This window comes from Neomonachus schauinslandi, chromosome 12, assembly GCF_002201575.2.
Source record: "Neomonachus schauinslandi chromosome 12, ASM220157v2, whole genome shotgun sequence".
NCBI lineage: Eukaryota > Metazoa > Chordata > Mammalia > Carnivora > Phocidae > Neomonachus > Neomonachus schauinslandi.
Genome location: NC_058414.1, coordinates 66,025,454 through 66,097,542, shown reverse-complemented (window position 1 = coordinate 66,097,542; position 72,089 = coordinate 66,025,454). Strand labels below are relative to the sequence as shown.

The window sequence follows — 72,089 nt, the reverse complement described above, 5'->3', positions numbered from 1 at the left end:
ATCTAAGGCTGCCCATGGGCAGAATTGGAAAGTGGTCAGTAACGTGTATTTTTAAGCATATGAAGGAGACCCCAGTGGTCTATGTTAACTACAGATCCACCAAAATGAAATCGATTCCATTGTGTTATACATTTCCCTAACCATTTTAAAATGCAATATCCCTTTGGAGGGGCAGCCCACCCAGTTCCTGGCACCTTGGTGTGTGTTGATGTTGATTAGACTACCTACCATCTGTTCTAACAAGAACTGAGAAACAGCATGAGGATTCTGGGTACTTAATAAGGGAAGGAAAGTGCTGAGGGGTGAGAATGAACATAAATGCTCTGACAGTGAATCAAGGAAGCCTTACCATTCTAGACTCCTGCGTTCTTGGGCTGCCCGGGGACCCATGCAGCTGGTCTTCCTGTACATTTTCTGCTATAACCTATCCACCCACCATGATGCCCTCCCTTCAAAGTGACAGCTAATTAGAGAGAAATCATTCCTTATACTATGAACCGTCAGAATATTCTTCCTTCCCAAGTAACATATGCTAGCTTATGGGATGTGGCAGGCTGTGATTAAACCAAAACCAGCCTCAGCTTAGCTTCCAAACAGTAAATGCCATTCCTACCAAGGTTTGAAAGTTTTCATCACATAGCCTTGGGGCAGAGTAACCTGGTTATCCAGAGAGAAAGCCATCAGCTAAAAGCGCACAGACCCAGGGCGAGATGCAGTGGGGCAGCTCCACACAGTCCTGCTTCCTCCATAAATTAGCAAAGACAGCATCCAGCATTTCCCAGGAGACACCGAAAAGACCCTATGCCCTGAAAATCAGTAGATGGTAATTTAGTCCTTCAAAACTATGCTCTGGGCCAGAGCTTAGCTGAAGGCTAACAACTCTCTATGATCAGCAATATAAATCCTAAAGCAAGAGGGAGACATGCTCTTGCAGACAGGGTGCCAAGAGCAGCCTGAAACACTCGGGAGAGGAGTCATCCTGGTTGGATCCCTAGATCTGAAGCAAGGACTTAGAGTCAAGTGGACAACTGTCATTATTGTTGTCATTGTTATTATTACTGGAGAACCAAACAAGATTTCTTCCTTCCTTTTTAAAAAAATTTTTTATTGTTATGTTAATCACCATACATTACATCATTAGTATTAGATTCTTCCTTCCTTCTAATGTTACCCTAAGTTCCCTTTAGGGGAATTGCTTCTCCCCTCTCTGTGAAGTCCTTTTTTTTTTTTTTTTTTAAAGATTTTATTTATTTATTTGACAGAGAGAGACACAGCAAGAGAAGGAATACAAGCAGTGGGAGTGGGAGAGGGAGAAGCAGGCTTCCGGGCTCGATCCCAGGACCCTGGGATCATGACCTGAGCCGAAGGCAGATGCTTAACAACTGAGCCACCCAGGCGCCCCCCCTCTCTGTGAAGTCTTAGTGGAACTGTACCTTACCCTAACCAGAGACTGGGCGCCAAGTCATGGACTGGGACTCTCTCCGTGTATGCTGAATATATTGAGAGGACTGTTACAAATCTTGGATTTGGAGAGAAGTAAGTTTTGTTGAATAAATAAAGTCTGGGGTACATTCATTCAGGGGCGGAGCCTGTAAAAGATGGTCAGATACTTTCCACTGCCGAGAGACTGGCCAGACTCTTGGTTTGTGTTCTTATTTCGTGACTGTGTGGAAGTCATCACATTTCTGAGCCTATGCGTCCTGTGATGAATCCCTCCAATAAATTCGTTTTTTGCTAGAGTTAGTAAGAACTAGTTTAGGTTACTTATAACTAAGGAGCCCTGACTAATATATTTCGTAACACATATACACATACATATATAACTATAATAAATCTCATTATTCTTCAACACCTATGCTGGGTATCTTACCTGACTGATTGAAGATGCCCATAGTAGGCAAAATCAGGTAAGTGGCACACAATTCTGTCTTAGAACTTATTTTTCTGTGGATATGTCATGTGCTACATTTTCATTTTATCAACTTATTTCCGGCCTCGTATTCTGGATGATCTCCGAGCGAGTCAGAACAGAAGCAAGGCTAGAATGGTGAGCATAATCCTTTTGACCTCATTGCATGGACCTATTGAGTGGAGAATTCAATCTCAGTCTCTTGAAAGGGGGAAGGAAGTTATTTCTTAGATGAAGTAGAGGAATCAATAAATGGTACCAAACCTCTAGTCCCTATACTCTTTGATTCTCTCAGTTCCAAGGAAGATTATTCTTGTGATTAGGGCATTTTGCCTCAGGGTGGATGTGGCTGGCAGCAGATTCACTCTTTTTAAACTGTCACTGGGCTGGGTCTCCACTAAGGCTCCCCTAAGAGAGTTGAAGAGGCCAAGTCCAGTCTGTTCCTGTGTGTCTTTCTCCATTGGGCACTGTAACAAATTACATACATAGACTGAGAGGCTTATAAACAGCAGAAATTTACTTTTCACGGCTCTGGAGGTTGGAAGACCCAGGTCAGGGTGCCTGCATGGTTGGGTTCTGGTGAGAACCCTCTTCCAGGATGCAGACGGCCGACTTCTCATTGTATCCTCACATGGTAGAAAAAGAGCAAGAAAGCTCTTTGGCATCTATTTCATAAGGACACTAATCCCGTTTATGAGGGCTAATGACCTAATTACTTCCCAAAGGCTCCACCTCCTAATACCATCACATGGAGGGTTAGGATTTCAACATCTGAATTTGGGGGGACACAAACATTCACTCCATTACACTGAATGACAAAAATGTCCTTATGACATAGTAGTATCAGGTTGGACCTCAGACTCCGTTTTCTGATCCGTCTGCTCCATGTTACCCACTCCTTCTCAAAGGCAGAGTTTCATTGTCATTGGTTTCTTTACCCCTAGGCACCACTCAGAGAAATGGGCATTTAATAATTATAAGAAGAAAAATATTTTTTCACAGTTCTTGAGGCTAGAAGTCCAAGATCAAGGTGCTGTCGGCAGGGGTTTCTGGTAAGACCTGTCTTCCTGGCTCTGGGGGAGGGAGGCAGATATACAATTCGGCCCATAACCAGCTACCATAACAAAATACCACAAACTGGGAGGCTTAAACAACAGTAATTTATTTTCTCACAGTTCAGATATGTTTCTTCCGAGGCCTCTCTACTTGGCTTGCAAATGGCCATCTCCTCTCTGTGACTTCACATGGTCTTCCTTCTGTACAGGTTTGTGCTCAAATTTCCTCTTCTTATACTGGATGAGGGCTTACCCTAATGACCTCGTTTTACTTAATTACTTCTTTAAAGACCCAGTCTCCAAATACAGTTATATTCTGAAGTACTGGGAGTTAAACCTTCAACAGATGAATTTTAGGGCCCTGGACAATTCAGCCCATAACCGTAAAATAATAAGGAAGTCAAGAAACTGGGCAAATGATAATAGGAAAGATGATGAAAATAAAGAATGAGACATATATCAAGGCTGGGTCCCAGCTCTGCCTCTGAGGCCCATAGCTGCCAACATAGAGAGAGGACCTTGACCAGTTACAAGACAGTCATCATGCTTTGCACATGGATTTAAATGATGCTCCTCCACAGACAGTGTGGTTTTGGTGCCTAATTGAAAAGTCATGACTCTAATGGTAAGAGACTCAAGCCAGGATGGAAAAAAGAACAGCACCGTGACAGCCCAGTGGGAAATGCATTCTTCAGGAGTCAACAATCTTAGGAATTCCTTCAAAATATGGTCACAGGGCAACTATCTGTATTTCAAGATTCTAGGGGCAGAAAGAGTGCTTCCAAAGAAGCCAACATTTCATAAATAATATACACTTATATGTGTTTTCATGGGGTAATTTTCCAAAATTATCTACTGCAGTTATTTTAAATAACCGCCTATAATTTTTTTTTTTTTTTTAGAAAGAGGGAGGTGGGGGAGGGGCAGAGGGAGAGTGGGAATCTCAAGCAGGCTCCATGTCCAGCACAGAACCAGATGCAGGGCCTGACCTTACAACCCTGAGATCATGACCTAAGCCAAAATCAAGAGTCAGACGCTCAACCAACTGAGCCATCCAGTCACCCCATTACGGTTCTAATTTCTCAACTCAATAACAAAAGTCATGAGGGATCCTTAGATCTAAATAGGCTCTTCATAGTCTCCAGCATGTCTATGTCTGTTAAAGACCGTTACAGCTCAAAGGGTTAGAGATGAGGAATGTTCAGGTGCTGGAATCACAAAATTTAACCTCTGACCTCATGTCCTATAGGCCACTTAAATCCCCTTTGGAGAACTAAATATTTGGGAGTGAGGAGACAAGAAGGCATACATCAGGATGAATGGCTGAAGATATGTTGTCAGCCCTTCCAGTCCCATTCAGAGATAAAGTCTACCTACAAAATGAAGGGAATTATCAAGTAAGCCTCCTTTTCTGCCATAGATAGGCAAGAGAGTCTTGTGTAGTGCTAAAGGGTCATGAACTTGGGAGATAGTCTGAATGAGTTTGAATTCCATAATCACCACTTATTTATTTATTTATTTTTATTAGAGTATACTTGACACACTATGTTACCTTAGTGTCAAGTGTACAACATAGTGATTCACCATCTCTCTGTTATGCTGTGCTCACCACAGGTGTAGCTCCTGTCACCATCAACACTATTACAACACCACTGACTATATTCCCTATGCTCTGCCTTTTGTTCCTATGACTTAGTCATTCCATAACTGGAAGCTTCTATCTCCCACTCCCTTGCACCCATTTTTCCCATCCCTCCCCGCTTCCCTCTGTCAACCATCAGTTTGTTCTCTGTATCTATAGGTCTGATTCTGTCATTTGTTTATTCATTTGTTTTTTTTTTTTTTCTTGATTCCACATATTAGTGAGATCATATGGTATTTATCTTCCTCAGTCTGACTTATGTCACTTAGCATAATAACCTCTAGGTCCATCCATGTTGTTGCAAATGGCAAGATCTCATCCTTTTTATGACTGCATACTATTCCACATATATATATATATATATATATATATATATATATATATATATATAAATCCTATATCTTGGCTATTATAAATAATACTGCAATAAACACAGGGGTGCATACATCTTCAAATTAGTGTTTTGTTTTCTTTTGGTAAATAAATATCCAGTAGTGGAATTATCTGGTCATTATTTTTAAGTTTTTGAGGAACCTGCATACTGTTTTCCACAGTGACTGCACCAATTTGCATTCCCCCCAACAGTGCCCGAGGGTTATCTCTACATCCTCACCAACACTTATTATTTCTTGTCCTTTTTATTCTAACCATTTTGACAGGTGTAAGGTAATACCTCACTGTGGTTTTGATTTGCATTTCCCTGATGATGAGGGATGTTGAGCATCTTTTCAAGTGTCTGTTGGCCATCTTTGGAAAAAGTTCTGTTCAGGTCCTCTGCCCATCTTTTTAATGGGATTGTTTGTTTCTTGGTGGTGTCAGAATCACCATTTATTAAATGTATGGCCTTGGGAAGTTTCATTAAGCTCGCTACATCCTGGTTCCTCATCTGTTGAGGAAGAGAACTGCACCTATTTTGGGGTTTGTTGTAAGGATTCATTAAATATGTAAAATGCTTACAACAGTGCCTGGCACATAGTAAGTGCTATTATTATTAAATATTTCCTTAAGCTCTGAAAATTACAGGTTGGTATAATCAAATTTCTATTGTTTGACTAGAAACGAGAGAACAGTTTCAGCCATATGTGCGTATTTACATGGCCCAAACTGTATTTTGTATTGTGAACAAGGTTCATGTATTCCGATATGTAATGAGGGACACGAGTTCCTTTGTCAATGCCTCATAATGAGACACTTCTGCATTTAAAATCCCAAAGGGAATTCTCCTCTTTCCGAGCTGTTGTAATACCTTGCAATTCAGATAGAATTAGCGATCTGCTGTCACTCCAGGTCCAGGCTTTACACCTTTTCTTCTCCAACTGGGGATCTTTATTTAAGATTATTTTCCCCAGATGTGTTTGTGTTCACTTTTCTCAGTTGAATCTCGTTACGCTTTTGCTCAAATCTCCGAGCTCCCTTAGTCTTTGTAAACGCTCTTGGTCTGTGGTGTTAGCACCATCATTCGGTGCTCTATTGTAAGCGTCATTGCATGTCTTCTCTCTGCCAGATCACTAATGATGCTTTTAAAATTTACATCCAAGACTTCTTTCAGTCCTTTTCTTGCATCCACATGACTTTCTCTAGAAAATGTCACTGGCTGGCTGGTTCTCTCCCTTTGTTCTGTCATTCATTTTCTCTTCTTTGTCCTTTTAAGAATGAAGGGAAACTTTGTTACCTAAATAGTCTCCATTATTCCAAGATGGCTTTTCTCCCTTAGTGTACTCAGTGCAGATACATAATTAGCATGGAACATATTTGAATGGGATAATTTGTTTTATAAATTACAGCCACAGGCTCATCTGTTTTTGTGTACTTTCTCTTCTTTTCCCTAGTATCTAAAGTAATCGGATTTACACGGCTGCCTATTGACTCCCTGTTGTTCTTGTGATATGTGACATCTGTTATTTTACAGTACTTAACTCATGTGCCCTGGCAGCCAGACACCTACTAGAAATAACAATTAAGGGCATAAATAACACACATCTGTATGAGTTCTGGCACTCACTCAGGTATTAACTCTGCTCATCATCTTCCAGATTTATTCTCTTCTGCACTAGACCAACCATTTGATTTTGGAGAGGTTAGCTTTCCGTCCTGTGGAGATTTGGGCATATATTTAACGAACGGTCTGTTTCTGTACGTTGGGACAAGGGTGTGGCTATGTACGTGTTGTGTGCTCTTTGATAATCGCACATTCAGGAGAGAGAGTCACACCCCATCGTATTCTCTTACTGCAGTGATACCTTCCCACCTGAATAGTTTTTACAACAGCATCAACCATGACTCATTGGTAATCCCTGCTGATATAAAATTCATACGCCTGTGTGCTTCCTTCTGAAGGCAGTGATTTGCATTTCTGTAGAGGTCTGAAAGAATAGGAGAGGGCTATTATCTGTTATTATTTGCTGGCCACCCACAGCACTCACAATGGGGTACAGGAGACAGAAAGGAGAGGTCAGCTCTTTAAAATGTAACTAGCTCACAGCCAATGAAAGCATCTTGGTGGCACTTTAATTAGCAGCTTCCAGGGTCAGAGGACTCTAAAAAGCTTCCTAACATCTACTTGGAGCTCATGGACACTGTCACTCCACAGACTCACGAGATGGGAGCACTGGAACAGAACAACTGTGAATTCTCTCTGCTTCGCTGTGGAACAGGATGGCTAGCGCCACCTCACTCCTACTTTCTAGAGCTTGGCGCTGGGATGCTCCATGGATGTCACTGGCATCTGCTGGGTGCAACACAAAAGACTTAAATATTTATTTCCCCTCAAGAAAACAGGAACAAAGGAGGAAGGGATGATCTGAACTCAGTGACTGAAGGGTGCCTCAGTGGATGGGAGTCTAATGGCAGGACAAGCGAGATCCGGTGGGAGAGAATGGAGCTGGAATAGAACCTGGAGAAGGAGGATTCTGATGGTTAAGTCAGACTGGAATCCTAAACCCATGCTTCCCAGAACCAGCCATCAGAAAGAGAATGAGGAGGCTTTTTCTTTTTTTTAAAACAAAAGCATAGGTTGTAGCACTAACAATTCTCTTACAGCAATCTTTTTTTTCTTTCTTTCTACAAACCTTTCAAATGTTTCTAAATGACAGAGCATGAGGTCAGAGAGTCTTCTGTTTGTTTTTGGAAGATGACAGATGAATGAGAAGGTTGAAATAGGTTATATATAAACTATGCTTTCCAAATAATATGCAGGATTCTAGCATCAGAGATGAACGCAAAGCTTTAAGTACTAAAATATGTCAAAATATAATACTAAAACAAAAAAAATCCAGATATGCAAATGTCCAGTGATGGGGAAGTGGTTTAATTATGTTATATCCATATGGTGGAATTATTAGATAACCATAGAATTATGCTTTCAAGTCATTTTAATGATCAGGGAAATGCTCACTGTATAATGCTAAGTGAAAGAAGCATAATACAAAACTATACTTTTAGTATTATTTATTTATGAGAGTGTATGTACAGGTATCTACACATACACACACACAAACTCACAACAGAAAGGGAGCATTAGGGATGATTTTATTTCCTTCTTGATTTTTCTCAATCTTTCCATGATTAATGTATCTTACTATGAATATCAAAAATAAATAAATAAATGTTTGTAAATGCCTAGCCTGCTCTAAAGAGATAACTCATCTTGGGGCGCCTGGGTGGCTCAGTCGGTTAAGCGGCTGCCTTCAGCTCAGGTCATGATCCCAGGGTCCTGGGATTGAGCCCCGCATTGGGCTCCCTGCTCAGTGAAGAGTCTGCTTCTACCTCTCCCTCTGCCTGCCTCTCTGCCTACTTGTGCTCTCTCTCTGTCAAATAAATAAATAAAATCTTTTAAATAAATAAATAAATAAATAAAGAGATAACTCATCTCACCAGTAGGACATTCACTCATGTGATACAAATTTAAGATTTTTAGAAGTCTGTCTTGGGGCACCTGGGTGGCTCAGTCAGTTAAGCGTCCAACTCTTCGGTTTCAGCTCAGGTCATGATCTCAGGGCCCTGAGATTGAGCCCTGTGTCAGGTTCCATGCCCAGCAAGGAGTCTGCTTGAGATTCTCTTTCTCTCTCTCCCTCTCTCAAATATATAAATAAAATCTTAAACAAAAATAAGAAAAAAACCCAAATCTCTTCTGCCAGTATCCTGCAGGTACCCCAAACTCCTATAATTAGAAATTTACTCCACAACATATTTTGAGCAAACAGTATCTATTGTATGATCCTATTTCTTTTTGTCTTTTTAAATAAGTATATATTCTAACATCAATTTATTTTTACTTATTTGTATTATTTTACGTGTGTTCAGAACTGACCCAACCCAATTGGTTCATAAACATTAGGTTCTTTTTTTTTTTTTTAAGATTTTTTTATTTATTTGAGAGAGAGACAGAGCACAAGCAGAGGGAGCAGCAGGGGAGAGGGAGAAACAAGCCTCTCACGGAGCAGGGAGCCCAGTGTGGGGCTCCATCCCAGGACCCTGGGATCATGACCGGAGCTGAAGGCAGATGCTTAACTGACTGAGCCACCCAGGCATCTGCCATCCCAAACATTAGGTTCTTTTCGATAGATAGCTGCAGGCTTCAAAGGTTAGAAGTAGGTGGTAGTAATGGTCTCTTCCCCCACAGCTGCCCCATCAGGGGCTATCTGATACAATGAACACAGGTCTCAGAAGGACTTTTGCACAGGAGACGAAGATTGATCGGCAGGCAGGTACAAACACAAGCATGCTCACTTCTTTTAGCTCAAAGCGATACAGGCCAGAATGGAATCCTCAACCTAGTGTGCCAGACTAGGTTATAGGATTGGACTTAATAAATTCTTACTCCCTATTCATCATGTGCATGTATGCCTATGTAACGTTTTTAGCCAATTCACACATCTTGAATTACTAATTTTACAAGGGAAAAATTATTTCTAATATCCATTATATGCTAAAAAAATAAATGATTGGAGAGCTTATAGTAGTTCTTCCAGAGGGTGGCCTTCTGATTAGTCTTTCAATGGTAACTGACCATCCCTTGAATGTTTACCTTGATTAGTGCATGTAGATTAACTAATCAGCTCTAAGGTACTGATTAAAGCTAACATACATACTTAAGTAATTTATAATAAGTTATAGAGCACATAATTATATGCATTTACCAAAAAAAATCTGGAGAATAACCAGTAAATTATTATTAGTGGTATTCTCTAGAAAGAATGGACTTAGGAAGAAGGGACATTTTTTTTTTCACACTCTTCTGTATTATTTGAAGAGTTTACAAAAGCAAATATTACTTTTGCTTTTATATATATTTGCTTTTATATATATAAATATATATTTATATTTATACTAATGAAATTTTTTAAAAGGATGGGACACATGATAATTGGGATTTATTCAGAAATAGGGATTGACCTCTGTGCACCTTCAGAAGTGCACAGCAGTGTGCTGGGGATTTGGAAAAGCACAAAATGAACAAGCCCTATAGAGGGTGAATTTTGCTGGGAATTTCAGATGGGTTATAGCATTAAGCAACCTGAATGGTAAGCAATTTAAAATAGGTTCTTTAAGCAGTTCCCCCCGGCCTTCCTTTCCCCAACCCTATAACCCTACTTCCCAGCCCCTTGACTTTAATGGGAACATTTGAGAAGTTATGCCTTTTGTTATTACTACGCATTGATACTTGTTGTGAATTAGTGTATCAGATTATCAGAAATCATGATGAAACAATTACCTACAAGGGCCAAGAAATAAGTGAGAGAAGGATGTAATTGGTGGCAGTTAGTAGTTGGGAGAGTTGAAGAGGAAATGCATGAAGGAGAGAAAGAATAGTCTGGAACTAAAAGGTAAACCTTAAAGGGTTACCCTGAACCCTGGGGGCAGCCAAGCCATCAGCTCTCCAGGGACTAGAGTTCTGAAGTGGTGTATGTTGGGGGCCGAATAGGAGGAGTGGAGCAGAGAGGTCAGGGAGCATTCACACCAAATAATTTTATTTCACCATTTTATCCCTTCCCAGAAAAAATACAGATATAAATTCAGCAGCAGACAGCGCTCTGTCAGTCGTAAGATTTGCTGCTGCTGGTATACATCTGTCAGCTGATTTGCATCAAGCAAAAGAGCTGAAACTACAATCTGTGTTCATGATAAATGGAGATTTGGAAGACATTTGCTTTATCTGGACTTTTGCTTACTTAGGCATCAGGCAGATACAAAAGACACCACCAGCCTTTGCTTAGACAACACTGAACCTGGGGTAAGAGTGAGAAAGAAGGGAGAAAAATCACGATGAAATATTGCCACTTCCATTGCAATTCTGGAACCATCATTCCAAATCGTGAAATGCTTGCTGCTGTAGACCAGGGGCAGGAGCCTTTCCTGGTTCAAAGGCATTGGCAGGGGGCTTCATTTGTCAGGGCAGGAAATGCATAATTCAAAAGGAAAGTCACCTGGCCCTGATAACTTGAAACTAATGAAGCAAAACTTCATTCTTTGGTTCAGGGCCAGGGAACCACTCGTGTCCCTCTAGAGAGGGAGAGTTCCCCCCAAGCCCCCACCATTTCTCACTTGCTATGAGACCTTATAAGCCTAGTGAAGAAAGAGAGAGGACATGGGGAACATCATCACGCTAATGCAAATTAACTGCTTTTTGTGTATTTGACTTCAGTAGCCTTAGGAAAGTAGCACCAATCTCTCACTCACTCATTGTTCTCTCACCGCAGGACAGCTTTGATTCCGCCTTCCTCTGTCTGAGTGATTCCAGACCATGCAGAGTATCTGCTTGCTTCTTTCTCGCGACATTCCCCCCCTTTTCCCCTTCCCTTTCTTCCCAACCTCCCTCCCCATAAACCCAAAGTCTAACACTTAGGCAGCTGGTGCGGGATAATGAGTCCTCCATTCGTCCATCCCCCCATCGTTTTGACAAATATTTATTTACAGCCTGTTATGGATGAGAGGTTTCAGAGGGAGAAAAGGCACCCCCACCCCCCACCCCTTCTGCGGTTGATGTTCCTGAAAGATTCGGAAAACTCTGCCCCTGAAGTGAAAGTAAACAGTTTGCTGCTGTTATCTGTAGAGATCTAAGAAGAGAAGGTGTTACATAAAAATTACAAATCTATTCTAACAATGCTCAGTGATTTCTGGCTCAATGCTACCCTCCTCCTTTGGCAGCTAAGTAAAATGAACCAGCAGAGCAAATAGAATCTGGTGCCCATGGCAACATACATTCCTGCTTTGAACCTGTCAATCCACCACAAGGAAATCACATTAATGGGATGTTTTTCTGCTACAAATAGCTTTTGCTTTCACATTTTAATTACAGGAATAGATTTTTCTTGATTTCTAAATTCTTCAAAGACCTGGGCAAAAAAGCGGAAAAAAGTAAAATAAAAGTAATGTTTCAAAACGTCCTTGAAATTCCAAGCAGCCTTTTAGTTGAGGGAAGGAAGGTGGAGGAAGAGAATTTATTTGTCCCCATTTTTCCCCACTTATAGGACTGTGAAAAGGCAAAGGCTTAGGCAAATACTTTGTTTCTTAGTCTTTTTAAGATAGTTTCCTCATCTGTAAAAAGAGAGATAACAGTAGCTGCCTCACACAGAGTGTTGTGAGGTTTAATTAATGTTCACAAAGTGCTGAGGATAACTGTTAAGGATTATCAATTAACATTGCTGGTTAATCCTGGTTGGGGGAGCCTCAGTTTCACCTCAGGCCCTTAGCTACTTCATTCGGTCATTATCAGCCCGAAAATGCTCATTTTATCTATAATTGCTTAACTGTGGGTCTTGTACTGTGTAGTGTGACTGGACAGGTTTTGAACACATTTTATGAACAAATTAGTAAGTTCATAAAAAGGATGAAATTAGAACTAATTTCCACCACTGAGGAAGCTGGGGATATGGGAGATGGCACCTAGATACCATACCACGTGTTCTACAGGAAACTCCAAGGAGGACAGATTTGGGCAACAAGAGTTGGGCAACAATTTAAGTTGCAGATTTTAGTAGTCTTCATTCTGACCTCAAAATGAGCCATGTGGTAAAAGGGGGGGGGGGTGTAACTGAAAAAGAGGGTTGAGAATTTCTGATTTTCACTGTAGCTCTAAATCTTTTAACCTCGATTTTTGAGAAGAAGGGAAAGGACAAATCTATACAAAATAAGAACATATTGCAGGCCTTAGCCCTACTCACTTTGTCTACCTGTAGGCATGGAAGATAAAAGAGGTAGAGGGGCACCTGGGTGGCTCAGTCGTTAAGCGTCTGCCTTCGGCTCAGGTCATGATCCCAGGGTCCTGGGATCGAGCCCCGCATCGGGCTCCCTGCTCGGCGGGAAGCCTGCTCCTCCCTCTCCCACTCCCCCTGCTTGTGTTCCCTCTCTCGCTGTCTCTCTCTCTCTGTCAAATAAATAAATAAAATCTTTAAAAACAAAAAAAGAGGTAGAATATGACCCAGAGCTCTGGGCCCACCTAGCTCTTAGTCCTTAAGAAGGAAGACCTGCTACTTTAGGATCTGGTTGGCTGAGGAAATCAGACCAGCCTTAGCCACTTCCTAACAGTCACTGCCATCTGACTGCTTCCAGTTTGTTGGACAAACTGGACCCCAGAGGGCATAGAGTGCAAGCAGAGAGTGACTATCGGTTCTCCCCTCAACTCTCCACATTGGCCCTTACAGCTTTCTCTGCTGTGCTCTTGAAGGAAATCCTGGGCGGGTTTGTAGATATTCAGATCCGTACAGGTAATAAAAAGCCCTCCAGAGTGTTGGTGAGGATGTGGAGAAAGTGCAACCCTTGTGCTTTGCTGGTGGGAATGCAAAATGGTGCAGCTGCTAAGAAAAACAGTTTGGCAGTTACACCAAAAGTTAAACAGAATCAACATAATCCAGCAATTCCACTCCTAGGTGTATACCCAAAAGATTAAAAAACAGGAACTCAAAAACTTGTAGGCCAACGTTCATAGCAGCATTATTCACAACGGCCAAAAGGTGGAAGCAACCCAACTGTCCATCAGCAGTTAGAGGGATAAACAAAATGTGGTACGTACATGCAATGGAGTATTATTCAGCCTGGGAAAAAGGAAGAAAATTCCGACACACGCTACAAAATCCTTGAATACACGATGCTAAGTGAAATAAGTCAATCACCAAAGGACAAATATTGTGTGATTCCACTTATATGAAGTATACCTAGAATAGTCAAATTTGCAGAGACAGAAAGTAGAATAGTGGTTACAATGGGCATTGAAGATGGAAGAGAGAATGGGGAGTTACTGTCTAGTGGGTACAGAGTTGCAGTTTAGATGAAGAAAAAGGTCTGGAAAGAGACAGTGACGGTTGCACGACACTGTGAATGTACTTCATGCCACTGAACTATACACTTAAAAATGGTTAAAACGGGGGGGGGCGCCTGGGTGGCTCAGTCGTTAAGCGTCTGCCTTCGGCTCAGGTCATGATCCCAGGGTCCTGGGATTGAGCCCCGCATCGGGCTCCCGGCTCAGCGGGAAGCCTGCTTCTCCCTCTCCCGCTCCCCCTGCTTGTGTTCCCTCTCTCGCTGTGCCTCTCTCTGTCAAATAAATAAATAAAATCTTTAAAAAAAAAAAAAAAGGTTAAAACGGTAAACTTTCTGTTACGTATATTTTATCATACTTAAAAACTTAAGTCCTCAAAGTATTTTGGGCGACAGAATACCTGACCAAATTTAATACTAAAACTTTAGTCTTTATCCAGTTTTACTCCCCTCCCCCCTTCCTCCATCTGCAGGACCCACCCTTGAGGCCAGAAAACTCAAGTAGTGGGGAAGCCTCAATGCATAAAAGCTGTTCAGTGAGCACAGTATTAGATGAGCCAAATATGCATGTGAATCCAAATGAGGAAACGGGCCACTGGAAAGGTACGTCTTGATATAGATCAGGAGTGCCAAATGCGCATCCTACATGTCCAGGAGCAGGGGGCAGGTGGGGGTGGTGATGTGATGGGGAAAAGGGAGGGACTGAAGGAAAACCGCAGCCTGCCTCAGAGTGGAGCTTGTGCTAGTAACAGTGCTAGCCTCTGATTTTCCTACTGTCCCCGCTTCTGTCTTGACTCTCTCTTTTTTATGGCCCTCTCCAAAGGACAAAAAGCATGCACAATGCACAATTGATGGCTAGCAATAGAAGGAGCAACAGAACACAGAAAGGGAAAGGAAAAACCCTGTAGAATGCTATTCATTTTGCAGCACACTGCAGCGCCCGGGGGGGGGGGGGGGGGGGTCCACAGCTTTAAAGCAAAGCAAGGCCTCCATCTAGTGGGGAAGCAGAGGTGTCCAACGTTGCAAATGTTAGTTGCAAATTTATGAAACCCTCCTCCACCCTCCATATTAAATTTGGCAGCTGTTCTAAAGCTATACGCCAGCTAAATCATGCTTGACAATCACATTTGTTTCTGGCTACTTAATTCATTCATTTAGTCCAGTAATAGATATTAACAACATTATATTCCCTAGAGCAATGCAAACAATTACAGACATTTGTAATGTTCCAGCTTCTGCTGTGTCACAGATGCTAATGCATCAGTGAAACTCAATGAAAAAAATCTGTCCCTCAGGGACAGGCTAAATAGAATCAAGGTGTTTTTCTTCTTTACCAGTAATAATGGAAAAAGTGAACAATCTGGCCATTTTGAAAAAAAGTCTTTTCACCTTTGGGTAATACGTATTTTAATCCATCTAATTAAAACGAACACTACATCTGGAACTGCAGTTCAACCAATATACACCAAATGATTTTTATAAGAAATAATGGCAAAATTTGCAACGACGTGGATGGAACTGGAGGGTGTTATGCTGAGCGAAATAATCAGAGAAAGACATGTATCATATGACCTCACTGATATGAGGAATTCTTAATCTCAGGAAACAAACTGAGGGTTGCTGGAGTGGGGTGTGGGGTGGGAGGGATGGGGTGGCTGGGTGATAGACACTGGGGAGGGTATGTGCTCTGGTAAGCGCTGTGAATTGTGCAAGACTGTTGAATCTCAGATCTGTACCTCTGAAACAAATAATGCAATGTATGTTAAAAAAAAAAAAAAGATAGCAGGAGGGGAAGAATGAAGGGGGGGAATCGGAGGGGGAGACGAACCATGAGAGACAATGGACTCTGAAAAACAAACTGAGGGTTCTAGAGGGGAAGGGCGTGGGAGGATGGGTTAACCTGGTGATGGATATTAAAGAGGGCACGTTCTGCACGGAGCACTGGGTATTATGCACAAACAATGAATCATGGAACACTACATCAAAAACTAATGATGTAATGTATGGTGATTAACATAACAATAAAAAATTTTAAAAAAAGAAAGAATGGCAAAGTTACTCTTTATGTTGTAGTTTAATGAGGAAAATTCTTCAAGATATATGAAAATTAGCATCTGACTACCCAAGACACAGTCAACAAATAAAATTAAAGGTCTGAGAGTGTAGTCTACACCTTCCTATCCCTATTCAGAGTAGTTAGGGGAAGAAGAGTGGTCTGGCAAAAATGTGACCAAGTACCACCAATGTAAGAACTTATTAGTCCAATTAGTGGTATGCTTCCATATGAAATGAAATTGAATCAAATTTTTCCGTGTTTCTATTATACAGCAAAAGCTGCATAAACTGTTACAAGTCAACTTCTAATTAAAAGCTTTGGGCAGTTGATAGACAAATGATTATTTTTAAAAATGTGTTTAGAATTCAGTGGAAAGGTGGTGAGAAGAAAAAAAATCAGAGAATGGAATTAAAAGAAAGCTTTCAACAAACTGCAACCAGCAGAGTTTGGGAAAAGAAAAGAAAAAAAACTAGTTAGAACCCCAACAGAGGATAAGTTCATGCTCATTCCTGACAATCAATGCCTTTAAGATAACAGGACAACAGATGTCTTCAGAAATGAGAACGGAAAGAGTGAGAAGGGCCTAATGACTTTCACTGAGGTAGGAGACATGGTCAAGAATAGAAGAAATGAGACTGGGGCGCCTGGGTGGCTCAGTCGGTTAAGCAACTGCCTTCGGCTCAGGTCATGATCCTGGAGTCCCGGGATTGAGTCCCGCATCGGGCTCCCTGCTCAGCAGGGAGTCTGCTTCTCCCGCTCCCGCTCCCCCCTCTTGTGCTCTGTCTCTAAAATAAATAAATAAAATTTAAAAAAAAAAAAAAGAAGAAGAGATGAGACTGTAGTTAGCTGGGTATTGCTGAAAGTAGATGCAAGGTGAAAAAGAGATCAAGAAAGTTTAGTGGTGATTATCAACAAAGAGGGAGTAGTGCTATTGCTGGTGAGGATAAGGTCAAAAGGGAGACACACATAAACTTCAAACAATAGAAATCCTCCAGGTAAAGGACAGTGGGGGGGGCCTTACAGACACGGTTGTGAAGACTTGAAAAAGTGACTTCAAAAAAATATAAGTGAACAAAATTCAAAATTGATGTTACGTAATTGGTAAGGAATATTACTGGGTACAGATCTGTTTCATGATACTCTGATGCAAGCACCTAATTTTGCAGATAAAGTTAATCTGGTTTGGATCCCTTACCTACCTGCTGATGGGATGGTCAATATCATCCTTATCGATGTACTCTGCCACCCTCTGAGAAATGTACAGGAATCCTGGGCTAACAAGTGACAGCACAATGGGGCGGGCCTGGCCTTTAGTCCACGTCTGTCACCGCCCTCCACTGCGCTGCCTGATGTTGCCATTAAGCACTGAACCTCTGTCCTCTATGAGACACTGTGTTCGTTTCCTATTGCAGCTGTAACAAATCACCACAAACAACACAAATTTATTATAGTTCTAAAGGTCAGAAGTCTCAAATGGGTCTCACTGGGCTAAAATCAAGGTCTGGCAGACCTGTATTCCTTTCTGGAAGCTCTAAGGGAGAACCTATTTTCTTGCCCCATTCCGGCTCCTAGAGGCTGCCCTCATTCCTTGGTTAATGGCTCCTCCTGACATCTTCAAAGCCAGCAAAAGTAACTCAAGTCTTTCTCCAGATACCACTTCTCAGATCTGACTCTTCTGCATTCTTTCCCATTTAAAGATCCTTGTGAGTATATCAGGCTCACCTGGACAGCCCAAGATAATCTTGTTACGTTCAAGTCAGCTGATTAGCAATCTTAATTCCATTTGCAAATTTAATTCCCCCTTGCCCTGTACCTGAACATATGCACAGATTCTGGGAATAACATGGACGTCTTTGGAGGGCCATTATCCTACCTACTACAAACACTATGATAAAAGCTCCACATGGCAATCCTCTTCTAGTGCTTCCCAGCCTCTTTTTACATCAGGGAACATAGTGGAAATGAATATTTTGTAGCATATTGAGGCTATTTTACAGCAACTGGATCACCCTGTTATGCCCCAGCACAATTTTTGGGTAGCCCTGCAGTCTGCGCTGACCACAGGATTGATCATAGGGGCTCACACTACTGCTATTAAGGCTGAGGCACTCATGGGCCTGCATGTACTATCTCCAGAGCAGCTAAGGGAGGGGAAGCTCTGCCATTTAACTTGCCACCCCTACTTCCTCCCATTCTCAGAGGATCACTTGCTCCACCAGGCCAGCACCTAAGTATTACTTCCCCTTGCTCCTGTCTTCCCCTTTCCTTCTACGGGGCAACTCAATGTGATTCCTTGCTGCTCCTGACACTTGATGAAGGGTTTATTTAAGTGATGAGTGCTAGAATTCAACTCAGACTGTCTTAAGCAAAAAGAAGTTATCTTTGGTCTTCCATAACTGAAGAGTCCAAAGGGAGTTCTGGCTTCAGGCATAGCTGGATCCAGAGCTAAAAGGCCCCGAAATCCTCTGTAGAAGCTCTTTTTCAGCTCCCATGAAGTAGCTCTTGGCAGAATCAGGTTCACGTCAATCTTTCTGTTAGCTGTCCATGAAGAAAAGACTCTCTATAATCTAAACATGAATTCTTTGAGATTTCTTTTGGCCTACTTTATGATCAATTTGAAGATATTCTATATGTGTTGGGAAAGATAAAATTCCTTTGTTTATAATTACCAAATAGGGGAAATTATCACTACACTATTATGGCTTTAAAATGAAATGTAAAAATATATGTTTGGGTGCCTATGGCAAGACACACAGCTCAAAGGGACTGGGAGGAGGAGGATTCTTTGAAGGGTTTTTAAAAGATGGCTCCCACAACCCCATTCAGGAAAGAATGTCTATATAAAAAGAGTTAACACTTGACTTTAACTTTTTTTCTGAAGATTTTGTTTATTTATTTGACAGAGAGAGAGAGACAGAGAGAGAGGGAACACAAGCAGGGGGAGTGGGAGAGGGAGAAGCAGGCTTCCCGTGGAGCAGGGAGCCCAATCCCAGGACCCTGGGATCATGACCTACGCCAAAGGCAGATGCTTAACGACTGAGCCACCCAGGCGCCCTTGACTTTAACTTCTTAACTCAGTAAGTTTTTCTAAAGTTCCCCTTTGATCTTCTTATAACTGAGGGGCAGTATCCTAGTTATTGGAGTATCTAAAGAGCCACCAGCATCCATATATAGACTGATTTTTATTTCCTTTCAAGAAAAATTTCTCATGAGACAGTATCTCTGACAGTTTGGACATGGTATATGAACAAAAAATTATTTTCTAACACTAAAATGTCTGACAAAAAATGAGAAAAAATTAAAAACAAAAGAGATGTTACTTGGGATAAAAAAAATTGCTGGATGACTGTCCGATTCTCAATATCTTTATCAACATATGTCACTCTTATTTAGTATCGTCAATTCAGATTAATCTTTTATGAGATGAAGGATTCTGTAATGTTTCAGAAAATCAAATTGCTGAGGTATGTGCATTGTGTAGGATGTCAAATTCATTCTTTCATTCATTATTTATCGAGTATTCACTCTATGGCAGTCATAGATCTAGGCACTCAAGATGCCCAGTGAACAAAACAGAGATTCCTATCCTAATAGAATTTCTATTCTATCAAGAGGAAACAGATAATAATATACTAAGTAAGTAAATAAGTGCTGCGGAAAAAAAAAAAATGGAGATGAAAAAGATAAGGAGTGTAGAGGAGGATGGACACGGCGTGGTATTAAATAGGATGGCCCAGGAAGTCCATTGGAAGAGTAACATTTGAGCTAAGACTGGAAGAAGGTAAAAGGGTTGACCCTAGGATAGAAGAGCCCAAACTAGAGGAAATGACTAGTGCAAAAGCCCTAAAGAAGAAGCATGCCTGGCATGTTCCTGGAGGAGTGAGGAGACCAATCTGGCAGGAACAGAGTGAACAAGGGGATAAAATTAGTGAATTAAGGGGGGGGAGGTGCGATGATTGTACAGGATTTCATAGACCATCATAAAGGATTTAGCTTTTATTGTAAATGAGAAGGGGGTAAATAAAAAGCTTTTGGTAGAGAAATAATAAGCTCTGATTTATCTTACGAGAATAATACTAATTGCTGGTTTGATAACAGACTATAAGGGGTAAAGGATGGAAATTTACCTTTACTCAATAATCCATATGAGATGATAATGATATTTGCATTGGGGGTGATAGAAAGTTGTGAGATTCTGGAAGTAGTTTGAAGGTATAGCCAGTAGGACTGACTATGGGGTGTGAGTACAAGAGCATAAAAGGAATCAAGTCACTCCAAGGTTTCAACGTAAGCAAACTGGAAGAATGGATTTGCAATCAGCTGAGATGGAACAGATTTCACTTCGAATATCACAAATTGCATTTTGGATGTGTTGACAGGAGTTGTACTTTAGATAGTTGAATATATGGAGTTTAGGAGAGATCTGGGTTGGAGGTAGAAATTTGGAAATGGCAGGTATATTGACAGTTTTAAAACCATGAAAAGAGGACATATAAGTAAGAAGTATAATAAGAAGAGAACAGAAGAAAGAAACGGGAAGGAAAAGGAAGAAGAGGAAAGAGAAAAAGAAGTGGAAAGGAGGGAAGAACCAGGGCTAAGATGCAAAGGACAAGAAGAATCAACAAAAGAGACTGCAAAGGAGCAACCAATGAGGGACAAGAAAGACTGAGAGTTTGTATTCTGAGAGCTAAGTGAGGAAAGAATATTAAGGAGGAGAGTGTTGAACTGTGTGTAAGATGAGGCCTGAAAAATGATCAATTTATTTGTTATTTGACATCAATTTTGCAAAGTGGAGCTCATCAACAAGAGAACACTGACAAGAAAGTGTGGGTGGAGTGGTGTAGCAAAACTTCTCCAAAGTAGACATATGAGACAGCAATTGGTTGACAAAGTGGAGTCAAGAGAAGAATTTGTTTTTAATGTGGGAGAAATAACAATAAGTTTGTTTGTGGGAATAACTGAATGGAAAGCAAATCTTGATAAGAAGGGAAGAATTTCTGGAGCAATGTATTGAATGCCCTAAGTGACATGATCCAGGGCACAGTGGAAGGGTTGGCTTTCGTGGGAACATGAAGAGTTTCTTGATGGTAATGGGCTCATGCAAAGGCACAGAAAGTAGAGCTTGTGCTTCAGAAGGATAATGGGAAACTTGGGAAGTTCTTTTCAGATCGCTTTAGTTTTCTCAATGAAGAAAGATCTCCAGCTAAGAATGAATACGGATGCATTTGCCTTTGAATTTTTTCTCCCATCTGAGTGAAGTTTCTAATTTCCCCAATACTGGCTTTCTACATTCATAATTTTTATGTCAATTTCCAGGTGGCAAACAAACACAGAGAAGTCAAACAGCACTCCGGGAATAAGAAAAGGAGGACTTTTGGACTCTTACTCCTTTTGAGATGCATTGCCATAATCACAGGTATTCTATCTTTATGACCAAAATCCAACTTTAATCTGGAGCTTCCTAATATTTATAACAAAGAAAAACAAGGTAACACCATACACGTGTACTTTGCACTTTTAATATAACTCTCCTCAAATCATTCTTGTAATAAATTCCCTCTAACTACCCACAGTAGCTCTCTGGGGACATTAGTCCTAACACTTGTTCATGGAAAGCTTTTAGACTAAAGTTTTTACAAGTTTGCCTTTTCTGTAAATGTTTGTTCTTTAATTAGATTTAAAGATATGTCTAGTCCACAGTTTCCAAAGAGTATCATGCAGAATTCTTTTACTTAACTGGTCCAGAAAGCTGCTCCTTGAAAAAGGATTTCTTGTCATAGATTTTAGAAATGCCTCAAACTGATCTAAAACTAATGATGTAATGTATGGGGATTAACATAAAAATAAAAATAAATAAATAAATAAATAAAAATAATACAAGCTACAAAAAAAAAAAAAAAAAGAAATGCCTCAAACTGTATCTGTTTCTTGGAGATATCCAACATAAATTAGCATATTAATGACTTTGAGAAGTCTTAGGAGAATAAGAAACTTTCATAATCCAGTGTTTACCATACTTGACTATAGAATTCTTACTTTCATTAAACACACATATAATGCATTCTGCAAAAAACTAGTTTAGCAGTATTCCATTTTTTTTTTTTAAGATTTTTATTTATTTGACAGAGAGCACAAGCAGGGGGAGCGGCAGGCAGAGGGAGAAGCAGGCTCCCCGCTGAACAGGGAGCCCAATGTGGGACTCGATCCCAGGACCATGGGATCACGACCCAAGCCAAAGGCAGACACCCAACCAACTGAGCCACCCAGGCACCCAGCAGTATTCCTTTTATGGATATATAGTATTCCTAATAAAATCATTAGACATATTTTATTTTGCTAATATTTAAGAAAATGAATGTAGCTAATACATTATTGCAGCATAGACTAGCCCATGATAACTAACATTCACCTCTACCTACACAGGAGAAGAAATAGAGGTGAATGGATCATAACCTTCCCTGAAAAGCAAAGAAAAATGTTTTTCTCCCTATCTTATATCCCAGATCTATCTAGGCCTATATTCCTGATCTGTGTGTCAGAGAATGAGAATCAGTATTACCTAAATGACAAGAATGAATACAAATAATCAAATAATGTGCATTAGCAAACACTGGTTCGTTCTATTTTTAATTATGAAATATGTAATATAGAAAATGCTAAGGTAAAACAAGAAAATGTTGTGGTACTTTTAATTACCTACATGTCAATACATTTAGTTGTAACCGAAAGTCAATTGTTAACTATCAGCAAAGAATTTTATTTTAATGACTTTTCCCTAATATATGTAATGAATCATGTAATGCTTAAGTGATTATTATGCAAAATTATATTTAAGTAATAGGAAATTAAAATATTGAATAGTTGAAAGTTCTTGCAGTACTGATTTAAACTGCTAATTTAGTGAGTGATAATTACGTAAGGTGTCACACCCCAAAAAAGATTCTACCATGAGGCATCCTTGGGGCCTCAGCAGCATAGGTTGGTTGGGAAAAGATGAAAGCAATTAGTTGGAATGGCCAAGATTAACGGAAATGATCCAGATGTCGATTTGACTCCCTACAGGCCAGGAGATAAAAATTCAAAGCCAGTATTCAAATAAATGAGGAAAAATGAGGTTTGTTTGACTGAGGCAGGATGGGGCAGAACAGAGAGGTGAGTGGCATCAGGTAAATGGGACATGGTAGCAACCATCTTCACACACACAAAAAAAGTAGATTATAATAGCCTTAACTTTGATGAAAGGGACTTGGATCTCTAATTTAGTGAACACCATGTAGCAAATAAGTCCCCTCTTAAAATGCCTACATAATAACAAACTATCCACAGATATTTTGATACATAGATATTTTGATAAAACTATCCACAGATATTTTGATATATAGATGTTGAATAGGTGGCTAGGCCTGCTTTCTACCTAACAGTATACTAGTAAGGCATAGAATTCAATTTTGTACTTTAGAAAAATCACAAATTACTATATTATGGAACTCTGGGGTCTGTTCCAAATAGTTGAAAGCATAAATGTTAAGCCTACCAATGCCAAGATTCTACAGTATTTAAAGTGAGGTTGGTTTCTAACTCAAACAAAAACTCATAATTTATCTAAGTTATGAAGATCTAAGTTCATAAGTATTTTTTCCTAAGATCTTTGAAGACATCGCTCCATTCCACTTCAGCACCTGGTATTATTTTTCAGATGTCTATTAAATTAATTCTTGCTACTCGGTAGGGAAACTTCTTTTAACCCCACTTAGCCAACCAATTTCTCGGCAGCTCTTCCCAACCAAACTCTATACACTGCTTTTCTAGACTCGGTGTCTTCCATCCTCTCTCCCCTTCTCTCTCCCACCATTTTGTAATGATTATTTTGGTGGGGTTGGGGTTGGGAGAGAAACTAATCCTTATATTCTCTCACAAGATGAGACCTTCTTGCCAGCACTTGCCAGAAACTTTATTATGAAAGTTGGTACTAGGAATAAGGTCAGTAATTTTTTATTTATGCATATATACAGAAAAAAAGGAATTAATCCTAAAAACACTGTGATAAATTATTCACTATGTTAGCATTTTGATCTGTTTCCATTTGCCCATTTTGCAGACACAGCCAAAGGATATTTCATCAAGAAAATGTATGTATACATATAGGAATGGGTGTGACTATTCTATTCCTCACTGACTAGCAATAACCTCAATTCACTACTCAACTGTCAGAACCTGTTTGATACCACTAGCTGCTAATACTGGTCCAATTATTAAAGGATGACACTGTAAGAATCATTTGCTCTTTATCCTAATAGTCACATTTTAATTCTTCTGTTCTCAAATACTATCTTATTTTAAAAATACAATTTAGTAACAATGACTAGTTTTGATTTTCTTGGGAGAATAATAAAGGAGTTCTCCATTTAATTATATTGTACTGGCCTATTTTGCTTGGTGATGACTTTTATAGGTGTATAGTCCTAAAAAAACAATGTTTATTTAAATAGCTATAGCAGTGATCAAAAGAAAAGCATGGTGATGAAATGTAGGCAAGACTAAATAAAATCATAATGGGTCTGGTAGGATCTTTTTCAGGTCATAGTTAATTCAAACAGATGAGAGAGAATGGGAACACAGCATATCATTTTTGCTTTACTTAAAGTATTACTATTTAATATGTGTTCATGCACATGTTCGAAAGATTATGATTTTTTACTCAGTTTTATTTAGGTCAGTATTTACCAAAATTTGTCAGTGGCGCACCTGGATATAATTAAAGGTACTCACACTTGAATATAATTAAATGGTTCCATGGTCCAGTAAATATGGGAAACAATAATTGGTATATCTGCTAGAAATTCATAATATCGACTAGCATATTGAAAGCTCTGAGAAGCCACTTAACAGGGCATGTTCTGGGACTCAAAATTCCAATGCGTGGGTGCATGTTTCTTCCCACACCACAAAGCAATGCTCTGACACCAGCTGGGTGTCCTACAATTCAACTTACTTCTGGCACTAGCTACCTGGAGACATCATCAGATCCCACAGGTTAAGGGCTCAGTCCTACTAGACTGCCCCCACTTCCAAAGCCAAATGCAAGCCCAGCACATTACTTGTGTTTCTGACTAACTGGCTACATGATTGGAGGTTCCCACCATTTCCTCCGCAGGTTGGATTTATTTGTTAGAGCAGCTCACAGAATGCAGAGAAATATTTTCCTTACCAGATGACAAGTGATTATAAAGGATATAACTCAGAAACAGCCAGACGGAAAAGAAGTACAAGACAAAGTATGGGGATAGAGCATGGAAGTTCCACCCCTTCTCTGGGTACAGCACTCTTTCCAAACTTCCATGAGTTCACCAACTGGGAAGGAAGGTTTCTGAACCTTCTCCTTTTGGGTTTTTACGGAGGCTTCATTACTTAGGCACAATTGATTAAAGCATTGCCATTGGCTATTGATTCAACCTCCTGCCCTGTGCCCTACCTGGAGGACTGGGGATGGGACTGAAAATTCCAACCCTCTAAACACTTGGTTGGTTCTCCTGGCAACCAGCCCCCTCATTGGGTGTGGTCCCCAAAGTCACCTCATTAACAAAACAAAAGACACAGTTATCACTGTTCTCACAGGAAATTCCAAGAGGTTTGTGAACTCTGAGCTATGAACTGCAGACAAAAACCAAATATATATGAGAAATGTATCATGATCATCTGAATGACCAAATATATATTTCGTATAATTCACAATATTGTGCCCACCTATAAAGAAACATATTTGACAGGGTTTGAATCTTAATCTAAATTTCACAAAATTATTTAAACACCTTTTTTTTTTTTTTTGCAACATACTTGTTAACATCCTATACAAACTATTTGCTATACGGATGGAGTAATAATTGAAACTCTACTAAAACATCCATGTTAAAAATTTTGTCCAGAAATATATTCACTATAAATTATTTAACAAATAATTTCTTTAAAAGCACTTAGTTGGGCTGCCATTCTCTTAAACCTACTCCAAACTGGTGGGGGAACCCCTACCACCTGATAGAAACTGGTCTTGTCAAAGTCATTTCTGACCTATATATTGCTGGGGGAAAAAAAAAACCCCACAATGGTCAGTTCTTAGGGATTATCTTACTGGACCTAGGGGCAGCATTTCACAGAACTGACCACTTTCTACCTCTTGATAGACTTTTTTTCACTTTTTCCCAAGACACAAAACTCTTAAACACATTGGCTGTTTCTTCTCATATTCCTTTGTAGGTTCCGCATTTTCTCCTTGTACTTTTAGAGTACCCGAGGGCTCAGTTCTTAGATTGCTTCTTTTTATAAATACTCCCTTGGTGATTTCATTTAGTCTCAAGGTTTAAAATATCATCTGTACTTTGACAATTCCAAAATATACATTTCCAGCTAGGCTCTCTCTTCAAATTCCTGACATATCTCCACCCTCTCGACATTGTCTCAAAGTTGGTGCGCCCAAATTGAACTTCTGATCTTCCTTCTTAAATGCCTTTATCCTGTAGCCTTCCCCATCTTAGTTAATGGTGACTATCTTTCTGGTTCCCTATAAACACAAAGTTTGGAATCATCCTTTTCTCCTCTTTCATGCCTATATCCAAACCATAAGCAAATCCTGCTGGCTCTACTTGCAGATTATGTGTGGCATCCAAACACTTTCCACCACCTCCACTGCTATCATCCTGGTGCACTGTGTGAGCTGCACCAATTTCTCATTCTGGAATGCTGAAATAGCCTAACTGGTGTCCCTATTCCACTGTTGTCTCTCCACAATCCATTATCAACACAGCTGCTAGAATGATCTTTTTTAGTACGGAAGGTGAAGTCATTTATTTGCTCATAATTCAGCTATCATATCACATTGCAAGGCCAAATTCTTTACAAAAGCCAAAAAGCCCTAATCTGTCCTGCTCCCTACCCTTACTACCTTTATGAACTCATCTCTAGCTACTCTTCCTTATTCACAGGCCTCTAGCTACACTGGCTTTTTTTCTGTTCCTAGAACTTGTCATACATGCTTCCATCTTTCATGCAAACAAGTCAAACCTATGCAAATTCACCTTCTCAGTGAGGCCTACATGGACCATCCTGTTGATAACTTCAACACATGCTTAGCCTGCCTACCCTCCCAATATTATATCCCTCCTCTGTGCTACATTTTTACTGTAGAGTTTATCATCTAACATAGTAATTTACTTAATTATGGTTATCGCCTGCCCCCTTCCACTGGAATGTAAGAATTGGTACCCTATGACATTATTATAATGAATAACAATAAATAGGACTGCACAACAAATTATCTGCTGCGAAGAAGTAAAAATAATTTTCCCTCTTCCTTTCCAGGTTATTGACTGAGACACCTCTTCCCCCATCCCCTGCCCTGTAAAAAAAAAAGAGAGGTTAACTGGAAGAAAACAAATGTTTAATAACATGTATACCTCCTGTATACATGGGAGATACACAGGGAAACTGAGGAACTCTCCAAAAAGGCCCAAGCTATCACCTTAAATACCATCTCCAGAGAAAGACAAAAGATGTTGGGGTTGAGGGAGCCAGTTATGGAAGGTTTTCACGTAAAGCACAGTAAACCAGAGTAAGTAAGGTTGTTACAAGGGTTTAAGTCCATGCCTTCTCCATTGATCAGTTTCTAGAGATTTAGTTTTCCTCCTCTTCCTATTACAGAGGGAGACACCCTTACAAATGGAGATTTTCCTTATAAATGTCAGTATCTCTTAGAAAAGGCAACATCTTCTTGGTTTTCAGAGCTTCTCCCTTGTCTACAGTTTTTGTTTTTTGTTGTTGTTGTTTTTTTAGGAAAGTCATCAGCCTAAAATAATTCTTATGCCTTAAAGGCATATTTTGAGGTGGCAAATTCTGCTCTTCTTCACTAGATAGCTCCACCATAGAGCAAGGTCTGGAGTAAATTTGGGGAGGAGGTTGAGTAGCAAAGCTGAGATAAGAGGAAGAATCTGAATTTTGTAGAAGGGTCAAAGGCCTGCAGGGTAGGGAACATATGTACCACATATTTACTGTTATCTTCCAGTGATTTCTGTTGTAGTTGATGTACATGGAACTTGCTTCATCCATCCTTTCTGACACCATCATCAGATGGAAAGAAATCTTGGAGAAGCAGGTTAGGTAAGACAAGGACCTACGCCTGATTCATTGATGCAATATTTTATCAAAAGTCTGGTAATATTAAAATTTTAAATTATCTCCTAGTATTGCAATTATCTCCTGAATTATATTTTTTCATCAGGGTTGGATGTTGGGGTTTCTCTTCCCTGCTATTGGTTTTCTATAAATAACTGATATTCCTTGGACATCTTTTATGAAGGACTACATCAAAATGCAGATAGCTGTGAAAACCAAGTTTCCTCAGCAATTATTATCTATGCCTGCATTAGACATCCATTTTGAACAGAAGCTATGGTTCTGTGTAAGTTGTAAGGACATTTCATCCAGCAGGCACCTACAAGCATGTGGGCAGCATGCAGAAGTTATTGTTCCCTACACATGCCCAAGTAAGGAGGCTTTACTGTGGAAGTGGAATGCTGCCATTATTCACCCTCCCCATCCCCAGGTGAAAATTCACTTTACCTCCACTCTCCTTTCTATGGCACCTCAATACCCTCACTAGGGAGCCTCCCTAGGAACAGGATAATCTGTATCTTTGAAGAGTTTTAGGCTTTACACTTAGGTAAAGCCTAAAAGCTGTCTTTTACCTAAGGGTAAAGCCATCTTTTACCTAAGGTTAAAGCTATCTTTTACCTAAGGGTAAAGCTTAAAAGCTATCTCAGTCAATAACAGTTTAGCTGGAAGAAGGAAGAAAGGGGTGGGGGTGGGGGCTCCCAATGCAATTCTTCAATGAATTAGCATGATTGAACACTGGCCCATTCCTTCTTTTTGTCTCCTCCCATCCTCTCCCACACAAATCTAAGCCTTAAAACTTCTCCAGGATACCCTGGCTGTGGTCCTTTGATTTTTCTCTCAATACAATTCCTTCTGCTTTATACCTTCCTGGAATGTCTCCGAACTCCTTGTTTTCCAAGCACTTTTATGACTTCATTCTTATATTTTCTGTCACTGGGACCAAGAGAGAGGGAAACAATCATGGCTGGCTGATTATATTCAACCTGTCATCTGGAATTGAAGGTACCAGCATTAACATGAATATAAAACTTTAGAATCCTACTGGTGGTACCAGTATCTTCTTTATTCTGTTTGGCAATGGTCTCTTCTTCCCCCAGTGTGTTCTTTTAATTGCTAAACAAACTTCCATTTCAGAAAATTAAAATAACTACTCTAGAAATGTACAAATTTTTAGTTGCCCTTGGGCAACCTGAATTTTCATAGAACTAATCTCAGAATTGAAACTGAAATTCACAGCACAAAAATTGCCTAAGACCAACCATCAGATCAGGAGTTAATTATGCCAATTCTGGAGCACCAAAAAAATCTCATGCCTACTATATGCCCTATAGCATCCAATTCAAGGCACAGTCAATCCAGAAAACTTGGAGAATTACAGAAATTCATTCAAAAGAAAGACTAAAGTCATGTTATATATATTACTATTTTGCCTAGAAGGAAAAAAAGACTGACAAATTTCATGTGTTGATTTGCATAGGGAGTATAGATTAAGCCATTGTAGTGATCATTTTTTAAGTATAGAAGTTTTCCATTTTCTATCTGTACACCTGTACAGACTAAAAAGAAGAAAAAGTGTAAGTTATCGAGGAAACTTCTATGTTGATTACTGATCTAATTTCCAGTTGCTTATCTATCGAACCCCACACACACACATACACACACCACACACCCGTAGATTACCTAAGTATCTTTCTGAAATTTAGTTTGTACCCTAAGTGCGTAGGATTCAGGGTCCATTTTTTCCTTGCAAAAATTATGCTAAAGAGTCAAAAAGGAGATTTAAAAAAAAAAAAAAAGGAGAGGGTTGAAATAAATGTTTAGAATAGGAAAAACAAGGGATAATCAGGCCCTGAAGAAAAAGGGGACATAGTTAATCCTGATTTGAAAATGGCTTTTTTCTTGCCTCATTTGTTCTGTTTGATAGGCTACAGATGATCCTTAGACCAAAATTCAAGGTGTGGCTATTTTCTTATTATCAGACAAAAGCAGTAGGTATACCTTCCAGAAAATAAGATACATAAATTTAATAGAATAATTTCATTTTCTTCACAGTTTTCAAATTAAAGATTATAATTAACAAATAATAGCTTTATGCAATGTCTCCCCTTTTTCCCAATGAGGCCTAAAGAGGAAAGAATACTTGCTCCTAGCAAGCAAATACAACAAAATTATAATTAACAAAATCTTTAAGCTACCAAAATTTCTGAGGGAAGGAGGATAAGAAAGAGAAATTGTAATGTATGGTGATTAACCTAACATAAAAAAAAAAAAAGTAAGAGAAATTACCAAATGGCAACCAAACAAGGCCATATCAGGGTTTTCTAGTCAAAAGTAACTTCTGGAATATGGTCTGTGGTCAGCATAAGCAGCCCCATTGTTTATATACCATCCATAGCTCTAGAATTACAGAATAAACTTTTAACAATAAAATGAGAACCAAGAACATCATATTGTAAATATTGTATTTCTCTCCCTCACACACAATGTTGTATGAGACATTTACTAGTTTTAATATGTATCCATAGGATTAATACTCATATGGAGTATAATGCAAAAAGTGCCGAACTAAAGAAATAAGTCTATATGAAAACAAAAGCACACATTTCTTAGGATTTAAAAATATTGCACATAATAAGGTTGCACAGAAATTACTGGCTGTTTTTACAAACAGAATGAGGTATTAGTCAATCTCTAGATAAAGATGAGTGCAAAGAAGAGGAACCACACACACAAAAAATACATAAATTCATATAAGACCTACTGCGCCAACAACTAGAAAGAAATGTGAAAAGATGTATAAATTAGCTATGATTTCAATGCTACAAAATCATTAGCCAGGGACCAAACATGTAACAATCTCTTGGTAATATTTCAAAAGTTTTCAACTTTCTTTCAGCCTAAATGGCTATAAGCAATATAATAATTTCCTTTATTCCAATTTTACTACAGAAAGGTATGGTTCTGTGGTAAATATTAAATTATGCCTTTCTGAAGCTCTCAGTGGAAAAGATATGCTATCCTTTGCTGAATGACTCAATTACAGTTTCATGTACATTTAGCAACCCAAGTCAGAGATGCTGCAGAGCATGCAATTTTAAATTAGCAAAGGTTTCACTGCAAAAACCATTCAAGTTCACACAATTTAAATCTACAATAAGTTTCAAAGTTTAACCTTTAAATATGTATCAGGCAAACTCAATCTTTTCTTGGTAATAAAACTGGCCACGCAAGTAAGCCCAAGGGCAGGTAGAGAAAAAAGACCAGGCAGAATTATAGTATCTTTTTTTAAAGAATCTTTCCTAATCAGGAGAATTAATAATTAGCTATTTCTCTACTTGAGTGTTGTTGAATTTGTCAAAAAACATTTAAATACATTTAATATCTATATCAAGTGAAATCATGCACTTGTCAAAATAGTTCACAGAAAATTGTTTTGCATCAAAGATATTAAAGAAAAGTCAACTAGTTGGGTTTAGTGAGAACAAAAAATAGTGAACTACTGTCCTGAACAGTCAGTGTATGTAGTAACCATATTTCCTCTTCGTTGAGTGACAGTCCTGCAGTGCTTGCTAGATCCGTGGAATCTATTTTCAGTCTGTACTGTATGCCGATTGGTTGTGTCAAAACCACTAAAAGAAAACATTTTCTCCATATCTTCAAACATGTCATCAAACAGTCCACCTCCAAAAGAAAACTCCTGGAAATGATGTCTTTGTCTACTGGAACCATCCTGGCGTGTCTGGAAGTGATTCTCAAAATGCTTCTTGGACCGAGTGTTTTGGTTTTGACCAAAAAACCCAAAGTCTTTAAATAAGTCATCAAAATTGAAGTTAAATGATTGCTCAAAAGGACTTCCGCTACCTCTTTGTCCTTTGCCGTTAGTAAAAGCACTGTGTCCAAGTGTATCATACTCTTTTCGCCTATTAGCATCTGAGAGTGTTTCATATGCTGAAGGAAATAAAAATACTTTAGTAACTGAAAATAATTAAAATTACATATACCCAAACCTCTTCAAATAAATGAATTCAACTCTCTATTTTAGGGAAGGATTTCACACCACCAATAAAGCCAAAACATTACAAACATAGGAAAAAAGTTAAAATGAAAGCTACAAAAGGTAGGGCCTTTGTCCTATTTACTATGTAGTATCAGCTGTTAGAATAATGCCTGCCTCTAGTAATATCCAATAAATATTTTTAAATGAATGCTACCATTACTTATAAATAAGCATGTGGGAAACAATTACAGAGTTATTTTTCATATTATTTGGGAAAACCATTACTTGTATTAAATAACTTAATGGTCCGATATAACCAATTAAGAAGAATTCAGATTTTTCACTTCCTTACTAGTTGAAGTTTAACTCCAACTCTCTACTCAATTACCTCCACCCACCATTAATTACTGAACTCTCAGGAGGTGCAATTTGTTTTAGAACTAGTGTTAAATCAAAATGTTTCATATTTTTCCTTCAAAGACAAATGTGGCTTTTAAATATAGACCAAGTGAAGAAAAAAACCAAAACACTGCAAAGTCTATTTAAATTTTTTATACTTAGTATTTTTTATATCTAATCTCCATACTTAGTAAAAACTGTTCCATAAGTTAGCTTAAAAGTTTGGGGTACCTAAAATTCCTTTTAACATGGAAACAAGCAATTTCATAAACAATAGAAGAATGAAGTGATACATTTTCAACATTTTAAGATCTATGTGACAATAAAAATTTGTACTACCATTCATCCATCCATCCTGGAATCCAAGTAATTGTGATAAGAAGATAGTCTCAAGAATCTCACTTTATTTGAATGTACACCCCACTGTGCCACCCATCGTCACAATATCTCCAAATACACACACTTCTTAGCTATCATTCTCCTTTACTAGTTAGTATCTGTGAGACCTCAGAGATAGCCATTTACTTACCTTCTGCAATCTCTCTGAATTTTGCTTCAGCATCAGGGCTCTTATTTTTGTCAGGATGGTACTTCATGGCCAACTTATGAAACGCTTTCTTGATTTGGCGCTCTGATGCTGATTTTGGCACACCTAAGATATCATAGTAACTTTTTGATGCCAAAATTAATTCCGTTATCATTAATATGCAGATTGCAAAGACGAAAACTGACTGGGGAGTAGCCATTTCTAATATCCTAAAAAAGAAAACAAAAAATTATCCATGCAGCTAATCTTAAGACTTTTTCTTTTAAAAGAAACCCAGTGAACTTTTAGGATACAAGGTATACTTAATGAAGTATCAAAATGTTAAGCATATAATATCTTGTACTTGTTCCCATGTTATTTTATTTTTACAGGCTTTATTACCTCTTTGCTGGTTGTAACCTTCTTAAAAGCAAATGTTATTCAACCAAATTGAGAAAAAAATCTTTCTTCGCTTTACCTTTTCACTAATACTCTGGTCATACACAAGTAGACACAAAAATATATTCAATGACTGTTTTTTACCAGTAAATACCGAAGACTCATCATTTGTAAACATTGTAAAAAGGGTGGAAAATCCAAATAATTTTTAAAAGGATATCAATTTTCCTTTCAAGAATTCATATTCTAAGAGGATTAAAAATAAAAGTAACTTCATGGGGAAAAAAGTACATTACCAAGGTAAACAGCCCAGTATGTCTGAATTGGTAATCCTCCCTCCCTAAGAAAGCACCCACTTCAGCTTTCATTTTGGCAAGGTCAGAAAGGATTGCAAATAGAGAATTTCAATATCATATTAATATTGACAATACTATTGAATGTAATGATTTTTTAATTGTAAGATCCCAAATATTTAACCAAAAAAAAAAAAAGTATAAATGGGTTCTGCTAAGGCTACCAGAAAAATAAACTTTCATAGTCTGTACTTTAGATTAAGTTAAATACTTAAGTTCAAACTTCTCCGTAGTCATTAAAATATTTATCTAACCTTAAAGAAGTTTTACCTAAGAATTCCACTTAGAATTCAGGAGAGTACAGATTTAATGACTTGGGATGGAAAACGAATGTGATCCTGTTTTTTGAACTCTGTACTAGGAGTTCTTAATAACCTATGATGACATAAGGCTGACGAAAGACACTATGGTTTGTGGAAACTGCCTGCATTCCTCTCCTGTGGCCTCGTCTGAGCCTAATTAGCAGACGGATTCCTGCTTTCCAAAGAGTTACTCATAGTCACGGGTACTAAAGATCAAGTACAACCCCTCGTTTAAAGAACGCAAACCGGGCGAGTACTGTGTGGACGCCACAAAGACTGCAGGTACTTCCCTAATCAAAGGGCCGGTCTAAAACTGACAGGGAGGCACACTACTGGTTTTTAATAAAGGTTACTCCACAGCTCAAGTTTATTATCTGACGCTTTTTTAGTAGGCCCACTTTCGTATTATACGGACTTCTCCTTCCCAAGAGGGACCCACGGGACGGAGGCCTGGGCCTTACTCCCCAGAGCCGACGGCCGGTTGGGTTGCACCATCCAGCCTTCACCCCAAGATGACCGGTACTCGTCCTGTCCGTCCAGGCGCCGCCCTCGCGGCTGTTCTCTACCGGGAGGCCAGCCCTAGGAGGAGCTGTCCGACGCCCGAAAGAAACAGCGGCCAACACAAAACACAAAACGCCCTATTCTTTGGTTCGGTCATCTCCTTTTCCCTAAACCCTCAACACCACCAGGCAGCCTGAAGCCCTTGCGACGACCGTGGCGGACTCCAAGGCCAGGTCAGCCCACAAAGACCCGCCGAAGCCCTGAAGACGCTCTAAACACCCTTCCCCGCGACCCCGGCCTCATCCCTCATCCGCACCCTCCGAGGGCTGCAGCTCCTCCGCAGAGCAGACGCGCCGGGAGACGACTGGATGCACACAGCTGCTCGGCCCGGCCCCTCGCCCCGGTCTCCGAGGCCTCCCGTAGCCGGCGCACGCCCCACTCCCGTTTGCACACTGACCTAACGCTCCTCCAGCCGCCGCCGCGTCCCCTCTCAGCCCGCTCCCCACTGGCCGGCGGCCGCTGCTGCCGCCACCTCCGGAGAAGACCTACACGAAACGCTTCCCTATTGGCTCCTGCTTCCCCACCTGACCCTGGCGCCCTACGCGCACGTGGAAAACTGTTGTTGCCGCTCAGCCTTGCGTCACTTCCGGCCCCAACCTCCAGAAAGGGCGGTGCTGAAGCCTGCAGAAACGGAAGTGAGTCGACGATTGCGACGTCTTTCCTCTCGGCCTATTCCAGCGCAGGCGCAGTGGCTCGGGAGGCCTGGATTTACCGCTCCACTCTTGTCAAGGAGGGCCCCCCCGGTTTTGGGAGCCTCACCCGAGCGATGCCTCGCTATTGCGCAGCGATTTGCTGTAAGAACCGTCGGGGACGAAACAGTAAAGACCGGAAGCTGAGTTTTTATCCGTAAGTTGTCTCTGGAGTAGAAGCGTCAGCTTTACCTTTGGGCCACGGTCCTGTGGCGTCCGGGGCTAGGATTTGAGGTATCTGGAAATACGTCCTCGGCTCTCCCGGCGTGGTTCTTCACTGCGCGGGAGAAGGACGCGAAGGCTCGAATTCAGTTTACCTAGAAATTTCCTAACTGAGCAAGGTCACGGGGCTGGTGGTGAGGCATAGGGGCCTTTTTGGGTGTTAAATAACCCACTAAAAAAGTACAGTTTGGGGCGGCGCTCCGTGCTTTTCGGAGCGTTTCTCCACCTCAGCTGATCTCATGTCACTGAAGGACACTAACCACCTCTTAAGGTACACATCAAACCTGTCAAGCGGAAGGTGCACTCAACAGTTAACTTACACCTTCTGTGAGTTAGTTTACATAGGTGTTCCTTAATTACATTTTTCTCCCGAGGAAACCGAGGCCTTTTAGAAAGTAGGTTACCTTGAAAGTTTTGTGAGAGAGCCAGGATTACAACCTGTCCTGCTCAGGGCTCTATATATACTCTTCATTCGTACAGAGAACAGGGTGAGTGTTGTCCCGAATTACTACTGCCAGGAAATAGTTCCGTGAAACCACAGAAGTACTCATTTTTATTTAGAAGAACAGGGAAGCGGTAATGTGTAGTAATGTAGAGTCCAGGCTCCAAAGCCGGACTCAGTAGCTTCAAAACCTGGCTCCACCACTCTGTAGCTGACTGACCTTCTGCAAATTATTTAAACTCTGTATGCCTAAGATCTCTCACCTGTAAAGGGGAGATACTAATTGTACCTACTTCACTTAGTGTGTGAATAGGTAAAGCAGCACTTGACATTCAGTACGTGCGTAATATGTGAGAATCAACATATTTACAATATTTTATTTCCTTTTTTCTTGTTTGTAAAAATAATTCATTTAGCTCTAACCTGGCCGTCTTTTACTGTCTTAGATTTTTACCAGCTGTTTTGTGAAGCCTGTTTTTCTTTAGACCAGAAGCGCTCTGTTGATGGACACGGTTGCTTTCCATTATCTTAACTAGTGGAAAAAAACCTGATAACCTAAAATAATTCACATGTGGCAGTATTTCCGGGATTGTTTCCCACTTGAAGCCCATGAGATGCAGAGAGAGAGTTTTGGGGAAATGCTAGTATGTCAATAGCTGTGGCTCTTGAAGATTTGTAAAAAAAAAAAAAAAAAATCATGTGGAACTTGATGTAGCCCCATTTCCCAGATTTATTCGGCCTTCATTTTGGGGGGGAAATAACCAACCCCAGACTCCCCAATTCTTTAAATCTTTCCATAGTTACTGTTTTTAAGGAGGGAAAAATAATAATGTGAGAGGAAGTCAGTTATAAAGATTTTTTTCCTCAAAATGTGAAATTACTGAAAGTGGATGTTTTATGAGTTTATTCCCATATGTAAGCCACAAAGTAAAAATTGAATCACTTTTATTCCCCTAATAGCACCAAACTTGAAGAATTGAATTTGTTAATGCTAACACTGTAGCAAGCTATACTATATATTAATTTGAGAATTCAGCTTATGTACACATAGTGTTAAGTTTATACTGTGATTATTTTATGCTTTTTTGGGAATTAATAAGACAGTGAAACAAAATTACAAAACAAAATGAACCACTGTAAAGATACTAAGTTATTTAGGAAACCTATTCCAGGAGGTTGCTTAGAGATTTACCTGCTGAGAAAGCATTGCAATCCAGTTACCAGCAAGGATGTTTATAGAGTGATTTTTTTTTTAATTGTTTGGTAACGTAGTATATAGGAACAATAGAAATAATTTGCAAACAGCATCCTTATACATGAGATTACATGTGAAAATATTGTAAAGGGCATATTCTCATTTTAGATGTAGCAGAAAAGGTATGAACTTTTCTATGGTAACAGAATTCAGGTCTTCTGAAAAAATTCTCTTTGTCTTTAAATGCCTTTTCTGGTTATGTCTATTATATTTATAACCTGAATTCTTGATGTGTGCAAGGTTAAGGACTCTTCAAACCATGTGTGAACATTATATCTGTGGTAAGAATTTCCAAAGGTAGATCATCTGATTTTTCCATGTAAGGGTATCTGGGTTAAAAATTATTTCCTATAAAGTACCCATACTCCTTTTCCTTAGCATCTTAAAAAGTTATCAATATTTGCTGGGATGGGGGGGGGAGGCATGCTATTATAAAGCATAAACTAAATGGTCTGGATTGAGAGGGAATGTATAATTGCTGCTTTTTGTATGAGAAACCTTAGGTTATTATTTTTTAAAAATATGATATTAGACTGTTCTCATAAAATCATTGAAAGAAACAAATACTATTAACTGTTTAATACAGTTTTAACTGAAACCTATTTAGACTGGTAGGAAAAAGTTTTCTGTGAGATTCTGTCATTAGCCTAATTTTGCTTATAAAATATATTTCAGTGTGTTAGCACCAACTCTAAATAAAGGTTATTGTTAGCAAAGAACAACACATATAAAGAACTTTCTTTGTATTTTCTATTTGATTTATTTCATGTTATAAAATATCTGAGTGTTCTTTATAACATGTTTAGTTCTTGTTTCAGTTTTCTTTCAAAACTTGAATTTTAGGGTTCTCAGTTTAGAAATATTAGACTAAATTACATATGGGTAGAATTGAGGCTGATTGTGGTAAAGGGAATGGAATATTAGTAGTTTTATAAGATTTAGTATTCATTTTCAATTAAATCACTTGTTTGACTAACTTCTTATTTTTAAAATGTTAATATAAATAAGAGCCTAAAGCTTAATACTTCCTTGAATTACAGACAAGACACCATTTGACTTGTAGTCTTAGTATAGAATACATTTGAATGGGACTTTGTAGTTTATGTAGTTCTAGGCAAAATATCCAACAAAATAAAAATAAAGTATAATCCACAGAAAATAGAAGTAGATTTTACCCTTTGTTGGAACACACATATTTTACTTGAAAGGACTTAAGTTATGTTTTACCAGCCTTTTTTTTTTTTTTTTTTTTTTTTAAGTTTTTTCTTAGAGAGGGTGCGCGTGTGTTTGCATGTGCAGGAGCAGGGGAGGGGCAGAGGGAGAGAGAGAATCTCAAGCAGGCTCCACGCTCAGTGTAGAGCCTAACGTGGGGTTCAATCCAGGACCCCGAAATCATGACCTGAGCAGAAATCAACAGCCGGATGCTCAAGCGACTGAGCCACCCAGGTACCCCTACCAGCCATTCTTCTGAAAAGCTTTGCTTGCACATCTTATAGCTTAGTCATCTTTACTGTAGAGAAGATGTAGTAATGCCATGAAGATACTCTTACATGGTGTGGATAGTTGCCTTTCCTTTTTTGCAGCACTCAATGCATAGATTACCTGTATATGCAGTCCTGGAATTTGCAAAAAATACAGCGAAGTTTCCTTTTTTAATTTCAGGTTTCCTCTGCATGACAAAGAAAGACTTGAAAAATGGTTAAAGAATATGAAACGAGATTCATGGGTACCCAGTAAATACCAGTTCCTGTGTAGTGACCATTTTACTCCTGACTCTCTTGACATCAGATGGGGTATTCGATATTTGAAACAAACTGCAATTCCAACAATATTTTCTTTGCCTGAAGACAATCAGGTATTGGAGGAAGAGCATAGGGGAGTGGGGGATAATGCTGAGCAGGGTGGTAGGTTGCAGGGTGGCAGGTAATGAGGTTAAGGGAGGGAGAGGGAAAGGTGACTGCTGGGAAAAGATACTTAAGAAAAAGGAAGACTAATTGACACTTTTACTAAAAATATGATAATTTAAAAATTTTAAACCATTAAAAAGATTTAAACTGAAGAACAAAAGATAACATGTACATAAATCATTAAGTTATTAATGTAAGTTAATGATCTAAGATTTTGCTACTGGTCTTTGAGTGATCTGAAATATTTCCATCATATATTGAATATGCTTAATACTTTTTAAAAAACACTTTAAGGTGATTTTGAGTTGTTATATGCTTAGAACATTTTTTAACTGTGTTAATTTACTTGGCCAATATACTGCTCAAAGTTATAATTAAATATTCAGCACTGACTAAAAAGAGAATAAGGTTAGTGAGGACATCTTTAGAATTTGAAAATATTATTTTCTAGGAAAAAGACCCTTCCAAAAAAAAAATCTCAGAAGAAAAAATTAGATGAGAAAGAAGTGTGCCTAAAAGCCAAGTCACAAGAATCATTTGCATCAAATGAGCTAAAGAAAAATACAGTTAATACAGATGTCCTCCCTGAACACATAGAATTACTTAATTCATCTACCTTGGTGAAGCTACCAGCTCCAAAACCAGAAAATATACAAAATAACATATTAACTCTTAATCTGGTTAAACAAGATATTGGAAAACCAGTATCTACCTTGGAAACATCAGTTACCCAAGACATAGATATAGGTGGTTTTCACACATCTTTTGAGAATCTAAATTCTACCACTATTACTTTGACAACTTCAAATTCAGAAGATGTGCAGCCGTCTTTGGAAACCCAAGAAGTGTTTGAAATAACTACAAATCATCTTGCTAACCCAAACTTTACAAATAATTCCATGGAAATTAAGTCAGCACAGGAAAGTCCGTTCTTATTCAGCACAATTACTCAAACAGTTGAAGAATTAAATGCAAATAAAGAATCTGTTATTGCCATTTTTGTACCCACACAAAATTCCAAACCAATTAATTCTTTTGTATCTGCTGAAAAAGAAACCGTGGAAATGGGAGATCTAGACATTGAAGACTCCTTATATAAGGATATAGACTATGAGACGGAAGTTTTACAAACTGAACATTCTTACTGCAGACAAGATATAAATAAGGAACATCTCTGGCAGAAAGTCTCTAAACTACATTCAAAAATAACTCTTCTTGAGCTACAAGAACAACAAACTCTTGGAAGATTGAAGTCTTTGGAAGCTCTTATAAGGCAGTTAAAACAGGAACACTGGCTATCTGAAGAAAATGTCAAGATTATAGAAAACCATTTCACAACATATGAAGTTACTATGATATAGAGTGTAAAGAGGTTTTAATGCTATGACTTTTATAAAGCTTTTTGCAGCTAAACCAAATTATGTGTAAAGTGAACTCTTTCCTGTATAAAGTTCCATCTTAAGCGAAAGTATTCTAACGTTAAAAACCGCATCCTGTTCTTGTAACATCCATTTTTAAGAAAAACTAGAGTTGTTGGGCTGTAGAGAAAAAGTTTCACTACTTGGTAATCTTCCAAATTAGAGTGAATAAATAATACGATTCATAAAGTGAGAGAACATGGATATGGTGAAAGGAGCCCAGAAGAGAAATCAGGCTCAGGTATCAGTCCTGGTTCTACCATTGGCATATGACTTGGGCAAATTACTATTGAGCCTCAGTCTGTAATCTGTAAAATAAGGGCACTTAAAACCTAGTCTGTTTATAGTTTCTTTCTATTAAAATACTTTTTTAATAGAAAAACTTTTTTATAAGGTAATATATACTTACATTATACTATATGTTGGCTAGTATTTGATGTTATTTACTATTGGATTATCTTCAAAATTGAATTCCGTGGTGTTTGACTTGTTGACTGCAGTTATTTGTAATAATAAAGGAAAGTACTCCTTTTATAGTTTTATTCCAGTTGAACTAAAATAACCATCCATTAGCCCAGTTCACAGGAGGGGTACTTTAAACTTAAAAGAATATGTATTTTGGTACCTTATATGTAGCTGACCATCATAATACATAGTCATTTAATCTTAACATTCTGTATTTAAGGTTGTAATTTATAAACCAAAAATTTTAATGAGGTTAATTTTTAAAAATCTATATATTACTATATTTTAGAAATCATAGCTTGTATCTATTTAATGTGTAGCTTTTTAAAGTATGTGCTTTTGTCATTTTTAAATTCCAGAATGATAGAGTAGTACTTGATATTATACATGCCCATTTACATACATTTTATTAAAATTTATAAGCAAGAAATTAGATATATAGTAATGTTCTTAGACTAGGAAAGGAATGATGGTGATATTTAAAAAAAAAAGAAAGCGAAGACTTGGAGCAATAGAAATGTGAAAAACAATGATCTTCTAAAATTGGGAGTTAATATAATTAAATATTACTGATTATATTATTGAGCAAGTTCCTATCAGTCCGATTCATACTTTTCTCATCTTTTTTATAAAAAATACTATTACCTTTCTCAGAGGGTTTTGAGAATTCTCTGAGGTAACATGTTTTTGGTTCTGGAAAATGGGAGGTGCTCAATAAATATTAGTTGACTGCACAGCAGATAGTACACTAATTATTTTGTAAATTCATGGTGAATATTTTTGGCCACACTTTTGTTTTTTCAAGCTAATAAAATTAATTGGTATTATATAAATATGTGCTGAATACAAAAAGTTGATTTAGAGATATCTTTATTATGTGACCATGGGAGGGGGAAAAAAACCTTAATTTTTTGCATAAATTATGTGCAGATAATTGGTAGAATTAATATGTTATTTTTAAGTATTCCCATGTTGCATTTTACAGTACTTCTTTAAAATAAATAGTATAGATGAGAATAACCTTGATAAGTCATTATAAAATAATGTTTCAACTCCTTTTAATTGTGTATATTGTATTTTCTCTTTGAAGTTGTAGTTTACTCAGGAATAATTTAACCTAGTTGTATTTCTTTAAACTTAATAAATTATAAATATTTAAGATATTTTCTTGGCTTGCCTATACTCAGTTCAGGATGTTTCCAACCTGTTAATTTCTAAATATATTTGGGGGCTCTACCCAACTTTATTTCTTAGTTGGATTATTATAGGGTCTCTTAACTAATCTTGCCAATATTTTCAGTCCTTTCTGTATCTTCTATATTCTGCTGTCAGCTTTTTTTACTTCAACTTGTAGATCTAACAATATCATCCACTCACTACTTAACTTTCCCAGCTCAGAAATCTGAAATTACTCTTGAATACCTACAGAATAAAGCTGAGGTTGTTACCATATATGATCCTCTGTGATTTGCTTCATCCTGTGTTCTAGCACACTGGACTACTTAGCATTTTCTGAACATGCCATGCAGGTGACTTTCTTCATCCTTATTTTATTCCCTAAATCCAACCAGTCAAAATTGAAGCTTTGGTTGAATTTTGGTTCCCTTTTTCTAGTCAAAATTGTTTTCTCTCTGCTCTTACAGGGCTTTGTTTTATAACGTAACAGTGTTTGCCTTATACTTTTTTTATATTAATGATATCTTTGGCTGTTCTTTCAACTAGATTGTAAGCTTTTTAAAGCAGGATTTTCATTGATCACTGGTTTCTTTGACAATGTAATTCACTCAATAAATGGATGAATATTTTGAATTTGCCTACTTGATTCTTGTCACTTAAAATCAAGAACCTTCTTACAAAATAGGTCCTTAGTACCTTTAGAATGTTTAGGGAAAGACCTAGGTCTTCACATAATCTTTGAAACATTCTGTGTCTTCAGTGGACAATACAATTTACCAAGAATCTGCTATGCTATCTATGAATTGATTTTCATGTGGAAGGCTATTCCCACCCCAAAATATTTTCTGCTTTCTATCCTATATAATTAAAAAGGAAGTAAGTCCAAATATGGCTACTGAATATATCTCATTCTATATTCTCTTCTATAGTGTGACTTTGTCACTCCCTTAACAAGAGGTGGAATTTATTTTTCTACCTTTTTTAATCTGGTGGGCTTTGTGAGTGCTTTGACCAATAGAATACAGTGAAAGTGATAGAGCGAGCTAAACTTAGACCTTAGTTGACCTGGCAGCTTTCACTTCCTCTTTGGAACAGTATCTCTTAGAATGCCAGATGCCCTATAAAATGTGTGATTACCCTGAGACCATGCTGGAAAAGCCAAAGCCACATGGAGAGGCTCTAGAAAATGAGACCTCAGACACATTAGTGAAGAAGCCAACAAGCAACTCAGTTTCTATCACAGAATCATGAAAGACAGTAATTGAAGTCAACAGATATCTGGAATTGGAGGAGAGGGTGTGAAGACATGTTAAAGAAAAATGCAGTTGTTATTAACAAGCAGTAGTCATCCCACACAGCTTGGCTGGTGTCCCTCTTCTAAACTGTCAAAAGATTTGGAAGTTTATTCTCTAGAGAGGATGAAACAAGTTCTTCAGAAAAGATAATGGGCAGGGATGCCATACTGCAAAGAGGTATTAAGTGAAAGTTTATAAGCTGAATAGTGAGCTCCAACCCAGCCTGTATGACATATTTGGTTTCCAGAACAATGGCAACCAAGCTTATACCCTCTAGTTTTCTCTTGGGAATTTGACAAACATCATGAGAAAACCAGATTTCACATTGGAGGTTCCAACAGAGTCCAGCAGTCACTCTGCAGCAGTGATTCTCAACCTTTACTGCATCAAAATCACTTGAGAAGTTATAAATTTTTTCATTACCCAAACTGATTCAATTGGTCTGGTATAAAACCTGAGTATTTGTGGTTTAAAATTTTTCTCCGGTGATTTTCATATACAGCAAAAGGTGAGAATCATTGCTCTATAGTAAGGTTATGGAAATGACTCATCCCTGAGTACTGAGGTTTTCATCAGTGTCCTGCCAACCGACAGTCAACAGTCAATTGAAAGTTAATATTAAAGATAACAAGTAGAAAGCAATTTAGAGAAAACACTAGAAGAAACGTTAGGGGAAAGAACCCAACTGTACTTAACATTTACTCAGAAGTATGTTGCATACTTGAAAACAAAACAAAAACTATGTTTTTTAAAAGAGTATTAAAAAGAGCTCTAGTAATTTAAAGTGTGGCATTAGGGACACACCAAAGCACATTATTTTTAAAAGTCAAAACTTTAGACACAGAAAGAGGATCTTTCAGCAAGGGAAAAACCAAAGGGGTCAAGAATAGAACAGCTTCAAATTTCTAAATGGCTACACTGGAAGCAAGAAGACAAGAGATCAATGATCTGAAAGTTCTGAGGAAAAAAGATTTCCAAGATAGAATTCTATATCCAAAGTCTCAAAATATTGTCTCCTCTGTATCCTTTAAGGCAGCTATTGGAAAATGCATCCTACAGAAATAAGGCTATAAAAGAAAATCAAGAGAATGGCTTCTAAAGTTATTTCCTAGATGATCATTTATCATTCAATTGATCTAAAGATTAGAAATAGGAAAAAGGAAATCCAAATCAAGAAGGAAGCAGAGGGAATTCCAATTTGGTAGTTAGGGGAGGTCCCAACATCACAGCCTGACCACAGGCGTAGAGAGCCACCAGTCCAAACTGGAGTAGGTCAAAAGGTTCAAGGATAGAGTTCTTCAAGAAGAAGAAAATTGATAGAATAACTAATGTGTTAACACCTTTAGAGGAATTTCACATATCTGGGGTAGAATTGAGGGTTGAATTAATAAATACAAAGAAAACTACATAAAATCAGAACAAATATTAAAATATGTAGAAAGGTCAAGCCATCATATTTTAGTACACACTGTATTTACATAGTTGAAATCATGTAAATGCAATATAAACACTAATATATTAGGAGGATGGGTGTGTGTGTGTGCGTGCATATGTTTGTGCTGGGGCCAGGAGCAAGGAGTAGGATGTAATTAAAGCAAAGTTCTCATCAACCATAGTGGAATATCAAAAGATAATGCCTAAATGCAAAATCTTTAAAAATAACAAATTAAACATGTTGAGGTAAATAGGTAAATACATAAAGAATCCGCATATATCATTGGAAAGGTTGACTCAGGAGCAAGAAATGAAGGAGGACTGCAGTTTTTGTAACAAGGCTTGGAGAGTACTGACTTTTTAAACATATCTTTTAGACTAATGGGTTTATTTCTATTTATCCTTTAGGACTATTATTTTATCTAGAAAGCCTTTATTTGCCTTTCCAAATGACCGTTTTATCCATTAGCTACCTTTACTTACCCCTATTATAATAACTATCTTCCGGTATCATTATTGCTTCTTTACTTGTTCTTATACCCCCAATATAAATTTTCATACCTTCAAAGTGTCAACTTTTTACAAACTTTTAAGCTTCATTGTGTAGCACAATTTATTATTTATTTTAAGATTTTATTTATGAGAGAGAGCATGAGCAGGGAGAGACGCAGAGGGAGAAGCAGACCCCCTGCTGAGCAGGGAGCCTTTGCAGGGCTCAATTCCAGGACCCTGGGGTCATGACCTGAGCTGTAGGCAGATGCTTAACTGGCTGAGCCACCCAGGTCCCCCTAGCACAATTTCTAATACAAAGTAGGAGCTCCATAAATATTTGTCAAGTGAACAACTGGTCACGTACTAAACCATACTTCAGGAACTATTTTGTTGGGTCTAATTCTGTCTCCACATTGAGACAGTCACCAGATAACCAATTTGCAGCTCCACGATGCATTATGCCCCCATTATTCAGGCAGGCTCTGTTAAATTCATTATAATGTAAATAATGCTACTTTTATTTTTAAATTTTTTTATGTTTGGAGATGTTACAGCGTTCAGTGCCTGCAGTTTGCAATCTATACAGACATTTTCTGTTAATTTCACAAAGCTTGAGAAGTAAGCTTTGACATGTGTAATGCTACTTTAAATCTTTCATTGACATACTATAGATAGTACCTAGTAAATGTGAAGTAGCATTCCTTCCAGACTTGAGTTTTGTAACATGGAGTCTGAACTATAGGAAGTCTCCAGGAGGGTCACTAGATACCCTAAAATTTAATGCAAAATATTACATGTATAGACATTTTTCTGGAAAGAGAACCCATAATTTCTATTAGGAAAGGGATAAATGACTCCAAAAAATTTAAACAGTGCAATAATACCGTACATTTTACATTGTGCCGTAAATCATAAATCAAAAGCTCTTTACATACTTTATTCCCTAAGCACTCTGAAATAAAAAAATGGGAAAGCTTCTGTTCTAGATTTGAATACACAAAAAACCCCACCAATTTAGCTATGTGGAGTAGAACTGGGATTAAAAAGAAAATCGGCCGGGGAGCCTGGGTGGCTCAGTCGTTAAGCGTCTGCCTTCAGCTCAGGTCATGATCCCAGGGTCCTGGGAACGAGCCCCACATCGGGCTCCCTGCTCGGCGGGAAGCCTGCTTCTCCCTCTCCCACTCCCCCTGCTTGTGCTCTCTCTCTCGCTGTGTCTCTCTCTGTCAAATAAATAAATAAAATCTTTAAAAAAAAAAAAAATCGGCCCATATCCAAAAGTGGGCTGGGTAAATTCTACACAGAATTCTTAAGAGTTTCAGACTGGTGTTATTTCATATTTTCTGAAAAATAAATTTTAATGATTAAATTACTACATAGACTGTCAGAAAAATAAATTCAGAGATTATATAAATACTATTTTGATTATTGGAAAATACTATTTAAGTTCAGTTCACTTGTTTCTTGGTTACTGAAATATAATTCAAAGTGAGAAGCAATGGGCAGAAGCCAAGTTCAGAGGGAGCCTAATCTTTATTTCTTTCAGTGCATGGTTCAGGTTTTCCATTAGTAAAAATGTGTAGTGTTTTAATATGCACAACAGACTAGAATATCATAAATGTGAAGAGGTTAATTTTATTGAACTTGCTAACTTGCTTAGTCTAGGTGAAAATGAATTTACTGACATGAGACTAGACTATATCTGAACCATGGATGAAAAAGAAGTCAATCAGTTCAATGATGGGGTATTAAAATATGAGAGGGAGTTTTTGAGAGAATGAGGTGGCAGAGCAAGGGCCTCATTCAGATTTTCCAAATAATCCCCAGTCACTAAATAAGAAAGCATTCATCTATTCCTCTTTGGAATATTAAGTAATATGTTAAAGAGAGATTTGGTTTGCTTTGTTAAATTTGATGCTTTGGAGGTCTGACACATCTTTTGGCATATCAACTTGCAGGCCACCTGCAAGTTTAGTTTTATTAACTTGGGAAGTGAGAAAATGTGAAGGGAAAATATGTGGTAGAATATAGGAGGGGCATAGAGCTGAGACTCATAAGACTGAAAAATCTGTCTTGCCTCAGTAATATAATCTAGTCTCCTTTGTCAGTAGGCAGAAGCACATTACTGGGTATCATCACAGAAATGCATTTCTGAAGAAAAGTACTGTAATCAAAGCCTTTTAATGAGAAAAAAAGACAGCCAAAGCAGTCCAAGTCACAATGAGGTAAGCTCCTTCCCTAGCAATAGCAAAATACTGAGGATGAAGAGACACCTCTACTAAGAATAGAGAGTGGAGCATCTAGTTTTAACAAGTAATGTCTGGTGTAGAAAAAATTGCTTCCAAACTTAGATAAAGTGGTCCCACAGATCTCTCCTTTCTGTCTTCTTCTTTTGTTAATCTGGGCAGAACTGAAATAACTTCATGAGGGGTGGGTCCTAAGTATCACTGAAGAACCAGTTCAAATGTCACCTTTTCAATGTGGTCACACACACACACACCAGTTAGTTGTTCACTCCTCTGTCTTCACAAACTCTATTTATATCATTATAACTAGATCATTCTTAGTCGTAATTACCGCCTTACTTATCAGTCTCTGATATGTAAGTCTCTGCAAGTTACTGAGAGGTGGAGATCAACACTTACTCATCTTTGGCACTATGGAGGAGGAAAAAACTCTGCCTTCTTAGATTCAGTGTCTGGGCCTGCAAAACAAACTTGATAAAAACTAGATTAACCAGAGAAAAACAAACAGAGTTTATTAGCACATTAACACAGGCGTGGTACATATATGTGGGATAACTCAGTGATGGGTAACTCAAAGGGGTGTTTAGAAATTGGGGCTAATGTAGCTTTTTTTTTTTTGGCAGAGAAGGAGAGAGAGTGTGTGTGTACGTGTGAGAAGGGCAGGGGTGGGGGTGGGGTGAGGTGGGCAGAGGGAGAGGGAGAGAATCCTAAGCAGACTCTGTGCTGAGTACAGAGCCTGGCATGGGGCTTAATCTCACAACCCTGAGATCTTGACCCCAGCAGAAATGAAGAGTCGGATGCTTAACAAACTGAGCCACCCAGGCGCCCCGCTTATATAGCATCTTAACAAAGAAAAGTGATAAGACAAAGGAAAAGGGGTTGAGGTCCCTAGGGATGGCAAGCTATGAGAAGGTAAAAATATGGGGGAAGATAAGGATTGTTTTAGTAAGGGTTTGTATGTAGCTTACTTTGATGCTGATAAGAGTCTAGAGTTGTCTCTGGTGATTTGGAATTATCCTGCTCTTCCTAGTGTAAGAGAGAGCAGGGAGGTTTTTTTGTGTCTGCTTCTTCTCAGTTGTCTTCATCTGAAAACAGTCCTTATGTCGAAGCATGACATACTCTGAACCCCTTTAGCACCTCAATTCATTTTGGAAAAACATGATAATAATATGCTAACTCTTGTGGCTGTATTTGAATGATGGATGGTGGATAAAGTATATTGGATTATGCTTAGATCTAGTTACTGTTAAATGCTATAGAACACTAAAAAAGTATTTTAAATTGTTAGTCTCAAAGCCTATTCTAATTTTGTGCTGGCTCTTTTGCCCTAATGTGTAGCATCTCATATTTACCTGTTAAAAGCAAATAGAAGAAGCTTAAGATAGTTAAAAATATGAATATCACTCTTTTCAATTTGAGGCCCCACCCAGAAAGTCGCAAAATATTTAATCCAAGGCTTCTCTTTTCAAATGCAATATGTAGAATGATTTAAAAATAAATAAAACTCAAAAATCTAAAAATCCAGTAGTACTAAAGGTAGCTTATTGGCCATTACTAAGTTTTCCTTATGTTGGATTTACCTAAATTCTAAACTGAAATTTAAGTCAAGCCTTTAATTCAATACCAAATAATTATCTTCATCTTGAGGGATTTATCTCTTGATTTGGATTTTATTTTATGAAGTTTAAACTCTACCTACATTTGTTCTATAACTTCAAAGAACTTCAAAGACATATTATTTCTAGAAGTGTTTGTTTCAGTCAGTCATGATTCTTACAGTTTAACTGAGAGCATATTAAGTATACTTGGAGCTTTATAGAGAACCCTCCATTTGGCCTTACTGCCATGGAATGTTTGCTGCTAACTTCCTTAAAGTGACACACATTTACTGTTTATGATTGTTCTGGGAACTACACTTAACTATTAAGAAAGTCACTTTCACTACACTTTAACACAATGTGGATTTTCTCAATGCTACATCTTAACGTGAATAATGCTATGCTTCATTTACTGATCTTCTTGAACCTTACATCAGTTCATTTTATGAAGCAATTCAACTGTTTTGTCATTCTTAGAAATGTGTCTATTTTTTAAAATACTGCATCAAATTCCACATAAAATATGGCAAGTTACATTTCTCTAAGACAAAATGAAAAAAATATAATTTGGAATTATCTTTCCTGAGACATGTGTCTAGCAAGTTTGATTCTTTCTTCCTCCTAAACTTGTTTTACTGCATTTCCTATGTGGGATTTAAAGAGAACCTGTAGAAAGTTTGTTTCACACTAATTTTTACAACTCCTTTGTTTTTTGGGGTTTTTTTGTCTTTTGTTTTTGTTTTTTTAGCCTGTGTCAATGTCCTTTTTTATTTAGAAGATTGAAAGCTTTGACCATGGATTATCTCATTTTCTTCCTTGAATGTTTGGTAGCAAAATCACCTGGGCCTGGAGTCTTTTGTGTGTAAAGAGGTTTCTGAGAACAAATTCAATTTTTAAAATAGAAACAAGGCTATTCATGGGTGCCTGGGTGGCTCAGTCGGTTAAGTGTCTGCCTTCAGCTCTGATCATGATCCCAGAGTCCTGGGATCGAGCCTCGCATCGGGCTCCTTGCTCCAGCAGGGAGCCTGCTTCTCCCTCTGCTGCTCTGTCTGCTTGTGTGCTCTCTCTCTGTGTCAAATAAATAAATAAAAATCTTTAAAAAAGAGAGAAACAAGGCTATTCAGATTTTCTTTTTGATCTTGTGTTTGTATTGGAAAGTTGTGTTTTTCAAAGACTCTGTTCATTTCATCTAAGTTACCAAATTTATTGGCATATAGCTATTCATAATACCCTTTTATTATCTTTTTGATGTCTGTAGACCTGTAATGATATCTATTCCTTCTTTTATTCCTATTATTGATTGACCCCTGAGTTAAGTATCATCTTTAACCTCCTTTACAAAAATAAGGCACCAGTGGTAACTTGTATAACTTGCTGGCTCAAGATGGCATGATTTGCTATTAGCCTCTGATTTGCAGTGCACTGTATTTTTCCATGTGTATGTTTACCTGAAATATCTCACAAAAATTTATTTGGCAAGCAGTCAAAACTATAACTGGGTTGAAAAATAATATGAAGGAAAATTCACATCATGTAGGTCTTGGATACCCTTGGCTAGAATAATTCAGTATAGCTATCAAAAATACTTAGAAATATTTCAGACCTAGAATTGAAAAATTAAAGATCACAGTTACTACAAATTGCAGCATTTTAAAGACAACTTTTCTTTTGGAAAGTAATCTTTTGGTGATGTACTGCTTAACATTGATCCCTAATCATCATGATTCTAGTACTATCATGATGATAGATGGCTATCATCAATTTTTTTCCCTCCCTGTACAAGCATGTCATACTCCCATCAAGAAGTAGCAGATAGGGGAGCGCCTGAGTGGCTCAGTCGTTAAGTGTCTGCCTTTGGATCAGGTCATGATCCTGGGGTCCTGGGATCGAGCCCCTCATAGGGCTCTCTGATCAGCGGGAAGCCTGCTTCTCCCTCTCCCACTCCCCGTGTCTGTGTTCCCTCTCTTGCTGTCTCTCTCTCTGTCAAATAAATAAATAAAATCTTAAAAAAAAAAAAGAAGTAGCAGATAGAACCTGTTCCTCCCCTTGAATCTGGGCTGGCCTTAGTGACTTGCTTAATGAATAAAATGTGACAGAAGTGATGTTCTGGGACTTCCAAAGCTAGATAATAAAAAGCCTTGCAGCTTCTGCCTGGGCCTCTTACTCATCTTGGGGAAACCAGTTACAATATAGGAAGCTCACCATGTTCTAGAAGCCATGTGAAGGTGCTTCAGTCAATAGTAGCATTCTAGCCATATCCACCAAAGCACCAGACATGTAAGTAAAGCCATCTTGAACACTCCAGACCAGCCAGTCTGCCAGCTGAATGCCACTAAGTGACTTTAGTCAATGCCATATGGAACAGAAGAAGCCATGCCCAAATACCTGACCAATGAAATTTTGAAATATAATAAAATGTTTCAAACATTAGGATTGTTACACAGAAGATCACCAGAACAATGACTAATATGTAAATGGTGGCAAATATCCCTACCATCTAGCTTTATAAAGACATATGTGATATTCCTGATTAGTTGAGAAAGAGCCTGGAAAAATGCCACCCTCAAGTCTGCAATGCTAAGTGGTATATCCTAAGCAACTTTGTTCTCCTCCACAGTGCTAAGATGGGAATACAGTTGCTAAAATTTATACCAGTCCTTGCCAACACAGTTATTTCAATTTAATACTGTTAACTATTTCTGGTCTTCAGCCAGTAAAGACTTGATTTTATGTTTAAGATACTGTAATGAATAGGACTTTCTGATTATTGGTTGTCATCTTGAAGAGAAAATAAAAACATCTTTATGTATAATGAAATATTTGAGTTGTAATGCAAGAGTTGAGCTTTGAGGTTTTGGCTGGTAAATATACTGGGCTAGCTCAGATTTCAGGATGCTTTGAAACAAATCTCTGTGATTGAATGAATCTGTAATAGAGGATTTGCTTCCTGAGAGAATTACCTCTTACTGGAGTGTTAAAAGCTTTATGTTGGATGCCCATGTAGCCTCATGCAACTTACGTTGCATGCATGCAGCTGTGTTAGCCAATAAGATCATAAACAATAACAAAGGTGAATGTATAAAATAAATGCCTGCTAAATTTAATCAAATCTCTAGTGCTTTTTAAACAAAACCCTGGATCATAAATTACTTTTAGCAAAAGCCTAAAACCTAATTTTGCTTGGTGAGAACTTAATTGGAAAGTGTATACAAAGTAATTGAATATGTCTATTGTGAATTTTTAATCTTCCTTTTTATTCTTTAATGAAGAATAATTGTATAGCAACAGAAAATACAGTCAATATATAAAGTCATTGATTCCTTCGCATACAAGAATCATTCTCATTAAACAAACAAAAAAATGTAGAGAAATAGTTATCATTAAAGGATCATCTTCTTGGGGCGCCTGGGTGGCTCAGTCGTTAAGCGTCTCCCTTCGGCTCAGGTCATGATCCCAGATCCTGGGATCAATCCCCGCATAGGGCTCCCTGCTCAGCGGGAAGCCTGCTTCTCCCTCTCCCACTCCCCCTGCTTGTGTTCCCTCTCTCATTGTGTCTCTCTCTGTCAAATAAATAAAATCTTAAAAAAAAAAATCATCTTCTTGGCATATTAAAAATCATAAGCTTTCAATGAATGCCATATTTCTATAAAGTTAGCTTTTTATATTTAGCTTGAAAGTGATACTATCAAAATTGTTGAGATCACTGAAGAAAATAAGAGAAGGTAAACTGGCTCACATGCCCACTGAAAGGAAACTGTTGAATGACTTAAACTTCCAGTCTTGTTTTTAGCTCAGAAGGGCAATTGTTAAAGTATTTTTCTATTGCCTTAGCAAAAGTAATTAAATACAGGGCATATTTTTTAAAGAAAATGGCTTGTAAAAACAGTAAATCATATCTTTCCTAAAGTTCAGTGGTTACATAAGTTCATAATCACTATTTTAGAAAGTGTTCATTTCTCAGGATACACAAAGGCCTATGTTAGTGGTAGAGTGGCTTGTATTTGACAACCATTGTGGGAAAATGAGTAGAAAAGCTATCTTATCACTTGAGGCTAGTAAATTATAGAGATATTTTACTCACTGAGCAGACCAAATTGTTTCATGGCTTATGATTATATTGTAATGCAATAAAAGCCATAATAAAAGCTGTTATTTCTGGTTATTTATGTATGTATCAAAAGATACGCTATGGATTAGGAGCACCTCAGTGGCTCAGTCGGTTAAGTGTCTGCCTTCAGCTCAGGTCGTGATCCCGGAGTCCTGGGATCAAGTCCTGCATCGGGCTCTCTGCCTCTCTCTCTCTGTCTCTCATGAATAAAAAAATAAAATCTTAAAAAAAAAGATACATTATGGATTATTCCTGTGCATTGTGGAAGTTATTGCTCCCTCCCACACCCTGAAGGATTCATTAATTCATTCATTCCTTTATCAACATTGAGCGTATATTGCTAAAAACTGTTCTATATTCTGCATTTGCAACAATAAACAAACCAGAAAAAAAATTCCTGTTCTCTTGAGGCTTACATTCAATTTGAAGAGAGAAAATGGATTTAAAATTTCAAATAAATGTATTATATAATGCCAGAGAGTAAGAAATAGTATGAAGAAAAATAAAGCAAAGTATGGAATACAGTGTAATAGGAGTACATTTTTGGTGGGATGATCAGTAAAGGTCTTTCTGGAGACGTGACACTTTTTTTTTTGTTTTTAGATAGTTGTGTTTTTGTTTTTTGTTTTTAAAGTAAGCTTTATGCTTACTTAAAAAAAGTTCAAACTCACAACCCCAAAATCAGGAGTCAATAAGTCTACCAACTGAGCCAGCCAGGCACCCTGGGGTGACACTTTAGACAAAATGTAAATGAAATGGAGGGGAAAACCATGGAAATATCTGGGGAGAGAGTGTTTCAGACAGAAACAGCAGGTGTAAAATCCTGAGGCTGGAACTTAATTGGTATTTCAAAGAATAGCAGGAAGACCTGTGAGGTTGGAGTGAAGTGACCTAGGGAATGATTGCCATGATGCTGGAGAAATGACCAGTACTGTGTGATAAGAAGCCATTAAAAAGTTTTGAGCAGGCAAATAAGAGATTCCTTTAACTGCTGCATAAGTGACAATACAGGGGCAAATAAGAAAGCCCTGAGAGCATTTAGGAGCATTTAGGAGGCTATGGCAAGAAAAGATAGGGCCCTGGATTAGAGTATGTTCTAGATATTTTCTGTTTGCTTCTCCAGATGAATTTTCCGTCCTTCTTCATGGTGTTTTGTGCCCCAGGAGGCTGGTTTGATTCAGCCAGTGGGGGACTCTGGCAGAAATTGGAGGGCAGGAACAGAGTAAGGAGAGTGTCTATTGTCCTGGCTCACTTCCTGCAGAGTCATAGGAATTGATCTGTTCCTCTGCCCCTAGCTCCTCCCAGGGAGCCCCCTTTTGATTTTTTTTTTTTTTTTTTTTTTTTTTTTTTAAGATTTTATCAACTTATTTGACAGAGAGAGAGACAGCGAGAGAGGGAATACAAGGGAGAGTGGGAGAGGGAGAAGCAGACTCCCCGCTGAGCAGGCAGCCTGATGCACCCTGGGGTCATGACCCGAGCCAAAGGCAGATGCTTAAAGACTGAGCCACCCAGGCACCCCCAGATGTTTATTCTTTCCAGGTTCTATGACATCTACCATTCACCCCTTCAAACCCATGCTAATGAGGGCTCTGCACTGTTCTAACCCTGAGATTTCATACCCTCTCTTGCTGAGTTTCCTAACTCTACTTACACCTTTAACTAGTCCCTTCAGTACACCCCCAAATTACCGAACTTTAATGAGCCACCTGTTTCTTGTTGGGCCTTGATGGCCCAGAGTGGTAATGGTGATAAGAAGTGGTTGGATTTGGGATCTATTTTGACAGGATCTGCTTAAAGACTGGTTGTGTGCATACAACATGAGATATGGAGAAGGGATACAACTTGCTTTTCCCCTTAACAATAGCGAGGTTTTCTTCCAACTCAAAATATATACCTCTATTTTCAATTAAATCATAGAATTCCAAAACATGGATATATCATCCCACTTGAAGACATTTAGTTCTTTATGACTTTTTGCTAATATAAATAATGCTAGTAATGTGCCCTCAGTGTATATACCTTTGCAGTATATTTGTGCATGTGTGGATTTCTTAAGGACCGGTATATGAAAGTAGAATTGCTATAGCAAGAGATAGGTACCTTTAAAATTCCGATAGATATTTCCAAATTGCTCTTGAAAAAGCAGTACTAATATACCCTTCCAACAACAGTGACTTTTACTCTCACAATCCAGAGGTATTATCAAACTTCAAAAAATCTTATGATAAAAATGTTTTGTTATCTTACTTGCTTTTTTTTGAATGCTAGTGATACTGAACATCTTTCCATGATAGCTGGTCAATGTTTGATGAGGAATATGATTACACAGATTCAAAATAGCTCCCACAAAATACTTAATTAAAAAGAGAAAAAAAGAACTTCACAGTGGAGGAATCTGGCAAACATTACTTTAATCAAGTGACCAGGGTGCCTGGGTGGCTTAGTTGGTTAAGCATTGGACTTTGGATTCAGCTCAGGTCACGATCTCAGTGTTGTGAGATAGAGCCCTGCATTGGGCTCTGTGCTCAGTGGGGAATCTGCTGCTTTTCCTGATCTCTCCCTCTCCCTCTGCCCCTCCTCCTGCTTGCACTCTCTCGTGCTCTCCCTCTCTCAAATAAATAAATCCTAAAAAAAAAAATCAAGTGACCAAAGTGAGTGTCATCAGTAATGGGACAAGTCAAAATTGTGGGCCACCTAGTGGTAATGAGATATAATAAGAAAATAACATCACTTCTGTGGTCTTAACTACCAAAGATATGTAATATGAATCTAAACATGAGGCAAACCCAAACTAAGAGATAAACTACAAAAAACTAGTTTGTGACAAGGTCATAGAAAATAGGGAATGACCAAAGAACTATTCCAGAGTGAAGGAGACAGAAGAAATGTGACAGTTAAATGGGATCTATGAATTAGATGGTAGTCATGAATCAATATTAACTTCCTGATTTTTAAGCTTCTATAATGGTTTGTAGGAGAAACAGTCCTTGTTTGTGGAAAAATCTCACTAAAATATTAGGAAGTGATGGGGCAACAGGTCAGCAACTTATCCTGAAATGGTTCAGGAAAAAGAAGTCATTTATATTCTATTTGTAATTTTCCTGAAACCTTGAGATTATTAAAACAACAACAACCAACTTTTTCACATTAGAAATCACAATACATATTCCTCATGAATACTTCTCTGCTTGGCACCCAGTGGACATCATATATTTGTTCTTGTGGCAGAAAGAATAAATCTTATCTTGCTTTCTCTTCCCTGGATTTTTTTTTGGGGGGGGGGCTAATATAGGTTTCAGCAGTCATAAATTACATCCTAGTGGTTAGAGAAATACCTCATCACACTATGTGCTAGTCAGAAGAATAAAGGTTTTTGAGAGCTGGTCAAAGGCTGTCATTGGAGGGAAAGACTTAAGTAAGGTACAGGCTTGCTCCTCATAAACTCCAGCCTTTTCAAGGTTTCAAATGTAGGGAAGTTTCCTTTGAAACCCTGTCGTAAAAGCATTCAAACTATGGAAAGAGCACAGATGTCCACTGACAGATGAATGGATAAAGAAGATGTGGTATATATACACAATGGAATATTACTCAGCCATCAAAAAATGAAATCTTGCCATTTGCAACTATGTGGATAGAACTAGAGGGTATTATGCTAAGTGAAATACGTCAGTCAGAGAAAGATAATTTTCATATGATCTCACCCTTATGTGGAATTTATTTATTTATTTATGTTTAATTTAACAATGTGTTTTATTTTTTTAATTTAATTTAATTTTATTATGTTACATTAGTCACCATACAATACATCATTAGTTTTTGATGTAGTGATCCATGATTCATTATTTTCATATAACACCCAGTGATCCATGCAGTACGTGCCCTCCTTAATACCCATCACCAGGCTAACCCATCCCCCCACCCCCTCCCCTCTAAAACCCTCAGTTTGTTTCTCAGAGTCCATAATCTCTCATGGTTCGTCTCTCCCTCTGATTCCCCCCCTTCACTTTTCCCTTCCTTCTAATGTCCTCCATGCTATTCCTTATGTTCCATAAATAAGTGAAACCATATGATAATTGACATTCTCTGCTTCACTTATTTCACTTAGCATAATCTCCTCCAGTCCCATCCATGTTGATATAAAAGTTGGGTATTCATCCTTTCTGATGGCTGAGTAATATTCCATTGTATATATGGACCACATCTTCTTTATCCATTCATCTGTTGAAGGGCCTCTCAGCTCTTTCCACAGTTTGGCTATTGTGGACATTGCTGCTATGAACACTGGGGTGCATATGGCCCTTCTTTTCACTGCATCTGTGTCGTTAGGGTAAATACCTTGTAGTGCAATTGCTGGGTCATAGAGTAGCTCTATTTTAATTTTTTGAGGCACCTCCACACTGTTTTCCAAAGTGGCTGTACCAACTTGCATTCCCACCAACAGTGTAAGAGGGTTCCCCTTTCTCCACAACCTCTCCAACATTTATTGTTTCTTGCCTTGTCAATTTTTGCCATTCTACTGGTGTAAGTGGTATCTCAATGTGGTTTTGATTTGAATTTCCCTGATGGCTAATGATGTTGAACATTTTTTTTCATGTGTCTGTTAGCCATTCATATGTCTTCTTTGGAGAAGTATCTGTTCATGTCTTCTACCCATTTTTTGACTTGATTATTTGTTTTTTGGGTGTTTAGTTTGAGAAGTTCTTTATAGATCTTGGATACCAGCCCTTTATCTGTAGTGTCATTTGCAAAAATCTCCCATTCTTTGGGTTGCCTCTTAGTTTTGTTGACTGTTTCCTTTGCTGTGCAGAAGCTTTTTATCTTGATGAAGTCCCAAAAGTTCATTTTTGCTTTTGTTTCACTAACCTTTGGAGATGTATTTTGAAAGAAGTTGCTGTGGCCGATGTCAAAGAGGTTACTGCCTATGTTCTCCTCTAGGATTTTGATGGATTCCTGTCTCACATTGAGGTCTTTCATCCATTTTGAGTTTATCTTTGTGTGTGGTGTTAGAGAATGGGCAAGTTTCATTCTTCTGTATATAGCTGTCCAACTTTCCCAGCACCATTTATTGAAGAGACTGTCTTTTTTCCATTGCATATTTTTTCCTGCTCTGTCAAACATTATTTGACCATAGAGTTGAGAGTCCATATCTGGGTTCTCTATTCTGTTCCATTGGTCTGTATGTCTGTTTTTGTGCCAGTACCATGCTGTCTTGGTGATCACAGCTTTGTAATATAGCTTGAAATTGGGCAACGTGATGCCCCCAGCTTTGTTTTTCTTTTTCAACATTTCCTTGGTGATTCAGGGTCTTTTCTGATTCCATACAAATTTTAGGATTGTTTGTTCCAGCACTTTGAAAATGTCATTGGAATTTTGATCGGGATGGTGTTGAAGGTATAGATTGCTCTGGGTAGCATAAACATTTTAACAATGTTTATTCTTCCGATCCATGAGCATGGAATGTGGAATTTAAGAAATAAAACAGGATCATAGGGGAAGGAAGGGAAAAATAAAACAAGACAAAATCAGAGAGGGGACGAACCATAAAAGACTCTTAATCATAGGAAGCAAACTGAGGGTTGCTGGAGGAGGGAGGAGTGGGGGGATGGGGCAACTGGCTGATCAACATTAAGGAGGGCACATGATATATGATGAGCACTGGGTATTGTATAAGACTGATGAATTACTGAACTCTACCTCTGAAACTAACAATACACTATATGTTAATCAAGTGAATTTAAATAAAAAAATAAAAATAAAAGGAAAAAAATTGGCAGGCATTCAAAACAAAACAAAACAAAAACAGGTCACTGAAATCCCAATCCTCTACAAAACAATTGTGTACTCTACACATTATTTGTAAGAATCAATTTAATTTGGAATCAAAAAAATTAGTTGCAACAAACCATTATTAAAGTACAAAAGTCTATAAATATGAGCTAAGTCAAAAAATACTTGCTTTCAGAATTATTTTTGCTCTTACAGCTAGAGCTATATTTTAACAGTATCTTCTCAGGCAACTTACCACAAGAAAACAAAGTTGCTATGAAATATCTTTTTAAGAAAAAAAACCCCAAACCTGAGGATCTAGTGCAGAGTTCTGAAAATGCTAAAAAATTATTATTTTTACTTCATTTTCTCTTCTCTTCCACCTCCCATTTTTAAGTAAATTAAGCTTAAAATTCAAGTAACAAGCTTTGAAAAGTAGATACAATTTGTTACTTTGGGCTGCCATCTAGTGTTAAAATAAAGAAAACATTTGCCTTTCCTTTTTTGCCTTTGTAAACTTTTGTATTGATAATATTTTCAATATGACAGAAGGTAAAAGCTAATAATATCATTAAAAGATTTTTAATTTTTTAAAGATTTTTTTAAAAATTTATTTATTTATTTTAGAGGGGGGAGGGGCAGAGGGAAAGAGAGAATCCTGAAGCAGACTCCTCACTGAGCCAGGGAGCCCAGCTCGGTGCTCAGTCTCACGACCCTGAGATCATGACCCGAGCCAAAACCAAGAGTTGGCCGCTTAACTAACTGAGCCACCCAGGCGCCCCAAAGATTTTATTTTTAAGTGGTCACTACACCCAACATGGGGCTCGAGCTTACAACACTGAGATCAAGAGTGGCATGCTCCACTCCCTCTTTAAAAGGTTTTTTAAATAAAAATTAAATGCATTTAAAGTGTATAACATGCTGATTTGATACATATATTCATAGTGGAATGACTACTACAGTAGAGCTAATTAACATATCTCCACACATAGTTACCATATTTGTAAGGAATGCACTTGAAAGCTACTCTTTTAGCATATTTCCAGTGTTCAAAATTAAATGTAGTCATCATGCCTGTACATTAGATTTCTAAACTTATTCATCCTACAAAGCTATACATTTGAACATTTTAACCCGACATCTCCCCATTTTCCCACCATCCCAGGGTCTGATAACCACCATTCTACTCCCTGCTTCTATAACTTTGACTTTTTTTTTTTTAGATTCTACATACTATATGTGGTATCATACATACGTACATAAACACACACATGCACACACACAGTTGACCCTTGAACAATGCAGGGATTGAGGTACTAACCCCTCACATAGTCGAAAATGCATGTATAACTTTTGACTCCCCCAAAACTTAATACTAATATACTACTGTTGACTTGGAAGCCTTACCAATAAGATAAAAAGTCAATTAACACATATTTTGTGTGTTGTATGTTTTAGCCTACAAAAATCAGCTAGAGGAAAAAAATGTTAAGAAAATCATAAGGAAGAAAAAATACATTTACAGAACTGTACTGTATTGGAAAAAAAAAATCCGTGTATAAGTGGACCTATTCAATTCAAACCCATGTTGTTCAAGGGTCAACTGTATATATCTTCTTTATCCATTTATCCATTGATGGACACTTATGTTGTTTCCATATCTTGGCTATTGTGAATAATGCTGCAATGAACATGGTGGGGGTACAGATATCTCTTTGAGATCTTGTTTTCAATTTCTTTGGATATATACCCAGAAATTGGATTGCTGGGGCATATGATAGTTCTATTTTTAACACTTTTTACTGTTTTCCATAGTGGCTCTACTAATTTACATTCCACCAAAACTGTACATGGGTTCTCTTTTTTCCACAGCCTTATGAACATTTGTTATCTTTTTTCTTTTTGGTGATAATCATTCTAACAGCGTGAAGTAATACCTCATTTTGTGGTTTTGGTTTACATTTCCCTGATGATTAACGACGTTGAGCATCGTTTCATGTACCTTTTGGCCATCTGTAAGTCCTAATTGGAAAAATGTCTACTCAGTTCCTTTGCCCATTTTTAATCAGATTGCTTGGGGGTTTTTTTGCTATTGAGTTGTATGTTCTTTATATATTTTGGATATTAACCCCTATCAGCTATATGATTGCAAATATTTTCTTTCATTTGGTAGGTTGTCATTTCGTTTTGTTGATGGTTTCCTTCAATGTACGGATGCCTTTTAATTTGATGTACTCCCACTTTTTTATTGTGTTTGTTACTTTTACTTTGGGTGTCAAATCCAAAAAAATCATTGCCAAGACTAGCATCAAGGAGCTTACTTCCTGTGTTTTCTTCTAGGAGTTTTATGGTTTCAGATCTTAAATTTAAGTCTTTAATCCATTTTAAGCTGATTTTTGCACATGGCATGAGATAAGGGCCCCATTTCATTCTTTTGCGTGTGGTGGTCCAATTTTCCCAACCTTTTATTGAGGAGACTATCCTTTCCCTATTGTATATGCTTGGCTCCTTTGTCATAAAGTAATTGACTATATATGCATTGGTTTATTTTGGGGCTCTTTTTTTTTTTTAATTCTTATGTTAATCCCCATACATTACATCATTAGTTTTAGATGTAGTGTTCCATGATTCATTGTTTATGCATAACACCCAGTGCTCCATGCAGAATGTGCCCTCCTCAATACCCATGACCAGGCTAACCCATCCTCCCACCCCTCTCCCCTCTAGAACCCTCAGTTTGTTTTTCAGAGTCCATCGTCTCTCATGGTTCGTCTACCCCTCCGATTCCCCCCGCTTCATTCTTCCCCTCCTGCTATCTTCTTCTTCTTCTTTTTTTCTTAACATATATTGCATTATTTGTTTCTGAGATACAGATCTGAGATTCAACAGTCTTGCACAATTCACAGCGCTTACCAGAGCACATACCCTCCCCAGTGTCTATCACCCAGTCACCCCATCCTTCCCACCCCACCCCCCACTCCAGCAACCCTCAGTTTGTTTCCTGCGATTAAGAATTCCTCATATCAGTGAGGTCATATGATACATGTCTTTCTCTGACTGACTTATTTCGCTCAGCATAATACCCTCCAGTTCCATCCACATCATTGCAAATGGCAAGATCTCATTCCTTTTGATGGCTGCATAATATTATATTTTGGGGCTCTTTATTCTTTCCATTGATCTATGGGTCTGTTTTTATGCCAGTATTATACTGTTTTGATTACGATAGCTTTGTAATATAGTTTGAAATCAGGAAGTGTGATGCCTCCAACATGGTTCTTTCTCAAGATTCCTTTGGCTATTTGGAATATCGTGTAGTTCCATACAAATTTTAGGTTTTTGTTTTTTTCTATTTCTGTGACAAATGCCATTAGAATTTTGGTATTGCATTGAATCAGTAGATTGCTTTTAGTGGTGTGGACATTTTAACAATAATAATTCTTCCAATCCATGAGCATGGAATATCTTTCCATGCATCTTCTTCAATTTCTTTGATCAAGATCTTAGAATTTTCATTGTACAGCTCTTTTACCTCTTGGTTAAATTTATTCCGAAGTATTTTATTCTTTTTCAATTGTAAATGGGATTGTTTTCTTAATTTCTTTTTCTGACAGCTTGTTGTTAGTAGATAGGAATGCCTAGAAAGTAGATAGTAGATAGATATCTAGATAATAAATAGAAAACTGTTTTTTGAATATTGATTTTGTATCTTGTAACTTTATTAAACTCCTTTATTATAACAGTGTTTTGGTGGTCTTTAGGGTTTTCTATATATAATATGTCATCTGCAAATAGAGACAGTTTTACTTCTTTCTTTTTACTTTGGTTGCCTTTATCTTTTTTTTTTTTTTTTTTTTTGGTCTTACCTAATTGTTCTGGCTGGGACTTACAATACTATATTGAATAAAAGTTGTAAGAGTGGACATCTTTGCTTTGTTCTTGATCTTAGAAGAAGAGCTTTCAGCTTTTCAAGAAACCACTCATTGTTAATGACATAAAATACTAGGACAAAATTCAAATAAAGCAATGATATCCAGCATCTTCTCATCTTCTGTTCAAAACTGTCTTTCTTAAGGGCTGCTTTTGTTGTCCTATCTGCTTTTTAAGAGCTCAGCATCTTCCTGCTGTCCCTTGCTTGCTCAGAACTCCTAGCCAAGCCTTCCTCAGGCCCCTCTTCCTCTCAGCTACTTGTCATCAGACACAATCTTCTGTCCCTCCCTGATAGCTTCTGCTGGTTGTCCATATTCCTCTCCATCTGAAGGCTGAGATTGAGCCTAAAGCATAAGGCTTTGAGCAGTTTCAGCATCTGTCCCCACCTTTTCCATCCTCACCACCATTGGTAATCCTACCCAAAATGTGGTGCCTGGTGCTGACCACTGGGCTTTTACAATGTATCCCAGGTTGAAGCCTCCATCTGGTACATTTTGATATTAGGGCCCAGCTCCTAATCTCTGGAAGTTTCAGACAATACATTCACTCCTTCAGGTAATAGAACTTGCTCATTTTTCTGAGTTCTGTCTTGTCAAATACCTGACATGCCCATTCTGTTACAGAAATAGGCTCAGCCACGCAATGGCCAAAGTTTTTCTCAGGGTTCAGCTGATGCCTAGTTTCTGATATCTGTTGATGCCTTTTATATCCTGAGCTTTTTTGGCATTATCCAAGCAAATCCACCATCACTGTGTCCCTTTACTATAGGGTTTTTGTCACCAACTATTTCCAATTTGCTGTAATCAGCCCCTATCACAAAGAGAGTTCCCTTGCTCTTCCCACCCCCAGTAAGTGTGAGAGGCCTTGGTCTGTGCCTCATTTTATTAGAGATTAAGTGGGCAAAAATCTGCATAATCTAAGAAATGGCATCTTCACACTTTCACCTCACTGACTTCCAACTCAAGAGTTGATGACTGAGAACATCTCAGCTCAGTGCCATCCTTCACAACTGCTTTATTAACCTAGGAATGCAGTTTTAATGGCAGTCCCATTGAGGAGGATTAGAGGAGGATTTGGGGATTTTCACCACTTCTTGAGTCATTCCACACAAAGCTCATTTCACCTACAGGTAAAATAGTTTCTTTCTCCCTAATTTATGTCAGGTTAAGGAAGAAAGGAACTCAAAGAACCTTTCAGAGGAAAATTAAGAAATGAACAAAGGCTGAGTAGAAAGCTTTTTAATGGGTGCCAGGAGCAATCTTTCTTTCTGTGCCTCAAAAATTGTCATTATCCCTGGGTTTAAAATCTGGTAGATATTGACTCTGAGCCAATTTGAGAGTTGTGAGGCTCAGGGAAATGCCTTTGTCTTATCAAAAAAACAAAAACAAAAAACCCACATGTTTTACTTTCTTAAAAGTTGTGTTTACTCTTATAATCACTACAGAAGCAAAAGAAATAATTTATAATTGAATCAAGCTGAGGTTATGTATTCCCAGAATAGGGGTACCTGGGTGGCACAGTCACTTAAGCCTTTGGCTCAGGTTGTGATCTCAGGGTCATTAGATTGAGCCCCACGTGGGGCTCTATGCTCAGCATGGAGCCTGCTTGAGATTCTCTTCCTCCCCCCCCACCCAGCTCACACACGTGCACATGTGTGTATGCACTCTCTCTCTCTAAAAAAAAAGTATTCCCAAAATATAGGAATATTTTTTCTGTTCATAATGTCATAATTGGTAAATCTCCCCTTTAAAGTGATTCTGGGGGCACCTGAGTGGCTCAGTCATTAAGCATCTGCCTTCAGCTCAAGTCATGATCCCAGGGTCCTGGGATCAAGTCCTGAATCTGGCTCCCTGCTCCACTGGAAGCCTGCTTCTCCCTCTCCCACTCCCTCTGCTTGTATTCCCTCTCTCGCTGTGTCTTTGTCAAATAAATCCATAAAATCTTTAAAAAAAATAATAAAGTGATTCTGTGCTAGCTCAATTGGTCTCAATGCTTGCAGACCCAAAACCTTACTTTTTATCCCAAATATTTGGTAATACTTTTACCATTCTAAAATAAAATTTACAGATAATATAACCCTCCTACAGTATTATATATATAGTATTCTAACTGTAACAATGAATAATGAAGGAGAAAGTTATTTATAATAAAGTAATATATTTTAATATATAAATGCTCAGAGATGATCACAAAAGGAGACAAATCAGGCAGTCTGATGTGGGCACCTATATCTAGTATCCTGCCTGAATACAACTGCTACAAATACTGTTTACAGGTGTGTTGTGTTGTATTTTAATGCCGCAGATGGTATTGACATTGATACTGTGCTTTTCCAAAGGAATGAACAACTCTTGGTAAAGTTCTGAGGAAAACAGAATAAAATCTTTCCTCCAAGGAGACGAACCATGAGAGACTGTCTCTGAAAAACAAACTGAGGGTTCTAGAGGGGAGGGGGGTTGGGGGGATGGGTTAGCCTGGTGATGGTTATTAAAGAGGGCACGTACTGAATGGAGCACTGGGTGTTATTTGCAAACAATGAATCATGGAACACTACATCAAAAACTAATGATGTAATGTATGGTGATTAACATTAACATAATAAAAAAAAATCTTTCCTCCATATCCATGGTAGCTACATTTCTGGAAAATTCAGAAAATTAAAACTGTACCAAAAATTACTATGTATTTGTGAAAACTAAATAAAACCTGACTAATTATTATGAGCATATGTTTCATTTCATAAATGTCTGGAAGAACATTCAAATACACAGCAAAACCTGATAATTATTTACTATGCAGAGAGTTGTGTGCAAGGCAAGATGTCTAGTCTCTGGCCCCAGCAACAAAATGCCAGTAGTACATTCTTATAATTTTGATATCCAAAAATGGCCTGAGGGGCCAGTGGTGCCCCCACTCCTGCATGAGATTCATTTTCATAGCAATTAGAGACAATGAACAGACAAATTGAAAATTTCCAGTTATAGTCTAAATATTAATGAATAAGTTATTTTATATTAGGGAATACTGCATCTCTGTATGTTGGATAATATTTCTTATAGGTCCAAAGAAATAAGCCCTTTATTATAATATATAATAATACAGGGAAAAACACAATCTCCTGAGCTCAACAAATTTAAAATCTGGAAGAGATTGTAATATAATTTACAAGCTAACAGATAGTATGATAATAAGACACAGATATATAAGAAGAGAAATTTGATATAATTTCCATAAATAATTGTTTAGAAATTTTAATATTTTACTATTTATATCATTCTATACTATTTTTATTATATTTTACTATTTTCTTATTTATGGGTGTAACAAATTTTTTTAAAACTTCTATGGGTCTTAGAAATTTACAAATGTTGTAAGTCAAAATGAGAAGAAAAAAACTAAGAAAAAATGGGAAAAGAAGACAGATAAGAAATAAAGGAAATATAACTTAAAAAAGAACATAAATTTTAAAGCAGAAAAATTTTGGGAACAAGTCTATGAAGCATGTTGCTGCTTTTTCTTCCTCAAAATTAACTTCTATGACTCAGTAATTTTAGTGATTATAGGAACTCACAGGGATATTTCTTATTCATCTGGTAAATTTGTAGATCCATAGAGTATAAACAAATTTAAAATAAGTCTTTAAATTCTGATCCTTTATTTTGCTGGGAAAAAAATTTTACCTTAATTCATTCTATTCTTCTATTCCTATCATAAATTGCTTTAGTTCTGAAGCATTAGATATGAAACTGGATCAGTTCCTCAGAAAGTTTCAAAATTATGAAACTTTGAAGGAAATAGTAGAAATATGGGCAAGAAAGGAAAAAGCCCACAAGCCTATGTATCAACTTAGCAGCCTAATCTCATAGTCTAAATTAATTTTTCTATATATTTCTCAAAAGTTCTTTTTTTTAAGAATATTGTTTTCATTTATTTAAAGACTCATAACCTTAAGGAGAGAAGGAAACTCTAAAGAGTGTAACTTTCTGTTTCCAAGGTAAATCTAAATTAACTGTGGCCCAAGACATCTGGAGATTTTTCTCAAAAAACAGAAAGGGAAAAATGTAATCACTTCCCTCAGGAACTCATTTTAATGCTTAGAAGCATATTGGTCAGGAATATTCTTTAACTTATAGTTTCACCCTTATACATATATATTTAGTAAGCTTTTAAATGATTTTTGGAGTTATTGAGGATGTTGATCCCATGTCCTTAAACTTGACCTTTCAAAGGACAAATCTAGATAACCTTGTTATAGCAGAAGGTCACAAGGACTTCTGTTTCTCTTGATTTCTAGATAAGTGACTTCCCACGAAAGTTATGAAATCTAGAAAAGTTTCTTACTGTTCTCCCCCTTTACCTGATATTTGTCAAGGTGGGAGTTGAATGGATATCTTATCTGGTTAGTCAATAGAGTTTGTGTCTTTGGGGCTGATTCATTGCCAGGTTAATTTACCTAAGGTTAAGTGAAATGGAAAGAACCAGAGGGCTGAATCCAATCCAAAGCCTACAGAAGATCATGCTTCAAACTGATGAAACTAAAATAAGCTGGTGAACCAGAAACCATTAGGCCCATGGTGCCCAGATGGGCCAAGTAGACCTTTTGTATTGGAAAATAATGCAGTATTGTAACTCCAGGTAGACTGAACATCACTAGTCTTTCTAAAGGCATCATTTAGAGGTGGTAGGGATTAAATAAGGACCAGAGTGAATGCTCTGACATTTTATAGTCCTTTTATTTGGGCGCATTAAGGCATGGTTTTAATCAAGTAATGAAATAACCCCTCCTACCTCTCTATGCCCATTTTTACTCCCAGTATAAAGGAATTTTGAATACTGTAGTTTGTGGCTAACGGCACAAGAGGCAATTCCATAGGTCAGTTATCTTTTGCTTACAATGGCTTCCTCCGAGAACAAAGAGCAACAAATCAAAGCAGCTAACTGCTGTTACACTCAAGAAGATTTCGTTATAAAAGGCAACAGTGTCGTTACAGTCATGTGAGTGTGCCACCGTGTACAAGTAATAGATCCTAAAGAAATGGTAGGGAAGGAAGCAAATCAGGATGACTCCGATAAAAAATAGGTTTTTCAGCTGGGCCCAGAACTCCTGGTGGGATAGTAAGGAGTGGCGTAGCTTCCGCACCATTGACATAATGATGAAGATCTGGAAGACCAAGAGAACCATCGCCGTGGCTATGACAATAGTAACTATCATATAGTTGATAGCTCGCACGTATACACGATCAAGCTCCTTGTGGAATTTAAAACAGTGCTGCTCGTCGTACGCCTGGTGCGTTCCATACTGAGCAGCAACCACGGGTACCACAATGACAATCACCAGCAGCCACATGCCAGCACTGGCAGCCACAGCATGCAGCTTTCTGTAAAACTCCACTTTGTCCTTGTGCTTGAAGAAGATAAGGTACCGAATGACCAGGATCACCACGTAGAACAGGAATGTGAGGTACATGTGGATGTGTAGCATGGCACTCACAAATTTGCAGAAGCGCAACCCAAACATCCAGGTGTGCTTGATGAGATATGTCAAGCGAAAAGGCACTGTCAGCAGAAAAACACTGTGGACCACCACCAGGTTAACAACCGCTGTGGTAGTTACAGATCGGGTGTTCATGTTCACCAGCAGGAACAGAATGGCGATGATGCCTGCCAGCCCTCCAATGAGCACTAGGAAGTAGAGCCTGGTTAAATGGGGTGTCAGTATAGGGCTGCAGGAAGAAATGTTGTGAGTCATACTTCAGAAGTCACCTGGAAGAGAGGAAACACCAATATAACTGACAAACTTCCAGAGCTTTGTTCTTCTCTCCTTAGCACTAGCAATGTGATGTTGTCATTTATCTGTTTATATGATGTCAACTTTATGTACCTTAAGAATAAAGACTATGTCATATGCATATCTATATACCCAAGACTGAAAACATAGTAAGTCATTGATTCTGAAGCATTAATAGGTGAAAGACCTCATCGAGAGGCCCCCAAAGACGTCTGTGTGTGCATGTGTGTACATAGTCAAAACAGTTTGCATAGGGACGCCTGGGTGGCTGAGTGGGACTGCCTTCGGCTCAGGTCATGGTCCCAGGGTGCTCTCTCTCTCAAATAAATAAATAAAATCTTAAAGAAAAAAAGAGTTTGCATAAAACTAGATTGCAGACCATCTGAAGCTGATTCATGGATACTAGTATTGCAGCTGCCAGTGGGGGGAAAATTACAACATGGAAGGAAAGTTGAGTGCGTGTGTTAAGTACACAAAATGTTTTCTTTAAGTATGATTCTAATTCTCTAATTCCTTTCAACTCATCAGCAAAAGATTTAAGAATATACATAATTCATTTAGGATACTGATTAGTTTGGCCAAAGAAAATTAGCTAAGTCAAAGCAACAACAATCAGTAGGAGTGTATATGTGAATTTCTTGTCATATGTTATCATCTAGCAGTGAGACCTTGGCTAAGTTTTCATGGGCCCCACTGAAAATGCAGCATATCACCCAATTCTCCCACACCCTCAAATGCGTAAAAGAACCACTATCATTTTTCCTCTGGAAAGATCCTTTCCCTAAATAGTCTTGGTCCCTTCTAACTCATTATCCATGTTCTAGTTTATTATTTATTAAGTGAAAGATTTAGTAATCTTTTAATTACACTGATCAAGTCCTTTCATTTTCTTATTTAAATCTCTTCAGTGGCTTCCCATTTCTTTTAAGATTAAAAAATCCTTCCATGTCCAGAATGTTCTGGGTCATAGCAAAATCTGATCCCTTGAGACCAGATTCAGGAAATAATCTAGAGGGGGCGCACCTGGGCCGCTCATTCGGCTGAGCATCTCATTTCATTCAGCTGGGGTCATGATCTCAGCGCCTTGGGATCGAGCCCCGAATGGGGCTCCGTGCTCAGTGTGGGGAGTCTGCTTATTCCTCTGCCCCCCCCAACCCCCCCATGCTCCCTCTCTATCTAATAAATAAAATCTTTAAAAAAAAAGAAAGAATCTAGAGGTGAAATTGATAGAATTTAATGGATTGTATATGGGGAAACGAAGGGAAAGAAGGTATCTCAATCACTCCTAGATTTCTAACTTGAACAATTGTGTGATTAGAGATCTGTTTACTGACAACAGGGAGACTGAGGATCAAATTTGTGGAAGAACAGTAGTTGAATTATACTTAGTGCCTTTGTAACACATTTGCAATTAGTTTTACTCACTTCATGAGTGTCTCTTCATATAATTAAAATTACCCAGCAACAAAAATGAATTACTGATGAATCACAAAAGCATTATACTTGCGTACATGTAAATCATATTCTCAAAAGTGTATTCCTGAGGTGTGAAAAAGACCTTACTTTCTATGTATAAAGCATAAACATACATAAGTACATAAACAGACATAGAGTTTATCTATGGTATTAAAATTTCATAAGGAGGGAAGAAACAATTAAGGAACAAATGGCTAAAAAGGCTCTTTATAAGGGCGATAATTTTAAAAGTTAAAAAACATTGTACTAAATAAAAGATGCCAGCCACAAACGACTACATATTGTATCATTTCTTTTTCTAGAAAATCAAAATTAATGAGACAGAAGATTGGTATAGCCCAGGGCCTATGTTGCAGGGGAAGGGATTGACTTCAAAGGGGTATGGGAGAATTTATGGAGGGATGGACTGTTTTATATTATGTCGGTTACAATTCTAGTGATTTGTCAAAGCTTATCAAATTGCACACTTCTTGCATATAACTTATTTCTCAATAAAACTAATTTTAAAAAATAATAAAAATAACCTGAGCCCAGGGAAGCTCTGCTTTTGTGGGCATGGAATAGGATTTCCATGTACCCACTTAAAAGATTGCTTCATGTTGTATCTGTTCTATTTGATGTGTAATCTCTGTATTTGTCTTTTATTTTTCCCTTTGAAAAGTAGTTCCTTCAAGTAAACACATAGTTATATTGTGTTTGTATCTGAATCGGGGTGAATGTGCCATCGTAAGTTCTGTCCATTATTTTCTCCAGCTATTGAACTAGAATCTGGACTGACTTCTGAAAGAAGAAAGTATCATCAGTCGCATATCATCTGTCTCAAATCCTCTTTCTTTCTTATAAACTGCCATGGTCTCTCTATAACAACCAAGTCTGGTTCCAGACATTCCAAGATACTTTGTAAGGTATTACAGACTATAGACGCCTCTGCTTAAACCAGCTAAAGCAGACAACCTGCAATTAACAACCCTGTTCAGAAGTAACATGGGATTTTTTTGTTTTTTGTTTTGTTTTTTGAGAGAGAAGAGGGCATGCGCACACGCGTACATGTGTGGGGGGGGAGGGGAGCTGCAGAAGGAGAGGGGGAGAGAAAGAGAATCTTAAACAGGTTCCACGCTCAGCATGGAGCCAATGAGGGGCTCAATATCATGACCCTGAGATCATGACCTGACCTGAAATCAACAGTCAGACACTTAACCAACTGAGTGTCCCAGGCACCCCAATTTTTTTTTAAAGAGAGAGAATCAGGGATGATCCTAACGTTTTTTTGTTTTTATTTTTAAATATTTTATTTATTTATTTGACAGAGAGAGACACAGCAAGAGAGGGAACACAAACAGGGGGAGTGGGAGAGGGAGAAGCAGGCTTCCCGCAGAGCAGGGAGCCCAATGTGGGGCTCGATCCCAGGACCCTGGGATCATGACCTGAGCTGAAGGTAGATGCTTAACAACTGAGCCACCCAGGCACCCCACCCCAATTATTTTTTAATAAATGAATGGGTGAAATAATGGTGAAAAACCATCTTGACTTTATTAAACATATTCTTGATAGAGCCCCATTTGGATCTAATCCAGTAACTGATGTCAAGATCCCAGAAATAAACTATAGACCCAAAGCAAACTCTCTTAAGGGAGCGGGACTGTCTCCCTGTTTCTCCATGAACCACCTTGCCTTGGCAGGGATCTCTTCTTATCTGTGATTGACCCCTGAAGCTCAGCAAGAAGCCTGGCCGCACATTGTTTCCCTCTGCCCTCTTTCATTCCCCTGCTTAA

At 38.0% G+C, this 72,089-nt stretch overlaps 3 protein-coding genes across 4 annotated transcripts; 1 reads left to right on the top strand and 2 right to left on the bottom strand.

Annotated features, from left to right (window-relative positions):
* Positions 1-30,285: 30,285 nt before the first annotated feature.
* Positions 30,286-35,090, bottom strand: DNAJB9 (DnaJ heat shock protein family (Hsp40) member B9). 2 transcript variants are annotated; one of them, XM_021699317.1, is made up of 3 exons: positions 35,011-35,090; positions 33,002-33,228; positions 30,286-32,024 (listed from the first exon to the last, which is right to left on the bottom strand). In XM_021699317.1, exons 2-3 carry the CDS (start codon positions 33,216-33,218, stop codon positions 31,573-31,575), a joined length of 669 nt encoding a protein of 222 aa, XP_021554992.1. In that variant the 5' UTR covers positions 33,219-33,228; positions 35,011-35,090; the 3' UTR covers positions 30,286-31,572. The 2 variants fall into 2 exon arrangements, with proteins under 2 accessions (XP_021554992.1, XP_044775928.1); XM_044919993.1 differs by having other exon boundaries at positions 34,870-35,077.
* A 196-nt stretch (positions 35,091-35,286) lies between these two features.
* THAP5 (THAP domain containing 5) lies at positions 35,287-42,803 on the top strand. The gene is given in 4 exon segments (XM_021699304.1): positions 35,287-35,459; positions 38,884-39,076; positions 39,580-39,594; positions 39,596-42,803. Coding segments are annotated over 4 exon segments (1,182 nt in total). The 5' UTR covers positions 35,287-35,379; the 3' UTR covers positions 40,490-42,803.
* A 25,096-nt stretch (positions 42,804-67,899) lies between these two features.
* LOC110588941 (probable G-protein coupled receptor 141) lies at positions 67,900-68,802 on the bottom strand. Its single transcript, XM_021699338.1, has one exon. It carries the CDS (start codon positions 68,800-68,802, stop codon positions 67,900-67,902), a length of 903 nt encoding a protein of 300 aa, XP_021555013.1.
* Between the last annotated feature and the right edge of the window lie 3,287 nt (positions 68,803-72,089).

What these genes read in the sequence shown, in the direction of transcription:
- LOC110588941 (XM_021699338.1), bottom strand. Translation starts at nt 68,802, where the DNA reads ATGACTCACAACATTTCTTCCTGCAGCCCTATACTGACACCCCATTTA.
- DNAJB9 (XM_021699317.1), bottom strand. Translation starts at nt 33,218, where the DNA reads ATGGCTACTCCCCAGTCAGTTTTCGTCTTTGCAATCTGCATATTAATG. An exon ending in ATTCAGAGAGATTGCAGAAG is followed by an intron (nt 32,025 to 33,001) that starts GTAAGTAAATGG and finishes TATTTCCTTCAG; the next exon opens with CATATGAAACACTCTCAGAT.